The sequence below is a fragment of the Sturnira hondurensis genome, unplaced genomic scaffold, assembly GCF_014824575.4.
Source record: "Sturnira hondurensis isolate 20B ecotype Veracruz unplaced genomic scaffold, ASM1482457v3 Scaffold0011378, whole genome shotgun sequence".
Lineage (NCBI taxonomy): Eukaryota > Metazoa > Chordata > Mammalia > Chiroptera > Phyllostomidae > Sturnira > Sturnira hondurensis.
The window spans coordinates 5180157-5249390 of record NW_028084009.1 but is presented as its reverse complement, the minus strand read 5'-3'; the positions used below and the strand labels follow the sequence as shown (position 1 = coordinate 5249390).

General features: G+C 52.7%; 4 protein-coding genes across 5 annotated transcripts in view; 1 reads left to right on the top strand and 3 right to left on the bottom strand.

Annotated features, from left to right (window-relative positions):
* Positions 1-21464: 21464 nt before the first annotated feature.
* On the bottom strand, positions 21465-23293 carry LOC118996458 (protein FAM209B-like). Its single transcript, XM_037059841.1, has 2 exons — positions 22892-23293; positions 21465-21818 (listed from the first exon to the last, which is right to left on the bottom strand). The coding sequence occupies exons 1-2, from the start codon at positions 23141-23143 to the stop codon at positions 21558-21560; spliced, it is 513 nt and encodes a 170-aa protein (XP_036915736.1). The 5' UTR covers positions 23144-23293; the 3' UTR covers positions 21465-21557.
* Positions 23294-25099: 1806 nt separating this feature from the next.
* Positions 25100-55755, bottom strand: RTF2 (replication termination factor 2). Of its 2 annotated transcripts, none has more exons than XM_037059954.1 (9): positions 55615-55755; positions 53725-53819; positions 52886-52979; positions 50386-50525; positions 46104-46182; positions 28324-28437; positions 26903-26957; positions 26741-26818; positions 25100-25828 (listed from the first exon to the last, which is right to left on the bottom strand). In XM_037059954.1, the coding sequence occupies exons 1-9, from the start codon at positions 55681-55683 to the stop codon at positions 25650-25652; spliced, it is 903 nt and encodes a 300-aa protein (XP_036915849.1). In that variant the 5' UTR covers positions 55684-55755; the 3' UTR covers positions 25100-25649. The 2 variants fall into 2 exon arrangements, with proteins under 2 accessions (XP_036915849.1, XP_036915850.1); XM_037059955.1 differs by having other exon boundaries at positions 25100-25825.
* Positions 35354-39472, top strand: LOC118996443 (beta-1,3-galactosyl-O-glycosyl-glycoprotein beta-1,6-N-acetylglucosaminyltransferase 7-like). The gene is made up of 3 exons (XM_037059829.1): positions 35354-36323; positions 37264-37359; positions 39255-39472. The coding sequence occupies exons 1-3, from the start codon at positions 35354-35356 to the stop codon at positions 39470-39472; spliced, it is 1284 nt and encodes a 427-aa protein (XP_036915724.1).
* Positions 55756-61776: 6021 nt separating the features above from the next.
* The window catches only part of CASS4 (Cas scaffold protein family member 4), a 26993-nt gene continuing 19535 nt past the window's right edge, over positions 61777-69234 (bottom strand). Inside the window, exons 4-7 of the mRNA XM_037059943.1 lie at positions 68520-68600; positions 66412-67719; positions 65416-65493; positions 61777-62984 (exon numbers count right to left, since the gene is read on the bottom strand). Coding sequence (XP_036915838.1) covers positions 62574-62984; positions 65416-65493; positions 66412-67719; positions 68520-68600 — 1878 coding nt within the window. The 3' untranslated portion in view covers positions 61777-62573. The remainder of the gene's footprint in view (positions 62985-65415; positions 65494-66411; positions 67720-68519; positions 68601-69234) is intronic.

The following is a 69234-nucleotide window of genomic DNA, read 5'->3' as shown; positions in this document are numbered from 1 at the left end:
AACAAAATACTGTTGCCACAGGGAATCCAGATACGCAGCGCCAGCCTCCTCCCCAGCAGAGCCCTCGAGCCATCCCCCAATAACAATAATAGAAAGGAAACAAGATTAGCCAAGGGTGTGTTTGAAATGCCTGAAGACCTGTTGATGTGATTTAATAGGTGAAAGGCAGGAATCAATTCTGTAATCTGTCCTTGGAATAATGGACCTCCCACTAGGATGGGGGGAAAATGGCTTCTATAAAACCCAGTTAAGCATCTTTTTGTGTGAGCCATGTACACATTTCATGAGTCAAGTCTCTGCTTTTCCTTCATTTTCTGAAGCTCTGTCCCAATCAGCGGACCACATACCAGGTAAAGGTCAGCATTTTTCTGGTGGATGTCAGTATTTCTATTCGACGCTATCCTTGCCCTGCTTCAATTAATCTGTAACAAAGAAGGCAGGGAAAATGACATAGCTGTTATGGAAACACAGCTTTCCTAATCCCTCCTCGGGGAAGAAACCCTCATGGTGCTGACTCACTTTTCTCCATCTGATCTGATCTGATTTGATTTTGTTTTGAGGGAATGAGTCACAGAAGGCTTTCTGGGGGAAGTGATAGCTACGTTAAGCCAAGGATAGAAGGATGAGTGGAAGTCTATGAGGACTGGGGGGTGGGAGGGAGGGCACCCCAAGAAGGCAGCAGCAAGTGCACAGGCCTGGAAGGGAAAGAACATTCTGGGCCTGAGAGCCTGTCTGTGTCTTGGGAAGCTGGGCAGCCCTGGAGATTGGAGAGGCGGGCATGGCCAGCCTCTGAAGGGTTCGGTAAACCGAGTCACAGAGGTTAGACGTCACCCTGAGAGCCCTAGGGAGCACGGGCTGGTTTTCAGCAAGGGATCTGGTGAAACTTTCAGTCTTGAAAGGTCTCAGCAGCAGCAGGAGGGCTGGTGATCACTGAGGAGAGTGTCACAGATTCCAGTGGTGGCCTGACCTAGGGCAGCAAAGGGGACATGAGGCAAGTAAGGTCTTCTCTCAGAAATGTCACCCCAAAACAAATTAAACCAAAAAATGCAAAAAAGAAAAAGAAAAACTGAGATCTAAGGGGGCATGGGAGCAGAACTGGCCATCAGTGGCTGACTGGCTGGGGCGCTGAGGGGAGGGAATGAAGAACCCAAGGACGACAACGTGGGTGTCTGGGTCCTGGAGCTGAGAGGACCAGGGAGGAAACAGACGGGGACATGATAGGAAGTTTCCTTACGCGCACGTTGACTGTGGAATGCCCACAAGGCTGTCACAGGGGCGATAGAATTGTTAGATGTCCACGAGACTGGAGACAAACGTGAGGGTCCTCAGTCACTAAATCGTGTCTGAAGCTGTGGTGACGAAGGAGACTGTTCCGTGAACACCCAGCTCTGCAGGACCGGGCAGGACCCGATGTTGAGAAGCAGGAGGAAGAGGAGCCGAGGGTGAGGACTGAGGAGGAGTAGTCAGGGACAGGGTAAGAAAACCAGGAGCAAGTCACAGAGGGAAAGCGAGGCGGGGAGAGGTCGGCTGCGTCAAGTACAGCTAAGGAGCCCCGGGACGTGAAGACGCATGCATTCACGAACATGACCTTGGTGACAGCAAATTCAGGGAGGCACCCAAGCCAGACTGAAGTGGGCTAGAGAACGGGTCGGAATGGGGACAACGCACCCGGACGGAGAGCCGACACAGGAGGGTGGGCGCTGGGGGGTATGCTGAAGCCAGAAGGTGTCTGCTCTTGTTTCCACCTGGGAGCAGTTCCAGGGGCTGGTGGAAAGCGAAGGTGGGGAGAGAGGGAAGTTCAAGGGAGAATAATTAAAGCCTCAAAGCCCTTGAGAAGGTCAAAAAAAAGTGGGACCGGAGGCAAAGTGGAGGACTGGCCTTTTGTAAGTGCAGGTGTTGCGTTTCCTCCTTAAACCAGGAGAAGCGAAGAGAAGGAGGGGACACAAAGGGAGGAGCAGGCTGGGGTGACTGCGGAACCGCATCCTTGGGCACTGGATTTGGGGAGCAGACGTCTCCTGGCATGACGTGGCTTGTCTCCAAGGTCTGAGGCAACTGGCCCGAGAGGTGAGTCGACTTGGCCCTGGGATGGAGGCCCCACCCAGGCTCACCCTCTCTGCGGCAGCCTGGCTCAGAGCCCAGAGAAGGCTGCGCCCAGCCAGAGGCCACCCCAAAAAGCCCTGGAGAAAGTGGTTACCAAGAGAATTCTTCAGCAAGACTTCGGGTCTTGTTTCTGCAGAGAGGAGAGGAGAGACTGACCAAGCGCCTTCATCCTCCCTTAATCCTGCCCAGTGCCAGCCATGCCCACTCTGCCCACCCTGCTCAGGTAAGGGCTCTGGAAAGACGTCAACCGACTCCGGGTATTTAAGGCAGAAAGGGAGGGAGGGAGGGAGGCGGAGGGGGAAGACAGGAGCCAAGGAGGAAGATTCCTTAATGTCAAGGCGTCTCACGGGGAGAAGCTTCCAGAGTGACTCGGCCCATCCTTCCACACACAGCTGAGCCCTTTGCAGGCTGAGGCACTGGCGGCTGCTGCCCGGCCCGGGCCTTGGCCTCAACCAGCTCAGTTGGAGATGCAGCGATCCCGGAATTCTGGGGTTCCCAATGCCCCGCCATGAGCTCTAAGTCTGCAGTAAGTAGCCCCACTTCCGTCCATTGAGCACCAAAGCCAGGTGCTTGAAAGGCTTCCCAACCGCTCTCACTCTTGGCTCTGCAGGTGGGGAGTCCCATCTCAAAGGAGGCAAACGCCCATGCGTGCCCAGCTCGGGAGAGGCAAGCCCAGAGTCCGAGGCCCTCCGAAGGCGGGGCGGCAGGTGGGTGTGGAGGTTACGCGGGTCTCGCCAGCCGTGCGATCTTGGTGAGGTGGCCCCGGACCTACCTCCTCGGCTTCTCCTGAAGTTTAAATCAGTTCATGTTCATAAAGGGCTCAGAAGGCAGCGTCAAAGGTGCCACATTCTATTTGACCTTCATTACTTGGGGGTTCTCTCTCCACCCCTCCATCTGCAGCAGCACCCCAACATCAAGCCAACCCCCCTGAGCAGGGAGAGTGTGCCGCGTGAGAAGATGTGCTGCGTGGTCACCCCACTACGTTCCAATAGATCGCCCCTCCTCACCCCTCCATCTGTCACCCAGAAAGTCTCTGGAACAGGCAGTCTGGGTTTTGTTTGTCTGTTTTGCTGTTATCGTTATACGGCATTAGAATCATTTGGGGCAAAAGCAAAAGCTACTGGAGGAAGGTCTTAATTTCCTCAAGAGGAAACAATAATCACAAAAGGTATTAGTCACACTTCTAGGCCGTTGCTCTGGAAACGTCACGATATTTTTCTCAGAAGAACACACGCCAGCCATTCAGTTTCATCACAGTAAACAGGCTCACAACTCAAACTGGCTTAACATTTGGGGGTGTCTTCCGACGCGACCCGGGGCTCCTGCTCTGTTTCTGAGTCTACAGGCTCCACCCTCTTCCCCACCTCTGCCCCACGCCCAGGGGGAGTGCAAGCTGGCGTCTCTTTTTGTGTCTCATTCGGGAGGAAGGAGACCTTCCCCAGAAGTCCCTTAGCAGACAGCTGCCTCCTTACCTCACTGCACAGAGCTGTATCACATGCTCGGGGTTGGGCAGGACATGACCATGACATAGCCATCAAAACACCTGTTCAGAAAGGGCGCCCACAGCAAGTCAGGGGCTCTGAGCCAAGGGGAAGCAAAGGCCTGTTACTCTACTAAGACGGGTTGGAAAGGTGAGTCCCTCATTATTGTTCTCGCTAACCGCCTTGAACGTGGGCTGGTGGCCATGGCTCCTTGGTTTGCCCCTCTCAGAGTTCTCAATTATTCTCGAAGGACCATGTATCACTTCAGAACAACAAAAAAATAAGATTGCAAATGTTGCCCTGGCTGGTGTAGCTCATTGGATTGAGCACGGGCCTGTGAACCAGTGGATCGCGGTTTGATTCCCAGTCAGGGCACATGCCTGGGTTGCAGGCCTGCTCCCTGCAGGCCAACTCCCAGCAGGGGACGCACGAAAGGCAACCATACATTGATGTTTCTCTCCCTCTCTCTTTCCCCTCTNAAGGACCATGTATCACTTCAGAACAACAAAAAAATAAGATTGCAAATGTTTAAGAAAAACACTAAAGTCCCCCAATTTTTTTTTTTTAAAAAGGCAATGCTATACATTTGAAAGACGAGCAGGCCGATTAGCTCTCACTTTTTTCTGGCTTTACCAATAATTCCTCTGGACGTCGGTTGGGGACGCCACGAGGGTGTCGGACACTATGAATGTAGGGGTCTCCCTGGACTGGAGAAGCTCTGCTTTCCAACCCCGCCTGCTGGTCCGAGAAACCCTCTCCTGGCTCCGGAGGGGAAAGCTCATATCGATCAAGTGAAAATGCTACCAGGGCAACTTGGCAGAAGTCCAAGGTTACGGGCGAGGAGCTGTGGTACCTCTTTGAGAGAGAGAGAAATGCCGAAGAGGCAACAATCTCTAAACAAGTGACTGCCCCAAGGGCCTCCAAGGGACTTGAGGTGACAAAGAGGCCCACGACCTCCGCAAACCCATGGAGGGTCTCTACGGAGGAGAAGGAAACCCGGAGGAGAGCCGGGAGAGGTCCTGGAAGGGAGAAACACTGGACTCTGCCTGAGTCCCCTCCCCCCCCCCCAGCCCAGCCTGAGGGACAATGACCCTGGGCAAAGATGAAAGGCTTTGCTCCCATAGGACCGCTGGAGCCTGTAATTACGGGGGGGATGGGGGGCCGGTATTTCAAGGAGCTGAAAAATAGTTTCATGTGGATGGGACTGGGACAGGGTCAACAAGATTCCTCAGCTGCTAGCCTGCTGCCTCATAGGTCTGCAGAGTGCCAATACCTCGGGTCAGGAAAAATGACTTAGAAAATGATAGCCTCTCAGACTTTAGAGACCAGGCCGGGCCAGGACAGCAGCTGGGCAGGGCTTTGGGGACGCCTCCCAGGGCTCCCCACACTCAGGTGTCTTCCCTCGGCAAACTCGGCTTCAGGAGCATTTGCCGGGGAACCGAATGGCCTCCGTCAGGCAACTTTGGAAACGGCGGTGGCCGGGAAGCAAGATGCGGTCGTTATCGCCGATGGCGAGGAAGGATTCACCGACTCGAAAGATGTTCTTGGTCCCTGGGGGGCTGGCAAACGGTTCCTCGGAAGGGCCAGGGAGACGCGCGAGGCTTTGCCATCCACACTCCCTCAAAAGCGGCCACGGACAGTGTGCAAGTAACGCGGCTTCTGTCACCACGACTGTGGAATCGAGTCTCGGTGACCAGCTGGCCGGAGAGGCCCACTGCTTACTGTTCTGCTTACTGTCACAGAGAACGTGCGTGGGCTTCCGGGGGTGTCGGGTGGATTACGAGCCGACTGAAGGAAGGAACTCGGGAGGAACGGCCCCCTTGAAGAATCCTGGCTCAGAGTCAACATCAAGATGAGAGATTTGACTGAGAGATGGAAGCCACCCGCCACTCAGTCACCACCACCTGGGCTGGGGAGCCCCGGCAAGCATCCTTTCGGGGGACACAGCTGTGGTCTGGGGCCAGGAGGCCATGGATGTGACTTGCACTTTCTGGGGCGTTGGCTCACGTGCCCCCGCTGTGTCCCAGCTGCAGGCTTGTTCCCTGTTGGCCCGCCCTGACGCAGCCCCACCTGGGTCAGGTCCTGAACTCCACGGAGACGATATTTGGCATTTTCATTCCCTACTTTCCATTCATCCTTCTTCTGGAAACAAGGGCCCCTACTTCCCTTCTTCTGGCTCAGGTCCCCAAGTTGACCCAGGCTGGCCAAGGACAGGCCGTGGGACCTAGGCCTAAGCCTCAGCTTCGCCTCAGACACAGTGATTGATCAGGCTGAGCAGACATTCTAGAAAGAGCTAACGAGAGGCCGCTGGACAACCGACAAGGCAGTCGAAGGAAGCCCTCCATGGCGCCAGCCCCAGGAGCTGCTGTGAGCCACCGCTGAGCATGGGGCCAGGCCTGAGGATGGAGGGGAGGCGACAGAGAGGTGGCCAGCAGTGGGGAGGGAGGAGCCAGATCCCGCAGACAGCACTCACTGACCTGCGTTCTCGGCTCCATGTCTACAATCCCTCTTTCGACTTGTCAGTTATTTGAGCCAGTTAAATTTTCATTCTGTTTAGCCATATCTGGGTTGCAACTAAGATTCTTTTTTCCCCTAAGATGTCATTTATTTATTTTAGAGATAGGAAGGGAGGGAGAAAGAAGGGAAAGAAACGTTGCTGTGTGGTTGCCTCTCATACACCCCCCACGGGGGACCTGGCCTGCAGCCCAGGCGTGTGCCCTGGAGTGGGAATTGAACTGACGACCCTTTGGTTTGTGGGCTGGCACTCAGTCCACTGAGCCACACCAGCCAGGGCGGGCTGAGAATCGTACCTGGTACACTCGGCCTGCTGTTCTGGACGCCTCCTGTGCAGTTCTTTCCGCCCTTCCCAGCGCGGTTCCCTGGGTTCGCCCCTCTCCTTCTCCGGGGCTGAGTGCGGATGGCAGCCACCTTCTCCAGGAACCTTTGCTGAGAGGCCTCTGGGCTTGCTTGGCCTCATAATGTTGGCGTTTGCGTACACTGGGAGTGCTGGTTTCTGCCTGTGTCCAGGCAGTGCCACCATCTCTGTCTCCCCCACCATCCTGGAGTGAGTCACAGGACAGCGACCACAGACAGACCTGAACTTTGAGTCCGACAGACGCCGGAGCGAGTCCCGCTGTTGCTGCCTACCAGCAGCTGGGCTGCAGGCGAAGCAGCAGCGACCGCATCTATAAAACAGGGGCGATAACGAGGCCCCTCATCGCAAAGCTAAGATGTAATTCTGCAGAGTGCTTACAACAGGGGAAGGTTTAAAGCTGTTGTTTTAAAAAGCACCTAGGGTACTTTGCAAGTGGAACCAGCCTCTGGTTAATTTGGGCCAGAAAGGAATATATGTGGGAGGCTAAGAGCATCGAAGGGAGAGGAAAGAGCCCCTTCCCTGGCCTCAGATGGGGTCTCGGCTGAGCCACCTCGGGTGAGAAGCCATGTTGTCCAGCTCTCACGGAGCCGCACATGTGTCGGGCCCTTGGCTCCCACGTCAAATTCACAGGGAAGAAGGACAGGGCATCTCTGCCTTCACTGATGGTCCCGTCAGGAAGAGAGCAGTTGTCCTGGCTGGTGTGGCTCAGTGGATTGAGCACCGGCCTGCAGACCCAAGGGTCTCAGGTTTGATTCCCTGTCAGGGCACAGGCCTGGGCTGCAGGCCAGGTCCCCAGGTGGAGAAGTGTGCAAGAGGCAACCCGTCACTGTATCTCTCACACAGGGATGCTTCTCTCCCTCTCTTCCTCCCTTCCCCTCCTCTCTGAAAACAAATAAAATCTTTTAAAAAAGAAAAGGACAGGGCAATGAGGTGAGGGATAGCTCCGAAGAAAATTGGACTGCGCTCACAGAATGGGGGGACACAATGCCTGTGAGCAAAATCCTGGCATCACTGTCTCCTCCTCTTACCAGCAGCCAGAGGGCCCCCCAGGGGTCCCCCAGGACCAGTGGGTGTCTTCCTAACAGGGCCTGGCTCCAAGAGCCACGCAACCAGCAGAGTCTCCTGCTTTGCTTCTGTGTTCACATAAAAATGACTTATGAGCCCTGGCTGGTGTAGCTCAGTGGATTGAGCACGAGCCTGCGAACCAGAGGATCGCGGTTCGATTCCCAGTCAGGGCACATGCCTGGGTTGCAGGCCAGTTCCCTGCAGGCCAACTCTCAGCAGGGGATGCACGAAAGGTAACCATACATTGATGTTTCTCTCCCTCTCTCCTTCCCCTCTAAAGATAAATAAATAATCTAAAAAAAATTAAAAAAAAATGACTTATGGACGCCAGGACTTAGAAACAACCTCTGTGACCACGGACAGAGGAATGGCGTAAGGAAACACGCTGCGTGTGCCTGGTGGGATGTTACTCAGTCTTGAGTGTGAGGAGACTTGCCGTCAGCGACACGGATGGGCCTTGAGGGTGTCGTGCTGAGTGAAGGAGTCAGGCAAAGACGGACACCGTAGGACCTCACTTCCACGTGAAACCAGAACACATGGAAACTCGTGGAGAGAAACCAGGCGGGTGATTGAGGGACCAGCGTGAAGGGGGTCGAAAGGCAGGGACCTCTAGTTGTGAGATCAGTAAGGTTCAGGGGTGTGGCGTGCAACGTGCTGACTATCGTCCAGACATCTGTGCGGCATATTTGAAAGTTGCCAAGAGAATAGATCCCAGTTCTCAGCACAAGAACAAAACCCCGTGACCATGTAGAGGGGATGGATGGTAACGGACTTCCTGTGGTTGTCATTTTGCAAATAGATAGATATGTACACCTAAAGTGAATACAGTGCTACATGCCGATTCTATCTTAATAAAACTGGACAAAGGCAAACATTACCTTAAGTTTCTCTGGACATAGGGAATACACATAAACATGCACATTATACACGTACAAATTCACAGACATGCATGAACGTGACTGTCAAATGACTTTGGATTTGGGGGCTGTTTGGACAGAGCCTTGGCTCTGGCCACACCATCCTGAACGTGCCTCATCTTGTCTGGTGTCGGAAGGCAAAGCCCTTTTTCTTTTCTTTTTGTGCTTGGCTGCCTCCATCCCTTCTGTCCTCTTCCCTTTACGTTAACTCCCCACCCTCACCTTGCCCAGGTAAACAAGCGAATATTCCAGAATTTCCCTAGGAACACACACATTCTCATGTGCATTCCCTGCCTTTTCCCTCATCCACACTGGTGGATGGATAACTCTCCTTCATTCTTGTCTATCTGCGGCAGAATATTCCAAGATGCATCACTCTTTTTCCTAGTTATAGAATTCTGTCCTTGGAACACCCAAAATGCACTAGTGATTTAAAAAAAAAACAAAACACCAAAACCCTAGAATAAATCAGAGATTCTGGTTAGGTGTCTGGGTTTAAGATAAACACACAAAAGCAACCTCTGCCCTACACCCTAGCAATAAGAGGAAGAAAAAAAATCATTCACAACACAGACTGAAATAATAAAATACTTAGGAATAAATTTAATAAGAAAGCGGGGTACTTTATGAGGAAAACAATAATCTCTTATTGAATCACATTACACAAAATCAGAACAAAGGAGGAGACAGACCATGTCTTGGACTAAGAGAAGGTAGAAATTATTTTATAAATTGAATACAATTCTCACTGAAGTTTCAGTAAGAATCTTTTCTTGGAGGGATTATGTTGTGAGTCGAATTAAGTCTCTTTAAGAAGATATGTTGAAATCCTCTTCCCCTAGGACTTGTAAATCTGACCTTATTCGGGAAGGGGGACTGGCAGACAAAATCGTCCTGGAGTTGGGGGGACCCTTACTCCAGTATGACTGGTGTCCTTATAAGGAAAGGAGAAGAGACACTGTGAGGACAGGGCCACAAGAGGACAAAGGCACGGATGGGAGCCAAGAGTCTACATGCCAACCAACGCCAAGGACTTCCGACAGCCACCAGAAGCTGGGAGAAAGACGGGGACAAACAGACCCTCCCTGGAGCCTGCAGAGGCCCTGGGGTTTGGACGTCCAGCCTCCGGACCTGAGAGAGCACAGATGGCTACTGTCTGAAGCTACTGTCATCTACTGTCTCTATCAACGTAACTCAGGTGGAATTAAGAACTGCGGAGTGAACGGAGTCAAGGTAAGGTTCTGACTCAAATGAGCAGCTAAAAACTTCCTTCTCCAGGAAAGAGGGTGTACTTGGAAAATCCCCCCAACCTGCAGAATTAAATAAAGAGCTGAGCAGAGGGGTTGCCCAGCCCCCCTAGCCGGGCTAGGAGGGTCTGCTCTGGGTGGACAGCTCTCTCCGCAGCTGACATGGCCGACACCCCTGCTGTAGGACTTGCATCCTGGTGGAAGGAGCCGTTCCAACAAGATCCCGGAAGACGGTGGCTCCTCCCACCACGACCACCCCCCAACCCCGCACACACCGCCACCCCCAGCACACCCGGTACCACCCCTTGCCCCAACCTCTCCCTTTTCCGTGAAAGATTCAGAGGACAGTAAGGCCGACTGTGCAGACTCTCAAAGCACAGAGAGCTGGGGCCCAGAGATAGCGCGGCCTGTAGGGGTCCTGCCTAAGGGTTTTTCCTACCCGGAGACGATGAGAACTTTCCTCCGTGCCCTCGGTCCATGCCCTCGGTCCCCGGGGCCCAGGTCGGGTGCATCACTCATTCCCCAGGCTGGGCCCAGACAGGCAGCGAGGACTCAGGTCGAACTGCGCCCGCTGGGTGCTTGCGGTGCAGGGTGGAGGCAGGTAACCAACAGGTGTAATGCAGAGGAGGAGGATGAGAGCCGGCTGTGAGAGCGTGGAGGACGTGGGGCCCGTGGCTACGAATGTGGGGGGTGGGGGATGGCGGGGCGGACCCACGGCCTGCGCTCTAGCCAGCCGCGGGAATATTATTATTCAGCCGTGAGAAAGAACCGAGTCCTGGTGCCTGCTACAGACACCGGAGGCCGCGTCGCCCAGGATTCCCTTTGTATAAAGCGTCTGAAAGAGGAGAATCCACAGAGATATAAAGCGGGTTAGTGGTGGCCAGCGGCTGGACACAGGGACGCAAGTGACCGCTGGTGGGGAGAGGGTTCTGAGGGGACGGAACCGTTTCAAATGGGCCGTGGTTGCACGGGTCCGTGCTCACATAAACCACGCCCTTGATTCTCGCCCTGTGAGTGCGCATTGCGTGGCGTGGGAATTACCTCTCAGTGAAGTTGTTAAAAAGAGCACACAGGGCTCTGGCTGGTGTGGCTCAGTGGATTGAGTGCCGGCCTGCAAACCGAAGGGTTGCAGGTTCGATTCCCAGTCAGGGCGCGTGCCTGGGTTGCGGGCCAGGTCCTCAGTAGAGGGCACAAGACAGGCAACCACACGTTGATGCTTCTCTCTTTCTCCCTCCCTTCCCCTCTCTTTAAAAAAATTTTCAAATTAAAAAAACATGTGAGAGCTGAGAGCTATCTTTACTGGACCGAAGGGCTTCCTATGCAATGATTTTATAATCAAACCACAGGGACGGGCAAGTGCAGCTTCCAGAATGTTCCAGTCCTCCTTTGCCAAAATTCCGTTTCTATGTCCACCCGACACTGGACAGAGGCAGTGTAGGTCGCCAGCTAACATACAAGGTGCTCAGACACATTTGAATTTCAGATCAACGAGGAATATATTTTTCGTACATGTACGTCTCAAACACCGCATGGCATGTACTTACACCCCACGTTATTCACTATGTGTCTGAAATGGAAACATCCACAGCATCCTGTTTTTTTTTAGTTGCTACATTCAGCTCCCCTCCCCTGAAAGTGGAAAGCTATTAGAATCTAGAATTGGCCTTGGATTCAAAGCCTTGTTCAAACATGCTTCTGCTGTGTGGCCTTAGGCAAGCAAATAACCCTCTCTGGTCTCTGTTGGGCCTGATCACTGGTCACTCGGTGCCTGGGTGACTCACCTGGGGTGCCTGGGTCTTTACCCCACAGCCGGTCGGAAGGAGTGGTTTGTGGTTGGGAGAGCACGTCAGTGTCCTTCCTGTCTCTACGAGGAGTGACCGCTGACCGTGGTTTTGATGGGGACTCCTGCTCCTCTCACACAGCACCTTGGGAAACCCAGGGGCCTGGGGCTGTGAGTGTCCGGGCGGATGCAGGACCGTGGCGGCCGAACGGCAGGAGGACGAACAAGACCAGGGAGGACTCGAGGCTGATTTCTACATCGGTCAGCCTCTGAGTGGTTTGGGCTCTGAGGACGTTTCTGTATTGGAACTGACGGCCCGGGGTTCAAAGGTGGCCTTTCTACACTGTCCAACAGCAGGGAAATATGTCATATGTCAAGGACCTTCCCAGCTCCACCTTGGGATGGAGAGGGAGACGGGAGACAAGGGGGCCAGGAGAAGGGGACCCCCTCTTTATTTCCAGTGTCATCAGACTTCTGCGTGGGAACTGTCCTGCTGACAGCCAGGGCGAGGCGTTTGAGAATGTGCATATTAAACGTGTAGATGGCATACAAGGGGCCATGTCATATGCTGGAGGAACGCTGAGGACGGCCCAGAGTCAGGGGTGTGCAACCCACAGGACCCTGCGCTGGCCCAGGGCCTGCGCTGCTCGGCTGCGGTTGTGGAATCGACGCAGCAGCTCGGACGGGAGGCCCCACGTTTCCACTGCCCGTGGGCTCTGCCACTCAGAGTTAGGTGGCTCTCCCCCCCGGAAGGGATGAGGAACCTCCTGTGCTCTTTAAAATTGTCACCGAAGCTGCAGATAAGACAGAAGCTGCAGGGGATGAACGTGGCCTTCCTGCCGTCCGGGAGTTGAGCAACAGGGGTCGCTGGCTCACCCGGCACCCGAGTCTCAGAGCGTGGAGGGCAACAGAGAGTGGGCGTGAGGCGGAGGGCAGCTTCTCAAGGGTCCCCCACCCTCCCCTCCGTGTCGCAGATGACAACACGGAAATTCAGATGCGTGGGTCAGTAGCCCCAGTTCCCACGACAGGAAGTGAGAGCGCGGGGGACCCCTGGCCGGCTGCAGAACCCTGAGCTCCTCGTAGGAACCCCAGTCAGTGTGACTCGCAGGCCCCGCAGCCGGAGCCTAAGCACAGAGGAGTGTGTCTCTCTGTTACAGGAATCACGCCATTCACGGGCTTGGGGGTCCGGCTTCTTCCCCTGAGCACGGCGTTGCAAAGCTCAGTCCCCTCTGCAGCACAGGTCCGCCTCCGTCCCTTTTCATCCCGGAGTGACACTCCGGTGTCCGGCACACCGCCTTCATCCGCCCATCGGCGATGGTGATGCCCACATGGGCGGAGTCCCGTGAACCGCAGCGCTGGGGACACTCACATAGAAGCTGTTCTGAGGACTCATTTCATTTTTCTTGGTAAACCCCCAGCCAGGGAATAGAGTGAGCATATGTTTCTCGTTTTGAGGAGATGCAGACCTTTTTTCAAAAGTGCCTACATACGTCCACATTTCCACTGGTGACGGTGAGGGTCCCACACGTCCCTGCGTTCTCCCCTGCCTGCTCTCGTCTGTGCTTAGGCTCCAGGGAGCGGCCCGGGGAGGCCCAGTGGGGTGGCCTTAGGGTTCTGATCTGAGTTTCCCTCTTGGCTGATGACACGGAGCATCTCTTCGTGCGCTTATTGGCTAGTTGTGCATCTTCTCTGATGAAACATCTATTTAAGCCCTTTGCCCGAGTTTTCATTGGGTTATTTGTCTGGTTATTGTTGAGTTGTAAGTTGTTATGTACTCTTTTTTAATGAAGTTTTTATGTATTTTTACCACTGGATCCTTGCAGGCATATGATTTATAAATACTTTTCCATTGTCTGAGTTGTCATTTAAAAAATTTTTTTAAATTTTTTATAAAAGATTTTATTTATTTTTATTTTTAGACAGAGGGGAAGGGAGGGAGAAAGAGAGGGAGAGAAACATGGATGTGAGAGAGACACATTGATTGGTTGCCTCTCACATGCACCCGACCGGCAACCAAGCCTGCAACCCAAGTGTGTGCCCTGACTGGGAATCGAACTGGCAAACTTGTGTTTTGTACGTTGAAGCCCAACCAACTGAGCCACACCAGTGAGGGCTGAGTTGTCTTTTTTTGACTTTGTTAGATTGCCTTGAAGCACAGAAGTTTTTAATTTTAATTAAAAGTCCGATTTATCTATTTTTCTTGGGTTGCTTATGCTTTTGGTCACACTGCTTCTGTAATCAGAAAGAAAAGTTGACAATTCACAGAAAAGCAGGCTCAGAAACCATGCAGTTTAATTCTTCGACTGTCCGCAAGGAGTAACAGTTAGCTGGTCTTCCCCGGGGTTTACTCTCGGTGGTTAAATATGCTTTTGTCTTCCTCTTGGGTAATTTTGTAGGTTTCTGGACAAAGCCCTTGGTGCTCTGATGAACGAGATGTCCCGTTCCACAGCGCTGGATGCAAACAGGGTGAGTCATCATCACTGAACTGGCCTCAGGAATCTAAAGTTAGTCCGGCGGCCGCCATTCCAGGCTGTTTGTTTTCGGTGTCTGCTTGGCCGCAGGGTGGACGCCAACCCCAGTGGACGGTGGTCGCACTGTCTGTGGTGACCCTCGGATCCTGGGCTGCCTGGGGAAACAGACACCGCCAGTGTTTGTCACAGCAGAACGCTGGGACGGGCGCAGCAGCCACCTGTAGGGGCTGGTCAGATGTCAACACAGCAGACTCTGGAATGACCAGGGCCAAATTGTGCTGGGGGGGCGGGGAGTGGCCATCAGTTTTCCCCCTGCCCTCTTGGGCTCGGTAAATGGGGGTCTGGGAGTGAAACAACAGACAAGTTCATAGGAGAAACAGCAAGCCACGTTTATTAATATGCCTGTACGTGGGAGTTCACAGAAAAGAAGCAAAACCCAAAGAAGCAGTGAGATGGGGAGCGGGAGAGCGTATATACCCCGTTAACAAGGGGAGAGAGAGTGGGTTTCCAGGGGTCTGTTGTGGGGCTGTGACTAGGAAATACGTGGCTGAGACCAGAGCAAGGTAAGGGTCCCTCTTTTCCCTGGTCTGGGGGAGGGGAACACATTGGCCAGCGGTAAATGTCCGTCCTGCTTTCAGGTAGAAAAGCGAAGAGACGCCCCTTCCTGCTTCGGTGCCTGCAGCCAGAGATGCTCCTTGTGCCAGAATGGCGTCGTCCGGGGCGGCCTATTCTACCCCCGACCCCGAGACAGGGTTCCAGTCACCACACAAGCGAAGGTACCGCTGAGGGTGGCGGTCAGCCCTTGGAGGAAGCCTGGGTTTGTGGGAGAGCTTCATGCCTCTGCTGCCCCCCCACCCCTGCCTCCTGCCCCGGGGAGCTTTTCCGTAGCTGTTCCCTCGCCTCCCAGGGGGTTGTGCAGGAGTTGTCTTCCAAAAGGCCACCCCGACGGGCTGGCTCAGGAGGGCCCTTCTTTGGTGTGCATGTGTTTTAATCTATGTATCAATAAATATATATATATATGTCCTCACCTGAGGACTCTTGTTTCATTGCTTTTAGACATAAAGGAAGAGAGAGAGAGAACCTCAATGCAAATGAGGAGAATCAATGGGTCACCTCCTCTACACACCTTCGGGCTAGGGATCGAACCCACAACCCCTCGGGAGGGGACAATGCTCCAACCTGCTGAGCCACACGGGCCAGGGCCCCTTTAGGTGTTCTATTCACAGCACTTACCTCCCCCGGACGTGCTGTTGCAGGCGTTTGCCATTGCCCGTCCCTGCAGTCGTCTGACAGCCCCCGCCACGGTGTGGGATTTGATTCCCCCCACACTCCCGGCTCTTGGAGGGGACTTGGATTTTTTAAGAAGGACACTGAGGAAGACTCCACTGCACGTGTAGCCTGCATTTTGTTTCTCTTTGGACATCAGCTGCTTCTGCTTCTTGGCTGTTGGGAATCCTGTTGGGTGTGCAAACATCTACTTTTAACTCTTTGTGTCTATACTGAAATGTGGAGTTGCTGGATCATATGGTAATTCTGTTTTCAATACTCACTGGAGGATATGCTGTGTTGATTTTCACACAGAGAGAGAGAGAGAGAGAGATGGAGGGAGAGAGAGAGAGACAGAAACCTCAATGTGGCAGAGAGACATTGATTGATTGCCTCCTGTAAGTGCCCTGACAGGGGATAGAACTCGCAGCCTAGGTCTGTGTCCAGAACTATGGGCCTGACGTCTGAATTCACACACACGCTGGGACGGCGCCGGGACGGCGCTGAGTCGGCGCTGGGACGGCGCTGAGTGGCCTCCAGGGTCCCTCAGTTCAGTGAATACAGAAGTTTGCCCTCAAAGGCAGGGTGGTTTCCTAAGAGCATCAGGAGCAAACTTGGGGCGGGGGGGCTCCCTACCAGCACTGACCCCCACCCCTGCAAGGTGGGCAAGGAAAGGGCTGGTGTGGTGAGCAGCCCTGGAGGAGGGGGGGAGGAAATGTGGAGGGGGCTCACTCAGTAATGGGGTTGGCAGTGGTGGGGGCCGCGGCCCCGCCCGCCAGGAGCCCAGTCTCTTTGGCTGCCTCCCTGGATAATCTCACTGCAGTTCACTCACCTTTCCCCATCACCCACGCCACCCCCCCCAATGGCCACCCCTAGGCCTTGCCTCAGTGTCTGTGATGGCAGGGGGAATGCCAGGCGGAGGAGCCTGGCCTCAGCCCCCTGTCCCCCAAATCCTCTGCCCGTCTTTTCACCAGAGTTCCTTCCCATACATTTTCTGGATGGAGCTACATCCAGGCTTTTTATGTCTGGCAGAAATGTCTTTGCTTCCACATGGTTACTCCAACGAAGGCTCATGGCACTGTAACAGAGTTTTTAGGAGGGTAGAATCGCGACCGTCATACAACATGCAATGATTCTGTGTCCAGGATTCTATTGCTTCAACTTACACCCTGTTCTCAAGGGCCCACCTTTGGAAAAGGCGCTGTCCTTTGTGGTGGGCTGTGCCTGCCACCTAGTGGCCATTCTTGGTAACTACAAGGCATACCGCACAGTTTTGGATGTCCCAGGCAGAGTCCAGCCATCTCGCCACACTTTAAAAATCTCTTTTGACATCCGGCCCCAGCCGGGTAGCCCAGTTGCTTACAGTATCCTCACGATATGCCAAGGTTGTGGGTTGGATCCTGGGTCAGAGCACATATGAGAATCAACCAGTGAATGCACCATTAAATGGAACAACAAATCGATGTCTCTCTCAAATCAATTTAAAAAAAAAAAGCCGGGTGACATGGTGACACTGGCTGGGGAGGGCGGTCAGCGAAGGCTTCTGTGAGGAGGTGACCTCTGAGTGAAGACCAGAAGGGACAGCAGGGTGGCATCTGGAGGGGAAAACTTAGCCAGGGATGGAAGGCAAAGGCCCGGAGGCAGACCCAGCTTGGCCTGGGTAGCTGGGAGAAGGCAGGGCGAAGAGCCAGGAGGGGTGGGAACCCGCAGGGCTGCTGGGCCAGGGAGAGGCTGGGTGCCGCCCCGTGGGCTCAGGGGCTGAAGCCCAGGACCGCTGCGTCTCACATCATGCTTATTTGCATGTGATAGAAACTTGGTTTATCGTCTCCCTCATTGAACAGAATGTGAAATCTCATTAGGAAATGTCGGCCACCAATCCAAAATTTGAAAAAAGTTACCGGTGGCCAAATCATATTCTTTGCACATGACCCAGCAACCGTACCCCTCCCTGGGCGTCCACCCAAGAGAAGCGAACATGGACGACCGACCACAGGGAACCCGAGCTCGGGTCTTTGTTACATCCCTCTCGGTAACAGCTGAAACCTGACAATGAGCAAAACACTGCTCAGTAGGAGGCTGATTAAACCCACTCTACCAAAGACAGGTGTGCTGGGCTGGGTGCGTGGCTGTCAGGTGTTTGTCATGCGAGTGAAACAAGCCAATCTCAGATGCCACACGTTGTAAAATTCCATCCACATGACATCCTCAAAACAACAAAACCACAGCGATGGGGAGCAGATGAGTGGCAGCCGGGGGTTGGGGAACCTGGGGTGGGAGGGGAGGTGGGAGAGGGGCTGGGGTGAGGGTCAGGGGCAGCAGGGAAGAGGCCTCTGGGGCATTGGAATAACAGTCCTGCATCTTGGCTGTGGTGCCCTTACAGGAATTCACACTGGGATGAGGGGTACAGCCCTTCCCACACTCTGTCGCAGTGGTGTGCGGACTGTGCAGCAGTTAAGTGGGGCCCCCGCCCCGGGGAAAACGGGGCGAAGGGTACAAGGAAGTTCTGTGTAGCAGCCCCTCTTATCCGTGGGCAACCCAATGGCTGTTTGAAACCGCGGATCGTACCGAGCCCTGTATATACCATTTTTTCCCTATCTGTGCATACCTATGATCACGTTTAATTTACGAAGCAGGCACAGCCGGACATTAACAGTAACTAATAAGAAAGGAGACCAATTGCAACAACACACCGTCACAAAAGTTATCTGAATGTTCTATCTTATTGTCCTGTCTTCTCCCTTTTTCTCGCCAAGAGGATGAAATGCCCACGTGACTAGAGGTGTCCGCGAGTTGAGACGCGGCAGCAAAACCAGGAGGAAAGTCTTTCTCCTTCATCGAGACTTCTCCGATCGGAGGAGTCCGTCCTGACCGTAGGTCTCAGCGACCCCAGGGTGGACGATTCTTCCTTCCACTCACAGCAGCACTTTCCGGCCGCTCCGTGGCGCACTGGCACTGCCGGCGTCGCCACCCCTGTGCTCCAAGGCCATTAGCAAGAGCAGCCAGAGCGCCGTGCAGTCGGGCACTTCGGTCCCTGCACCTGACCTCCCACCCAGGCGGCTGCCACGTGACTAACGCGCAGCAGCGTCTGCGGCTCGGGGACGCCAGACTCTTGGGCGGGCCCGGTCCTGACAGACATCGCGAGATTTCACCGCGAGAATTCATCCCAGCGGCTCGGGAACAGCCCACGGCGGAAGCCTTATGAATTCTTCGTTTCTGGAATTTTCTAGTGAACATTTGTAGATGGCTGTTGGCTGTTTAAAACCATGGGAAGCGAAGCATGTACTACATTCGCAACCTTGCGTGACTATAATTATTTCAAAATTATAAGTTAGAAAAAAATGACCGTGGGCTAAAACAGCAGGGGGTGGGAGGGAGGGAGGTCAGGTCACGGAGCCAGTAGTTCGTGACCTCTGGTTGTGGGGACCGGGGACATTGCATATGCCTTTGGTCCCATGTCCCTGGTTCAGTGGCCAGGGGCAAGCAAGGTCAGAGGGAAGGTGCCCGTGGCATCCTAGTTATCGAACCAGCAGGTGGGAAGTTTGTGTTTGGGGGTCCGCATGCTCTGTTGATTCTCTAATGCTGGGTACCAAAGCACCAGCAACTCCATGGCGTAAGGCAACACCTATTTATTATCTCACAGTTCCCGTGGGTCAGGGGCACGCCTCTGGGTGGGGCGCCTCTGCTCTGGGTCTCCCCAGGCTGAAATCCGTGTGTCAGCAGAGGCTGGGGGTCCTCTCTCACCGAGGCCTCTCTGGGTCCCCAGGCGTGGCCGGCTGCCTCGTGTTTTCCCAGCTGTTAACTAGGGACCCTTCCCAGGGGACCCACTCACAGGATGGTGTCTGGCTTCCGGGCCACCGAAGGGTGGCCTTGGCGCCAACAGGGCCTCATCCAACATGATGCAATCACCCCCGAGACAGTTCCATCCCAGTCACAGCTGCTGCCCCCACTCACGGGAGGGATTAGACGAGGTACGTGCCCCTGAGGGTCATCTTAGAAGTTTGCCTCCCACCCTCAGCCAGGTATGTGTCACCTGTCCTCCACCGTCTTCCGGAACGTCCCCCATCCCCTCCGTCTTTGCCTTGAGTTTCCACCCCACATGCACTCCCTGGTGTGATCCCCTCCCCTGGAGTGACTTGTTTCTAAGCCGTAGACCTCGGTGCAGGCGGCAGCTGTCACACAGTGTTTTGCTCACACTATGTAAGGCTTGGCTCTGTCAACGACTCGCTCTAGTCTTTATCTCCTTGCTGGCTTTGGAGGTGCAGAACCACAGTGGCTCCCGCAGCCGAGGGAGAGGATTCCGCCCACCGCTGGGGCAGAACTTCCTGGGTGGACGCTGTGGGGCAGACAGCTGCGGGGACCCAGGGGGAACCACACAGTGTGGAGAATTCCAGTTGGCAGCAGAAGGGGAGGAGCTGCCTTGAGCTCCAGCGCTGAAATCGACCTCTCCTGCATTTTTGCAGAAAACTGTGCATGACATTGACCGGGTTGAGGAAGCGTGCTTTTTAGGCAGAACTCTGTTTTGCAAACCTTTGCTGGGCAAAGTCCTGGGGACACTCTTTGGTGGGAGTTGCTAAACCAAAATACACAGCAGGTTTCGTTCTAACTCAGATCCTCAGTCAGCTTTGCTCTGCAGAACTGTGGTGTTTGGTTCTTTCTGAGGACCCCCCACCCCATCTTTGAATGCTAGCGGCCTGCCCAGAACCACAAAAATTAGGATTTATGAGGTTACATTTCTTTTTTCCTGTTTGACAAATCGTGGGTGTTTGTGAAGGTCACAGCCCAACGCCTCCCCTGGTTGCTCACATAGTACTTGAGTTTAGCATAAGCGAGGGGTCCCGAAGCGTTTCCTTTACAGGGGGTTGGAAAATAGTTTCCCTTCTGGGTCATATGATTTCTGTGCCATCACCCGGCTCGGCCCTTGAGCACAAAAGCAGCCACGACAGAGGTGAGTGAAGGGTGACCCAGTGCCAGCCGATATTTATGAACACTCCAATTGGAATGTCATGCCATGAATGATCATTGATTTTTTCCCCCAACCATTTAACAATAAGAAAACCATCATTGGCCCTCGGGCCCTACAGAAGCAGCCAGCGGGGTGGATTGGGCCCGGGGCCCATGGCATGGTGACCACTGGCTTCGTGGACGGTTGCTTCCATTCTCGTCAGGAATCTGCCCCAAGCTGATCTCACAGGTTCAACCCCAAGTATTTCTTGCTCCTCTGAGTTTCTCTAGAGTGTTTGGTGAACATACCTCACAGAGAATCCTGTTTGCTCAGAAACATCCCAGAAGGAATCCCAGCCCCTTCCATCCTGCAGTTGACATTAAGACACAAAACTGCGACCCAAGATAAGAATAATGTTGACCAGAGGGGAAGAGGCAGGCAGGCAGCTGTGGCCTAACACCTGCTCAGCCAATGGGAGTTAAATTCCGTAGTTGGGAAGGAAGGTGGAGGAGAGTCAGGCAGGCACGTTAATGTGGACCGAACTGGAAACAAGGGAACTCCCACGGGCTCCTGCCACAGCTGACTTCTCTCTCCAGCCCCGGCCAGCTCGGCCGTGAAACTCTCAGGGTGGCCTACACGCAGGGTCACGAAGCTACCTGAACAGCCGTAAGCGGACATAGTTTCCCTTGGCCCATATTAACATGCCCAAACGTCCATATTTTTAATCAGCATTATAAAGAACACTCATATCAACAGATCGAGGAAACCCTGGTTAGCTCACCTGTCCCCAAATTACATTGAAAACAGGAATTGATTCTCCATTTTCCTTAATCCAATTGGACACACATAACCACTGGTTGGTAGGAGAAAGTCCATGCGTAATGAGGCGAAATGAGGGAGACATTTCTGCTGGTAAGAAAATCAAGTGATTCCAGAATCCTCCTTCCCCCTTCCCCTGTATATATCCACAGCCCTCCTAGTGTAATCATTTTATCATTTTTAAACCTGTAATTAAAGTTGTCCTTTATAAGGTAATAATCCATAAAGATAATCAGTGCCATCTGTTGCACGAATAGCTAGTATAAAGATATCAAGTATGAAAATGTGTTAACTAACGACTTATTCCAAATTTCTTGCACCCGGTCCCACAGGGGCCCTGGCCTCCTGACCGAGCAGCTCACGCCGACAGCTGTGTCTGAGATACGCTTCCCATCACCCGCAGCTCTCGAGGGCGTGAGGAAGGCCACAGACACAACGTGAATGGCTATGGCGACCGGTTTCACATATATTTTCTCAAGGTTAACAAGGGAGGGGAAAAAATCTCAAACTTGAGATTTTTCTTCAGAATAGTTTTATTAGTTTGCATATCATTTGCCAACACTCCACTTTTTCCGTTCTCCTTCGATGCACAGCTCACTCGCACCCTTCTTCACCCCATATCTCATATATCGTAACATTCTTCGGGTCTGAAGGCACCTCGAAGCTCGGGAGCTTGAGGGTATTGCCGTTGGCCGCCGCGTCCTTCAGGTGCCGCACCCTGGACAGGAATCTCACGAGTTCCATTTCGAGCTGGTGTAAGGTGGTAAACGCAAAGTCTTTGCTCGGGGAAGCACCCTGGTTTTTCTTTAGTGGAGCGCGCCCCGAACAGCCTCGAAGGCCCGGAGGATTCTTTTCCTGCCAAGAAAGACAGGCGGGGTGAAGAACGCCATTGGCTTTGTGGGTTTGGGCCCAGTTCCAACACAGGTGGGCTCACCTGAGAGAAGGCGGTTCCAGCATGGCTCTCGTCCAGGGGTTGGCCAACTGTGGCCAAATCCGGCCCACTGTCTGCTTTTGTCAATAAAGTTTTATTGGAACCCAGCCCACAGCCATGCTCATTCACTTGCATACTGTCTAGGGGCGCTTTCAGACTGAAATGGCAGAGGTGAGTCCTTGCAAAGCTGAAAATATCTTCTACGTGGGCCAACCCTGCCCCAGCCAGTCTGGACAGGCTCTGGGATGCGTGTAGCAGAGCGTAAGCGGCTGGGCTCCCGTCTCTCTCCCCTCCTAGAATTAGCCCTGCGGGAGGAGTGGTTACGTCTCACCCCCCTCCCCTCCCAACAGGTCTCTACCTTCCCTTGGGACAATGATATCATCTCCAGTCAGTTCAGCCACCGGTAGTAAGTCAAACGCTAGGGAAGTTAAAAATTGGGACATGAATCTGGCTCTGAGAATAACTTCGACCTGAAACATGCCAAGTTCTTTATCTATTCTCCCTTTGCAAAGACTCACCTACCAGGCTAAAATTCTAAGCCGAGGTTTCCTACACCCAATCACAGAAGGTGGACTTCCACCGTCAGTCCCAACCCAGGTGGGTCTGGGACTGTCTTCCCAAAAGCTACATCAGGAGAGGAGTCTGCAGCGTTTCCCAGGGCCACTGGGCAGGGACTTGGTGTCCTAATTCGCCCTGTTTAACGGTGCTGCCCGTGACAAGCGGCATGTCCGTTTCTCCGAGTCTGAGATTTCTGAGACGGTATCAATGTGGTATAGAGAATGAATCCATCCTGCCCTGCATGGTGTGAGGTGTGGCTCAGTGGGTTGGGCATCGTTCCACAACCCAAGTCGCTGGTTTGATTCCTGGTTGGTCAGGGCACATGCCTGGGTTGGGGGCGCTGGAGAGGCAACCGATTGATGTTTCTCTCACACATGGACGTTTCTCCCTCTTGGCCCCTCCTGTCCCCTCTTAAAAAAAAAAATGAAGCCACGCTCACCTTACTCTTCTCACTGTGTCCTCCTCGAAACTTGAGAACCGCATAGAGCACAGCCACAAACAGGAGCCAGGGCCACTTGCTGGCGAGCCAGCCTGGGCCGTGCGCTGGGAGACCCTGCCTGGTCCGGAAGTGCCCCCCGCAGGGCGCCTGGCCCTGGGGCTCTTTGCTGTTCCCCCTCACAGAAGAAAACATAAAGGCGTCGCCCCAGGACAGGCACAGAGGCAAGAACAAGAACCATGTCAGCGTCCGCATGGCGAGCAGAGATGGGGGAGGAAGCTGCTCATGGTGGGTCTGTCTGCCCTGGCACCGGGAGACTGGATGCCTAGGGCTGGACCCTGCGTGATGTCACAGAGGCCCCAGGCAGGGGCCACTCTGGCCATTGTGATGGTGGTGGGCAGAGGGTGACAGGCTCACAGGGGCCTGGGAGGAGGGCTGAGAGGGAGGAGGGGACATTTGCACAGGCAATAAAAAGAAAGAGAGGCTGGGACGATTGGGGTGCTGTATCTTCGCAAGGCTTCCTGACCCTGGGCCTGTGGGCTGAGGCCTGCGCTGGTCTCGAGTTTGCCGAATCCAGATGTGGTGCTGAGTGCGTGGCGTGGGCCCCGCTGTGGAGCAGAGCCCAGCGAGAAAGATATTAATAACCACAGGCTACACATTGGGAGCCATGGGTGTGTATTGTTTGGCCTACATTGTTTCTAAAACTATTTACTTATATTTAAATGTTGGGGCATTTTAACCAAAAAAACCCCTAGATTTCTGGCTCCTTTTGAAAATATGAAAACGCTGGTTCCAATAGGAACAGCCCGTCTAGGTGGCCATGTGCTCTCCGCAGTCCCCACCATTCCCTATCACCTCCCGCTCACTGATTTTACCTGAATGTGCAAGCCCTGGGTTAATTAAGGGTGGACTTTGTTAAGGTTGGGACTAGAGCAGTGGGCCGTAAGAGCAGGAGTTGGGTTACACAGGAAGGCTTCCCCGAAGGTGTTGTGGTCGAGTTGGAGGGACTATCAGGCAGGACTCGACACCCAGGCACGTGCGATGACCCAGAGGAAAGACCCACCTCGAGGCCGAAGCTGGAGCATAAATGGGGCTCATTGGCTAGTGCCTGAAACCATCAGCTTCCCCAAAGGACATGAAACAAGAAGTCCCAGTTCATGGAACTCGAGGCTGGGCCTTGTCCACTGGGTCATGTGACTCAGATCTAGTCCCCAGGATTAAGACGTTCTGCTGAGTATATCAAGGGACCACAGGGCTCCTTCCCACTCTGTGCAGCCCTGAGAAGCCACAAGGTCCTGTGAGACTCTTTGAAATGGCAGGGGAAGGTGGGGAGTTGATTTGGGCCACACAGCATCGCCTGCTGGGGGACAGCAGGCTGTCTGTAGAGGCGAGGGGCCTTCTTGCAGGAGACACCTGGACAATGAAGTCAGCCCGCCGGTCCTGAGGGGCCATGACTGCTGTGTGGGCAGCGGCTGGCCGGGCATCTGGCTGCGGGCCGAAGGGCGTGCCTGTGACCTTCAGGGGCCCAGCCCGCCTCACCCGGCGCTCGTGGGGGAGTTATTACCGACGCGCTGGGCCGCACCTTTCCATGGTAACGTAACAAAGTGAAAAAGGGAAAATGCTACAGCTAGTCAGCCATTTAACTGGGCTACATGAAGACTTCGCCAGGGAAAGAAAATGGTTCCTCGGGCTTGCTCTGGAAAAGTCCACAACAAACAGTGATAGTAATATAATTTTAATTAAAATGCTTCTATGCTCATGCCAAAACATCTTCAGGGCCAAACTTCCCATCCCGTGAGGCAGAGAACACAGACAGAGCAGGCCAGGTTCCTCTCCGGCCCCAACCCCAGAACCCCCGGGCCTCGGGCGTGACCCACGGCGCCCTCCCCTCCTCTGACCCCCACTGAGCAGGGACTAGAGCCCTGGGGCTGCCGTGGAGAACCAGCCGGGCATCTCCCTTGTACGCCCGCCTCCAGGGAGTGCTGGGGACACCTGGACTTGTGGGCCTCTCGCCCAGCAGCCTCGCGGGAAGGCTGAGCAGCCACCAACACCAACACACGTCCTAGGTAAAATGCACTGATTTTAGGTGCAAGCCCCCTTCGTGTCTTTTACTGAGAGGAAGAGCGGAATGCATGTGATGTCACGGAGCTACTTCCGTCACTCAATTTTCTTAAAGAATATGAGTGGAAGATAGACGAACAAAAACAGAGATGAAAGAAAAGGCAGGCTCACTTTATTTTTGTTTCAAGTTGTCAGGAGCTCAACTCAATCCCTCCTGTCTTCCAAATGATAAACTATGCGCCTTTCCTCCCACTCCCACCAAGTACCGGACCCTGAGTCCCGGCCCCTCGGACGCCCCGGCAAACAGACTTGCAGGCAGAGTGCACCTCGAGTCCAGCCTCGCTCGCCTACTTCATTAACAGCTGGCAGCAAAACCATCGCACGTTAGTCAAAATGAGCCAACCACGCAGCCACGAGGCATCTGGGACCTTTAGTGACTGAGCACAGACATGCAGCCAGCACGGCCTTCTGGGACGTGGACGGAGCACTAAGTGGGGGGGAGGGGAGAGGGGCCAGCACGGTGGCCCAGCACGGTCACCCTGCCAGTCACCCACCACACCCTGGAAGCCACCATGCTCCTCAGAGGCGAGAGTGACCACACCGGCACCAGGGCTTGGGGGGCAACTTGATGACCCCGTGAAGAGACCCTGGCCCCGCTGGCGCCCACAGCACCTGCCTCCACGGGGGCACGGCCAGGGCTTCAGAAGCAGTAGGACGTGTGGGTGACCCAGTGGGCCGACTCCTCCTTGGAGCGCTTGGCGGAGCTGTGGGTCGTGAAAATGGACTTGTAAGCTTCAGACTCCTCGCTGTCGGCGATGGACCTCTTTGTGGCGGCACCGGGAGGCTTCCCGGCTTTTCCAGAAGAGCCCCCGTTAGCTGCTGGGAAGTGAGAGCGAACACTTTATGGTTGAGAGTAAAGACCCCTCCAAATATGAGATTCTCAAAAGGGGAAAAGCCTGTCTGTTCCTCCTGAGAATTTCCCCCTCTCATGGGAGGAAGGCTGAGACCCACCATCTCAATCACCGACTCCTAGACACGGACAAGGCTGCAACAGTGAAGTCTACCAACTTAAAATCACACCCACCACCTAACTGCAGGGGTGAGCGCGCACCGGCCCAGCCCGTGACGGGCAGGCGCCGGAGCCTCCTCACCAGGGGTCTGGCCAGCCCGTTTTCCGAGGGGGGCTGAGTGATCACCCTCAGCTGGGCAGCTGCCGCGTGCAGAGTGGGGACTGGAACCCATAAGCACTGTGGATGCTGCTTACAACACAAGACCACACACCCTTGCATCTGGCTTTCTCTCTGTGAACTAAATGCTACTTTTGGAGTTAAAGGCAATGAGTTTTAGGAGAGATGCACTGAATTCTGAGCTGCACGCTGAACGGCTCTCTGAGAACTTGGCCGAGGCAGGTGGGGAGCAGGAGAGTCGGAGGGCCAGGCACCGTGCACACAGAACCCCGGCCTCGGGGGGCTCGACAACCCCCGTGCCCTCAGCCGGCACCTTGACCCTCCGACCCGTCTCACCCCCGTGCTGTGTCTGGGCCGGTTCTGTGCGGCTCGCTGGCTCAGCCGCAAGTGTGTGCTCGACAGAGCAACCGCACAGGCCCCGACAGGCCCACTTCAGAGTGACTGGATTTTAGTCCCCAGGGAGTTCAAGCACTATGGAGACACGACTCAGGATTCCAAGTCTCTAAGGAGCCTGGGTTTCCCAGCTCACGCCCACAAAACTGGCACAGCCAGCAGGTGTCCAGCTGTTTAGGAACACAGCTGTCTGTGGGCCTGGGGGACCCACCTGTGCTCCTGGGAGCCGGGGTGGTCTTCTTGTCCTGCGAGTCGGGGCTGGGCTCTTCAGGCTTCTCTCCAGACGTCCCTGCGGGCCCGTGAAAGGAGCAGAGTCAGCACCACGGACTTTGCGCACGGCCCCGCAGCTGGTTTCACTGCAGCAACCTCTTACCTTCACCGACATCTGGTTTTGACGCTGCCTCTGCCGCCTTGGGTTTCTTTGCTTTCTGCGGGAAGAAAGGGAGGTCGGAGGGTGCTGGCGTCAGCATCAACCCCCCAACCTGGGCCACACGTGTTTCCGGTTACGTACTCGCCCCACACAAGAGTCCATCTGTAGAGACCTGCATAAGGTCTGTATTCCAGAAATCACATTCTCAAAAATGTTCCACGAAGAGGACAGACCTCCGTGGTCCCCGCCAACGCTGACGGTGACCACGGCGCACACAGGAGCAGTTAGGGGACACAACACAAGGCTCACACAGGCTCAGAAAGCCCCGCCGGGACGGACCGGGCCGCACCTCACCCACGCCCGCGGGGCTTTTCGAAGCTGCCAAACCACCCAGGCCCTTGTCTGTTTACCCACGAGGCTCTGAGGCTTCGGCTGAACGGCACCCCAGCCGTTCTCCTAAACTCTGGTTAGGCTTTCAGGCAGCGGAGTCCGTCGCTCTTAATAGCTACACTGGGCAGCAAGATTAACAAAAAGAAACCACCCACCCAAACCACACAGCGGTCCTCGAACTGCGTCAGCCACAGAAAGGGTCCACAGAGCTTGTTCACTCGGAGGACCTACTTCAACGACGCCATTTTCCTGTGCAGCCAAAGAGGGCACGGCAGACACACACTAGTTCTTTCAGAAGGTCCCCATCTCCAGACGAGGTGGGAAAAGGATCCTTCTCTGGCAGCAGGCTTGAACTTACGATACATATGTAGTGTGCTTTGCAGGGCTTGTGTCAGACACACACAAGCCACACACTCCAATCCGAGGGCAACGCCTGGTCCCGGAAACCTGCAGATGCCCCCTGAGCCCTGGGTCACAGCGGAGGCTGCTGGAAGAGCCGGCACAGGACGGGTCAGAGGACAGGCCCTGCCCCGTCTCCAGCTGCACGCACGCACGCGCGGGGGATGGTGTGGGGCCCTGGCTGCAGCATCTAAGTGCAGGCCCGGGGGCTCCGCTGAGGGCTGTGTGGCGGGGCACATGGCTCCCCGGGCGGACAGAGGACACCAGTCACAAGGGCCCACTGGCTGGTTAACGCCCACACGGACGTCTCCAGAAGCTTCTGCTAAAACACCACTTTCCCCTTTTGTGCTTTTTAAAAACAGAGCTTGACCAATGAAGAATAAGTACATCCTTTTCGGTAACTGTCCTTTGTCGAAAATACCTCAAGCTCGTTTCTTTCCCCTTTTCTTTTTGCTCGATGGTAATGAAATCATGGCCATTTAGAAAAACCAACCTGGAATGAATGCACGTACACAGACTTTTAAACGTGCTCCTGCTCCCCGCCCCCCCACCCCCAGCAGCCCCCTGGCTGCGCTCTGTCTGGAGCCAGGGCACAGTCGTTGTCCTCCCCCTGGCCCCACAGGGCAGCGGGTCACCTTCTCCAGCCGGGCCCGCAGCCGCCTGTCCTCCATCCGGCCCTTCAGCGCTGCCACGTCCTCCTTGGTGCCGTTGAGCACGACGATGTCGTCCTCCCCGAAGGCGGCCCCACACTGGAGAGAGCAGGGGAAAGAAGTGGTCACCAGGCCGGGCCACTGCCCCCGCCCAGCCGCAGCCCCCCGGGCACCTGGGAACCCGGCTGCTGTCCTGCCCGCTGCCTCGGCGGGGTTACTTATTCTGCCTCCAAACCCATTCCTTTGGGTCGGCTCCTTTTCTGGGTGGGTGGGCCACATTCTCACGACAGCAGAGACCTTCCTTGGACCCTCACCTCCTGAGGTCAGGGCCCCAGAGAAGGCATGCGAACAGTGCGGAGGGGGCCCACAGAGCACCCCCGCAAGACTCCTCTGGAGAAGGAGCTGTATTGAGCCGTCATGAGGGGCCCGTGGGGAGGTGCAGCCTGTTTTGCAAGAGGAGGTCCCCCAGGAGGGCTCCGCTGTGCGAGACGGGCAGAGCCTGCCACCAGGGGCACTCTCCCTGGAGAGTGGGAGAGGCACCTGCAAGTGCAGCCAGGTGACAAACCCAGCCTGGGGGTGGGGCGGCGGCCTCAGCCAGCCTCTTGGGCCCACAGCGGGAAGGGGTTGCACCGTGCCCACCGGCGCTGTCAGCCCTGCCCTGTCCCTCCCCAGCTGCTGCAGGCTTCCCGTGGCCTCCTCCCAGCTGTCCTCACTGTCCCTGTCCTTTGGGCCAGTGGTCAGCAGTCCCCTTCCTCCAGGTGTGGCTGTGCAGTTGTCCAGATGTGAGCATGGACCCTGCTGGGTGCACTGCCGTGCCCAGAGCAGGGTTTACAAAGCCGAGTCGGCCACTGACAGCAGAAAGGCAGTAGCCTGTTACACTACAACTCAAGGTGTCTCTCTCTCTCTGCCAAATTCCGAGGATCCATGGTTACCGGCTGCACACCTCGGGGTCCCAGCTGCACACCTCGGGGTCCCGGCAGCCTGGACCCGTGCAGAGGTGCCCCTGGACACAGGGCACGTGGCCCTCTGGATGGCTGTGGCCCCTCCCGTGGGCTCGGTGCATTGCCCCGGACTCAAGATGGGATGGCCCGCCCTGGAGGGCAGTGAGACAAAGGCAGGAAGCAGGCCTGGCGCACCCTTGCTCCGGGCCGAAGGGCAGAGGTCACGGGGAAAGGGGCACAGCTGCTGCAGGCGGCTGGCCGGTAGGGACTGGCCCTGCCTCAGCCTATCACAGTGACACACGGGCACAGTAAGGAGCAGCAGGTCTCCTGCAAACGCACCTTTCTGAGCAAGCTGTCCCCGTATGGCCACACTCTCGGCAAACCCTGCCTGTTTGCCACTCTTAACTTCAATGTCCCCCCACGGGGGGCGGGCAGATAGGTCTGACCCTCGCCTAAGTCAGAGGACTATACGGTGGTTTCAGAACTTTTGACAATACAGAATATATTTATCACACATTGTTTAAAAAGCAGACCAGAACCTGCGTATGCATGTCCTCTGGGTATTAATTTTTTAGGAAAAGTGGAGAAAAAAGGCAAGGAGGGAAGTGTGTAGGGAACACCACCCCGCACAAACACAGTGGGCGTCTCCCTGTCTGTGTTCTTACAGGCGGCACCGGGTGTTCCAGATGACGCGTGCGCCCTTGGCCACAGAGTTCCTCTGTCACAGTATGGGCATTCCTGTCACGGCGCTCCGTCAGGTCCCAGAGGAGGGCTCGGTGGCTCAAATGAATGACGGGGTGCTGACTTTTAGGACAGGGGAAGGGACTGTGTATTCACCTTCCTCATGGCTGCCCGTGTTAAGTGCGGGGGTCCTGGGCTCTGTGGTCGCTCATAAACAATTCTGACATTGGTGAACGGGGACGTGGCCCAAAGAGATACTATTTCAAACCAGGATGGAAGGGAATGAAAATTCAAGGCCAAAGAGTTCCCTAAGAGGTCACGTGAACTTTACAATCCCTGCAACCTGGGAGAAGACCCATCACTCCATACAATTTAAAGGAAAAAAAATTATGCTAATCTGAAAGGCAAAAGACAGCTCTCTTTGTCTTTAAGAAGCATACTCCCCCACCCCTACTGCCTCTTTTGTACATTACATGTGTATGCCCCATGCCCGTCGTATTTGTTAGGATTTTCACATAAACTTTTCAGTTCGATACGTGAAGCCCTGCAGCCCCTGCAGCTCTGCACGTGGACCTCGGGCCCTCCTGGTCTCCGCTTCCCCTTCTCTTGGCTGTTTGGCTCGGAGCATCTTCTCCTTCCGGGTTCGGACGGGAGCTAACAGGTGAGCTCAGCCCCCAGCCCCACCCCTGGGGCCAGGCCCGCAGCGCCTGCTGCAACGTGCTTCCCAAGCTGGCAGGGCAGCCTTTCCAATGTGAAAGGACCCGTCCTTCCCTGGACCCTGCCAGACAAAACGAACCCCTCTACTCACGGGACGCACATAAACTCCCCCAGAGGCTCCCCGCTGAAAGGCTGCGCGAAGCTGTTTTTACATAAAAAGTGCACGTGTCACCTCCCACAGCAAAGCCGCAAGCCCATAAGCCTGGAGAGCCTGGATTCTTCCCGCTCTCTGACAAATCTGTCCATGGCAACAGGGTCCCGAGTCACCCACAAGCAGGAGAAGCAAATCTGTATTCATGTGACTCAGCGTCAAGCTGACGCATCCAGACACAGGGTGGTGAGTCCCCAGGGCGTGGGGGTCACACCCCTCGGCCTCCCCCCTAGCAGACCTGTCTGTGGGAAGCCCAAAGAGAACACCAGCAGGTGAGAGAAACTTTCGAGCCTGAAAAGGGAAGGACGTTAAGAGTACCAGTGTCCAGCGGGGCCAACCAACGCAGGCGAGGCTCCGTGACTGGTGAACAGACCCCACCCTACAAGGTGTGCCGGCAGGCTGCGTGCCCCCTGGCGGAGCTGGTGGACCAGGCAGGCCGAGCCGACGCGTGTCCCTGAGAGCAAGCCCTCAGGACACACACTGACACACTCAGACTGTGCCAAATGCTATTTAGGAAGCAAGCCAGATTTTAAATAACTTTTAATTACCCCTTTCATGGAGAAAGGTCAAACCACCAAATCTGGCTTCTTATTTCCAGAAGCACCTGTAGACACCGGCCCACGGCAGCAGGGTTTCCCCGGCCTACACAGCGAGAGAACTGCCTGGCGGCCCGTCCTCTGGGCCTGGCGTCCTCCACTGCCATCTGGGTTTGTTGGCGAGCCACCCAGCCCTGACGAATCCCTCCGAGAAGACAGAGTGGCAACTTGTTTCCAATCTACACATCGGAACGAAGCAGAATGCAGTCCTCTAGGGACGAGAGGGAACAAAACCCGCCAAGAGACCGTTCACGTGACTCTGGCTGCAGCCACAGCAAGAGGAGCAACTGATGGGAGAGGAACATTCGGGCCGCGGGCAGGACTCCACGCGTGGGACGTGAAGGACATCTTCGGGTAGGTGCTTGTTACCCCTGCAGCGACCAGGAGACCAGAAGACCAGAAGCGGCAGAGCCCGGGCAGGCATCAGTAGTAAAATGAGGCACGTTTTTCTCCGCCTCCTTTACGTCCCTAAACTAGACACACTGGGGGATCAGTAGCGCTGCAAGGCGCAGGTGTAGCGGGCATCTTTTTCTCTCAGAAACAGTCCTCGTTTTCAGTTTCAGCCAAAGGAAACGGAAGTGGAATATTTTCAAGTATGAAGTCAGTTAGAATTCACAATTTTAAATGCCACTGTCCGTCCCCTCCACACGTGGGAGACAGTGACTAAGTCCGCCTGAAGCTCCGCCCAAGTCCTCGGCTTGCACTTGTGCCAATAATAACGACACTGTTTTGGTTCTGGTTGTTCTGGGTGGACAGCCTAAAGGCCCCCTGCATGTCGACGTGGCTGAGAGAATGCAGACGCGTTTCAGGAACAAGCTGTGGTTGGGACGGCTCTTTCCCTGAATGGGACGGCCTTTGAAGTCAAACTCGGTCTCTTATTACAGCTCAAACAGCTCAGGACAACAGTGTGTCACCTTGCAGGGTGCTTTCAGACATCATTCCGAGCCCAGTGCCCAACAAATAAGACACAAAATTTTCATTGCTGTGGCTACAGTGGCCTTTTTTTTTTAGGACAGTACATGGAGAGAGCAGCTGGCATTCCTGGCCTGGGAACCACAGTGCTCCGGGGGTGCCACACACCCCAACCCCACACAGCACTGGGCAGCCCCACGGCCAGGCCCGGTGGGAGGCTCATCCCCTCACTCCTGCCCCCCCCCAGGGTGTCCCTGGAAGGCAGCTGCCCTGCACCCCCACCTGGAGACCAGGAAACGGACCCAACTGTTTAATCCAGTTCAGCTAAGACGAATGGTCCAAACAGTAATACTCTGGAAAACACGGCATCATCTTTTAAGTCTGTCTTTAAAGATGCCCATTATCTATTCACTGGGGGTGGGGGTGGGGGGTGGTATTACCTTTTAAAAAAACGTGTAAGACTCGGCAAGAGGAGTGTGTGGGGGATGTTGCCGACTCCCGTGAGAACTCTCTACACCAGAGGAAGCCCTATCACAACAAAACTCGGACGCTGCCCTCGGGGAGGTGGCTGGTGGTGACACCGTGTGGCCCCTGGGGCTCGATGCAGGGCAGGGGGAGGCCACAGAAGACGAAGACAACAAGAAAAACACAGTCGCAGCTCTAGTTAATTAAGACAGTGACATGTTTTGAAACAACTCCCTGAAAGCATTTTATGCCTAGACAAAAACATAACATGTAAAACAACTCCGTTCTGGGAACTATAACTGGACATTAATCCTGTTACTGCAGAAATTCTAGCACTACGAAAAGGGGAAAATGTAAACAGCATCCTTAACTGTGAGTCTGGTGATTACTCCTACTGGCAGGTACTCCGGTGGCTCTTGGACATGTGTGCGAAATGGATGCACAGTCCTGGAAGCATCACTCCCTGCCTGGAAGCCACTGACCTCTGCCACACACCACGTAGGTTTCACGGTGCTGCCGAGCTGCCGAGGTGGGACCAGGACACACGGAAGCCTGGGACTTTAGTTCAAGGACCGACAGCACAGGGGGAAAAGCCGCAAAACGCGCGCGTGCTCTCGCGCGCTCTTTCTCTCTCTCTCTCTCTCTCTCTCTCACTCTCACACACACACACACACACACACACACACAGCAGTGACTCAGAACCCATCTGTAACTGGACCCTGTGATGCTGGACACAGGTCTGGTCCGAGCAGAGACCGCATGTCTGCTCAGGGGACACGAGGCTGACCGCCACTCTCTCCAAAGCCTTTAACATGAACGCATATTGTGACTGCAGCCTTCTGTGGAGGAAGAACATAGTTCGGAAACCAGCCTGGGCTTTTCTATGAGCTGCCCACCGCCTTCGTACTTGGAAAATAACACAAATTTCTTGGAAATGAACTGAGTGACAAAGTCACATCTCACACCTTCACTACGGCTACAAGGCTGACTTCCCAATACAGAAACAGACAACACGAGTATCACCAAGAACCGAGGCTAGGAAACGTCTGCAAAACCAAAAAGGGCACTCATCACTAATAGCAAGGAAAAACCGCCGGGCCCACAGAGCGGGTTCTGGGGTGTCTCCCGTTACCTGCCAGGCGCTCTGTGGCAGCAAGAACTGAGCCACACATTCGCGTTTCACAGAGGCGGGGTCCCCTAGGTTCCGTTTACAAGGCTGGCACCCTGTTTCCAAAAGTCGAGGTGAACCTGGGCTGGAGGGAGGGGCCACGGGGGCGCTGTGCGCATGGCTCTAACAGAACCAGAGGTGGGAAGGCTTCGCCAGCCCAAGAGCCAGTCTCGGCATCGGGGAGGGTGAGCACTTGGCCGGGGTTTACTCTGGAGGGCGGCGGATCACACATGAGGCCTGTCCTCACTTAATACTTAAAAACTACAGAAAACACCTAACCCCCGGGGCTCTGGGGATTACTCGGGTGGGATCTGCCAGTGAATCGGGGAGAACGTTTCCATGATGGGACCGGAATGTTTTACTCTGACCCTAAGCTTGAAAACAAAAACCAAGACAACAAACCCCAAACCTGCTCCCTGCAGGAAAGCTCCAGGGCAGGAGAAACACAACGGACGGCAGTGCAGGGCACAGCTTTCTCCAAAGTCCTTACTTCCACGTCATTTCAGCAAGGTGTTTCCTTCCTACTGAGCTTCCACTTTTGTGACAAAAGTTTTTATGATATAAAAAAGGGCTTGTTTAGAGACCAGATGTGAGATGTGTTAATTAAATGATTTTGTGTTGACAAAATGACAAAGAGCAGTATTTAACTCATAAAAATGTCTCTGAAATTGTGCCACGACGTTCCACATTTGGGGCACTCGACACACCTGTGCTGAGCCGAGAACTCTGCTCACAGAGCGAGGGAGGCCCCTGCTGGCGGGGCGCTAAGCAGGGCCAGCTGCTCTGGAGAGCCGTGGCCGGCAGTCTGTTAAGAGTTGAAGGGACGCGGGGAGCTGGGCCGGACTTCCCACTCTCCGGTCTTCACCCGGGGACACAAAGGTGCGGGCAGGCGTTCACGGCACCCCACCACACCCTACATAGCTGGAAACGACGCCAGCACACACCAGCAGGTGCTCGGGGCGGGGAACCCCGTGCAGCAACGGCAAGGAAGAAAGTGGAGATAAGTGTGACGCCGTGGGTGCATTTCAAACTTGTTATCCTAAGTGAAAAGAGCCAGGCAGAGAGTGCTCGTGTATGAGTCCGTTTGTATAAAATGACAGACACACCCACGACCCACAGTGACCCACGGCGAGTCTGTGCCTGCCCAGAGGGAGGGAGGGTGGCTGGAGGGTGGGCCCGAGGGTGGCTGGAGGGTGGAGGATGGTTGTGCTGGCGTTTCCTGGGCGACACACGCAGAAAAGGGACTGAATCACACACTTGGAGTGTGCGTGCTTCAGCAAAGTTGGGGGTTTACAACACCCTAAACTCCACCCGTTGTTCTTTCAGGAAGCTCCAAGACAAGACGTCACACCATGGTAACGAGACGGCACCTGGAGCTCACGGCATGAGTCGGCTGCGTGCCACCAAGCCGGGGCTGCTCGTGTGCGCGGCTGTCTGCGTCTCCGCTCTCCTTTACTTCGGGAAGCCAGCTTGGGAGGGGCCAGGGGCAGAGGCCCCCTCCCCAGCAGTCGTGGAGTGTGGCTTTTATCCAGATGAGCTGTGTTCAGCTTTATTTGAAGGCAAAGGGGCAGCCTCACAAGTTGCAAAATTTTGTAGAAATCCCCCTGGATCGGAAATACTTGCGCACCTACACGCACCGGGAAACTGCTCACGGCTTTCCCGGGGGTTGCGCTTCATAGCCAGGCCCCTGTCTGCAGAGGAGGGCAATTTCTCTCTGGCGTACGTCGTAACTGTTCGCGAGGAGCTGGCCACGTTTGTACAGCTTCTCAGAGCTATTTACGTTCCTCAGAACGTTTACTGTATTCACATTGATGAAAGGGCCCCAAAGAAGTATAAGGCTGCCGTGCAAACCCTGGCTAGCTGTTTTGAAAATATCTTCATTGCATCGAAAACAGAAGAGGGGGCTCACCCCGGCTTTGTAAGGCTGCAGGCAGACCTGAGCTGCATGGGAGACCTAGTCCGCTCCAAATTCCAGTGGAACTACGTCATTAATCTTTGTGGGCAGGATTTCCCCATCAAAACCAACAAAGAAATCATACACTACATCAGAAGCAAATGGAACGGTAAAAACATCACTCCTGGAGTAATCCAACCGGCAAAGGCTAAGTCCACAACGAGCCCCAGTCAGCCCGAATCCACCCCCGGAGGAGGAGCCCACGCATCTCCAAACGAAGGGTTTCAAGAGGAACCACCCCATAACTTAACAATCTACTTTGGAAGTGCTTACTATGTACTAACAAGAGCGTTTGTCCAGTTTGTACTGACCGACACCCGTGCAAAAGACATGCTCCAGTGGTCCAGAGCCCTCCAGAGCCCAGAGTGCCACTACTGGGTGACGCTGAACCGCCTGGAAGGTAAGCACCACCCAGCAGCACGCTGTGTGCTCAGCTCAGGGGGTGGGAAGCCCTTCTTAACCGAAGAGCCTTTCAATTCTATTTCATGTGGCTCGGTCAACAGCTCTGTATTCTGCAAGACCTTCCACAGTGGGGAGCACGGGAGTCTCTGATTGCAGGGGTCTGAGGTGGGCTGGGAGGGGTACCCTGTCCCCAAACCAGCCTGGCTGCACTGCTCCCCACCCAGAAAGGTTTCACACAGCACAGAGCCTTCTGAACAGCCTCTGTGCAAATACCGGGAAGGCTGTTCGTGTCCTTGCTCCTGTAACAAGCACTACTGAATTCCTGTGAGTGCTGGGCACCGTGCCAGGGGCTCTGTAACAATGAAAACTATGAAAATGATTAATTTTTCAGTGGCTAATGTGATCCATGAGGTAGGTTCTTGGAGGCAGAGGGAAGCTGATACCCCCTCAAGCAGCCTTATTTCCTCTTTGTGGATGGCTGATGGGCTCCTGGAGGGTGGGGCTTCGAGCTGGAACAGCTAAGCTCATCAGCCCAGACGACAGAACGATGACCCCAGCAGAAATCGGCCAGGGCTGTTGTACAACCTCTCCTGTCCACTGGAACCCCATTCTCAAGCCACCGCAGAGGGCTCACAGAAGAAACAGAACGCAGCGAAACCTGACATAACCGTGAAGGCCACACTGCGAGCGCCAGTCACCAGGGATGTGGAAAGGGATGAAATCTGGGCAGGAAGACGGAGATGTGAGGCTGTGGTCCCCCTAAGACCACCGCCAGGGCAGTGCCTGCCACCAGCCCCCCGGAGCGGGCCTGGGCTTTGGGGCCGTGGTCTGTAGGTGGCCGTGCCCAGAGGAAGTGGAGCTGGCACGCGGAGGGACCTGTCGGACAGGACGAGGGGGCCGGCCCACACAGCACATTTCGGTGTTTCTCTTCCCCTCAGACGCCCCGGGTGCCACACCAAATGCTGGCTGGGAGGGCAGCGTTCGAGCCACGAAACGGAGGGGCAAGGAGGGAGACGCTCACAATGGATGTACAGGTAACAGGGGGACAAACCCAGAAAGAGCCTTCTAGCTTTACAAAAACAAGACAACCGCTGCCTCCCTCACACTTACACAGACATCTCGGATTAGTGGTGATCCAACTGGCCTGGGGTCAGATTTTAAAACTTTTTAAATTTAGTGTAAGATTCACACAGAAAAGTGCAGAAATCATAAGTACTTGGGGTTGATAAAAGTTCCCGACCTGAACGCACAACAGGGCTGCAACTTTCCGAAGTCTTAAGGCAGAACTACAGGAGCGGCCGGCATTCCCACTGGCCCCTAGACCCCAGAGCTCAGACCCAAACATCAGTCCTCGACCAGCTCTGTGCCTCCCCAGCTCGGTGCCTCCCAGGGTCTCTCCAGTGAAACAGGAAGCTAACGCAGGCACCTGCTCCAGACCAGAGCTGACCACCACCTCTGAGCTCCCCGAGCCCGTTGGTATGAATGACGCGTTACCGGATGCAGCCAGGCCCGCTTACTGCACCGGTTGAGACAATGCAGGGCCGGACTGGGAAGGTACCCGAGTCCTTACAGGAAGTCTGCTCCGCTGGGCACTTCACCCTAGATCCAAATGCTTGCTCCTTAAAAGAAACTGGAGACATTTTCTTATTGCAGGTTTTGTTCTTGGAAAGGTGCATTTTCCAATCTACTGTAAGTTGTTTATGTGTTTTGAGTGGGTTTTCAGTGACATCTCGCAGCTACGGATTCACGTGGCTCATTCACCCTCTGGGCAGCTCCTGCCACGCCCTCTAATGGGCAAAGGCGGCCCTCACTGGCCACATCTGAGGGGCTGCCACCATTTCCGTTTTGGAAGAGGCAGACGTGCTCCAGCGGGGGACAGTCAGGACAGCCGAGCACTACGGCAGCCTCGCCACGTCCCCCGTCTAGCCCCTCAGCACGTGTGCACGTCTGCTCGGCACAGGGAAGGGCCTTTCTGATGAGTGCAGTCTCCGTGGGTGTTTCTGCGCATGCGGTTCCGCCCCTTTTCAGGATCACATTTCCTTAGGGTGGTGCTTAGGCAGGGGATGCCTGGGTGGGAGGGGACAGAGCAGGGTCTCCAGAAAGGACAGAGTACCCCCCCCCCCACGAGCTGTGTGCCCAAGTCTCTGCACCCTGGAGGGGATGGCAGAAACGCCCATGGTGTCCAAGGGAGGACTGAGAAGGACAAAGCGCCAAGTGCAGTGACAGGCGTGTAAAACGCGCTGCTGAGTTCACCTCCAAGGACTCCAGTCCGCACTGGACTCTGTTCACATCAAACACACACTCTGCAAAACCAACGACCTGCGAAAACCCTGTCAATCCTTATGAACATACCCACAACCAAGGAAAACACCAACAAGCTCACGGGCCTTACAAGAGCAGCTCTCAGAATTTAGGTTTTCCAGGCAAATCGAGTGCTGTACCTCCCTCGTGCTCACGACTAGCTGAAGTCCCACAGTACCCACTTAGAGGAGCCATCAAACATGCCAGCGACCACTAGCAAAAAGAACAGAAACTCCCCTCCCATTGAGAATTTGAAATTACACAAAGGAGTCCTATCAAAGCCATCACAGAGGTCCTATTTAATTTGAACTCCTGTGAAGCAAAGAGGCTCACGATGACCTCAGAAGCAGGTCACTTTTGTGTGTGAATGCAAATTGACATGGGCCCTGACTGGTGTGGCCCAGTGGCCTGGGCATCGTCCTGCAGACCGAGAGGTTGCAGGTTTGATTCCCAGTTAGGGCACATGCCTGGGTTGTGGGTTCAGTCCTCAGTTGGGCAGGTGTGAGAAGCAACCAAGTGATGTTTCTCCCCCTCTCTCTAAATAAGTAAGATCTTTAAAATAAAAACTAAAAAGAAGTGACCTGATGTGGGAACCAAGGCAGCTAAGTTTCTGGGTCTCCCTTCACAGGCTGTGCCAACCAGGACAGCGGTGTCTACGGGCCAGCAGACCTGCCACGGCTCGTGCGGTCACCTTCCCTGTTTGCCAGCAAGTTCGAGTCCTCGACAGAGCCTCTGGTGCTGGCGTGCCTGGAGAGGTGGCAGAGGCGGCGAGCCCTGCAGCAGGCAGAGGTTCCATTGGAACCGCACTGGCACTTCCCACGGCGGACTCACTTCCGTGTGCACTGAGCCCCTGGGCTCGGAGTTGCGAGGAGTGTGTGCTTTCTCGCTGGTGCACTCTCCTTCCTTGGCGTGAAATACGAGAATGTTCAACCAGAGAAGGAAGGTGGGGAAATGATTCTTTGATACAAGTTAGCTCTGGATGAGACTGCTACTAATCACGGGCGCTTTCCTGGCTTGGATGGAGGTCACGAGACTGCACCTCAAAGCCGATGTATTAATGGGGACCTGGGGTAATTTCTCTAGTTTTCTAGAAACACAAACTTCTCGCCGGCACGCACAGTCTCCTGTTCGGTTTTTCCTTAGACTCTCCTCACCTGTACACGTCTCAGACTGCCTGTGCCCGATGCTGAGGTTTAACATTCGCAAAGACCACAAAGGTGGCAGACGGCCCAAACAGCTGGAGGCCAGGGCCTGAAAAGCGAATCTGCTGACCACTGTTTGATACACCCCCTTCCCTAACTTATTTTCTCACTTTTTCAATCTGCCCCCCAGCCCCCATGAAAAGAATAACAACAAAACAAAACAAAAAACCCCCCAGAAAACAGTAAGGGTGTAAACTTTTGTTTTACTTCTGACTTTAAAACACCCGTATACCCCACTCACCCATCACAAAGACTCAATAAACGAAGCCAGAGAGCTAGCAAGTCAAATGCTACCAAGTTCGCCCCTACAATCTGGACCAGCGCATCTCAAAATCTACTGTGCACACAGATCCCTGGTCTCTTGTTAAAACAGGTTCTGATTCTGCAGGTCTGGGGAGGGCCTGGGAGTCTGCATTTCTTCAAGACAGGAAACAAAACCTCCCGGCTGACACCAACGTTCAAGACCACGGGTCTCGCTTTGTAACAAGTGCACCCTTTACTGTGTGACCTGCAATCGCTCCAGTGCATGGCTTCTTACTACAAGGAGGAAGGGACACAGTGGGGAATGCAATTAATTTCCTGGCTAGTGATTTGTTTACATTGAAAACAAAACAACCTAGCAACTGCGTCTCTTTGGACCCTGTTACTAACGTCAGCGTGCGTACCCTGGGCTTCGGAGCCCAGAACCAGGCTACTTCAAAGCCTCGAGTCTCTTTTAGTGCAACTCAAAGGCAAATGGAGGTGAGACTGCAGAATGAAACGCAGAAAAAGTGCACACCGCGAATGCCACTGAGGTTCCAGACGGCTTTCTCTGAACTTCAGACACACCCTGAAAAGTGGAAACGCCTGCTTCGGACTTTGATGCTGGCCTTTCCGCACTATGACCATATCTTCCCAATGCACCCCATCTCCCGAGACAGCACTGTTCTTCCTTTGGGCAGGAAGAAGGGCTGGGCTTCATCTCCTCTTCCTGGGCTGAACCAGACTACATTTCCCAGGCTCCCTTGAAGTTAGGCATAGCTGCATGACTGAGTTTTGGCCAATGGCCTGTGAGGACAAGCGAAGAGCACCACACCCAGGCCCAGCCCATTAAAACCCCGTAAGCTAAATGCTCCCTCCAGTGTCCCATCAGTTGACAGAAGGGAGAAGAATCCAAAAACCAGAGGAGGTCCGAGCCACATGACAGTAGGAGCCTGAGTCCTTAAGTTTCCCTTAGAAGAAAGCGGCCGGCTGGAAGCTTCCACTGTTACCCAGTGTTACCAGTGCGCCAACCCTGAGGGTGGTGCTTAGTATGCCCGAACTCTAGAGAGTTTGAATGAGAAGTATGAGCTTGACTCCCGATAACAGTATACAAATTTGTCACTGGATTTCTCCCATCCAAGTACTAACCAGGCCTGACTCTGCTTAGCTTCCGAGATCAGACGAGATCGGGAGTGTTCAGGGTGGTATGGCCGTAGACTGTCACTTGATTTCTTCATTTAAAAATGTTATTATTTGGAGTTTGGGTCTAAAAAGAAAGTGTGCAGGAATTTAATTTCTTGATTTTGCATATTTGAGTCTAAATCCCAGAAAGGTGAGGTGACAGTCCTGGGCCAGCTCTGACGCGTGAGGCACAGCTGACACGCACGAGGCTCTCCATACTGGTTTCGTGAACCAATGGATGAGAGACTCCACCCCCTGGGCCAGGGAGTGCCCAGCGCTCAGTGATCTGTACTGTATCGTGTTTCTGGCTGCACTGTGTGCCCCCCAAATGCTGAAGTCCCAGCCCCCAGTACGTCAGAACGTGACCTCACTGCAGATGTCGTTAAGTGAGAGGCAGTCCCTAGGGTGGGCCTAATCCAGGATGACTTGTGTCCTTAGAAGCAGGGGAAATGTGGATACGGAGGCGGACCCCACAGGAGAAAGGCCACCTGAGGAGACACGGGACCGAAGGCCATCTGCAAACCAGCAGACCTGTCTGGACGGCTCGTCCCCTTCCAGCCCTGCCGGGGACCTGAGCCTTCGGCCTCCAGGACTCGCAGACAGCACGTTTCTATGAAGCCACCCAGCCGAGGCACCTTGTTGTGGCTGCTCTGGCAAGCTAACGAGTACTCCGTGTCACCAGGCAAAGGCAACATTTATGTAGATTATTTATGTAGACCATGTAATTATGAAAAAGTGCTTATGGCCTTGCTCTTTTGGCAACAGATGCTATTTTTTTTAAAGATTTTATTTATTTATTTTTTAGACAGAGGGGAAGGGAGGGAGAGAAACATTAATGCGTGGTTGCCTCTCTTGCACCCCCTACTGGTGGACCCAGCCTGCAACCTAGCCACACCAAGCTGCCCTGACTGGGAGTCAAACTGGCAGCCCTTGGATTCGCAGGCCAGCACTCAATCCACCGGCCACACCAGCCAGGGCCACAGATGTGTTTTTAAGAACAGTTCCTCCCTGACACCTTCCTGAACTGCAGCCAGCATCCCTCCTTGCCTGCAGGAGGCCCCGCCTCACCCTTCTCCTTGCACACCCCTGACGCAGGCACTTCTCCTTTCCTCTGCTTCCTTCCCTTCCCTTGAAGTGCTCAAGGTACAAACTTTCAGGGTGGCTGTAGTTCAGTAAAGTTTCCCAAGCACCTGCAAAACGATTTCAGAGTTCCTTTGTAATACTGCGTTTTCATAAGATAAAGTCAACTTCTCTGTAAAGCTGTTACGCATGTCATGCAATGTGCTTACTAACGTGATGTGTGAGGTCAGCCAATGCAAAGGAACATTGCCACTGGTGTCAGCAATAAAAATATAACTAAATAAATAAAATGTAAAAAAACTTTGCTTCCATCAAAAAAAAAAAAAGGAACGTTGCCCATTGATCTAAGAGAGGGTCACCATCACGAGCAGACTGAAAAACGTTCAATTGCTGTAGACCAGAGTTCCCCCAAACGGGCGGCCCATCAGAATTAATCTGGGAACTTCTACATAAAAGGAGAACTCTGTGGGGGATCTACACCCACCCTAACAATTTTGACTCAGGGTCTGAGATGGGAATGGGAGCTTAACAACCACTGGGGCGATTCCGTCGGGAAAGCCTGGTTTGGGAGCCACCAGTTTGGGACGTCCGGCTTCTGTAACAATTTCAGCTTCCCTTCTTACCTCTCCCATTTACCTTCTTTCCAGTGTGCAACTGAGACAGCCCCTTGCACACACCCGGCTGGCACGCCCACAGCGAGCCCAGAGTGGTGCCCAGTGCCTTTCCATCGAACCGGACCCCCGCCAGCCGACCTCCCGCTGCTCCTCGAGGGCGCTCCCCACATGGGCTCCTTTTCCGCACCTGCCGTCCAACTCCTGCACCGAAGGCTCGCTCCCTCCACACACCCACTCGGACCGCTCCTCGGTCTGGCACTGCGGGTGCCCACCGCCCACCCCGACTCATGCCTCTGGCCATTCCCAGTTCCCTGCCCACAGCCCCGAGCCTGTGCCCTATCTGCCCGTGCCTCCTCCTCCCCCATGTTCAGCTGCTCCTCCTCCTCCTCAATACCTCTCCTCTCTTCCCCCCATTCCCTTCCCCCACTGTGCACCTACCATCATTCACAACAGCACCCCACAAACGGCAGGCCACCCCTGCCAAAAGTACTATCGGACTGGAACATTTTTCTTTCAATTTACCCATTGTTTCTACTTAAATTTATTTTATTTATTTCTAAGATTTTATTTATTTTTAGAAACAGGGTAAGAAGGAAGAAAGAGAGGAAGAGAAACATCAATGTGTGAGAGAAACATTAATCAGTTGCCTCTCACACACACCCCCCAACAGGGATGAAACCTGCAATCTAGGCATGTGCCCTGACAGGGAATCGAACCTGCCACCCTTCTGTTTGCAGAACGACACTCAACCCCAATGAGCCACCCCAGTCAGGGCTCTCCTTAATTTACTTTAAAAGTCAACTTTGTAGTCCAACCATAAATTTAAAAAATAGTACCCTTGCAAGAAATACAAAATAAGCACAAACACAAAGCCAACGCACACAAGTCTCAGCAGGTCCTGCCCGCCCAGCTCTGCGGGTAAGGTCCCCTCTTGCAGGAGCTTGAGTCAGAGAGGTGCTCAGACCGCCAGGACCAAACCGGACGTCACTCCCATGGCCAGCAGACGCTGTGCAGGAGCGCCCATCTGGGAGTCCCCAAGTGCCAATGTGCTGTCCTGTGGGGCTTGTGCTCTCCGGTCTGTGGGCCGCCCCCCACAGCCCTCCTTCCACCAGCTGGTGAGTCCTGTCCCCACCTCTGGGTCCAACTGACGGGAAACAGGCCCGCCTTCAAGGCCTGGAACAAACACCTGCTCTTTCACAAAGCCATTCTTCACCCCCACGGTCAAAGGAAGTTCTCTGGCCCCTGCATGCCAGTGACATCTCTACCATCCGCTTGGTACCTGGCCCCAAACAACGCGGCAGAACGTCATTTTTCAGGTGACTTATGTCCCCGCAGGACGCAGTCTGCTGAGCACAGTGCCCGTGCCCCACGCCCTCTTTGCCCTGGGCACCCGCGACTTCAGTACAGGAGGCGCAGTCAGTCTGGTGCACGAATGGCCCGAATCAACTCCTCGGTACACCCTTTACACTTCTTTGTAAAAGCTTCACAGACAGATCCCAAACTCCACGATGGCTTCATTCATAACCGCCCCAAACCGACCTCTTCCTTACCAGTTATCTTCTGCTGTCTCTGTGCCCCTAACGAACGGGAACACCCAGTGCGTCCTCCTCCATGCCCGGCCTCTTTTCTAGGGGGATCGTTTAGAACTAATGGCCACCTGTCCAGCTCATCGCTGCCTCTGGCTTCCCACCGCTCTTGGAGTGGAGTCCAGCAGCCCCAGTGTGCCCGGCGTGAAGTGACCCCTGCCTGCCCTCCGACCTCATCTACTTCCCCTCCACCCCGCTGTCTCTTCCTTGACCCAGTACAGACCTCTGACCCATCTGAGCTGTTGCCCAGACTCTGCTTGGCTGCCTCCTCCGCCCCCTTCAGGCCTGGCTCGAACCTCCAGAGGTGCCTCTGCAGGCTCCACTGAGGAGGCCTCTCTCCCCAGGGGCAGCTCCTCTGTGTCTCCTCTGCAGCCCCTGCCCACCGACACTGTCCCACTCAGGCACTGAGTGTCTCCCTCCACAGCCGGACAGTGGGTCCCAAGCAGGCAGGGCAACCACCCTTGCCCACCGAACAGTGCGGGGGACAGGACGGGCCCACTCAGCTGCTCAGCGTGTGCTGATGAAGGAAGGGACCTCTCACAAGAGGGCAAGACGGTGCGGGGTGGGGTGGGGGGTGGTGGTGGTCTCATGAGTCCAAGTGGGGTCTGCACGCACGTTTGAGATCATGGTCCAAAACTACGGTGATACACTAAACGCCGGGCTTTCCCTGGGCCTGCAGAACCCCCCCCGACACAAATGTGCCGGCTGCAGCAGCAAAGGGCCCACAGAGCCACGGGCGTATCCTTCCCGCGGGCCCCCACACCAGCGTCTGCTCCCGTCATTTACTGAGGACAAGCGACATGTCCGGGCAAGTCGGCCCGCAACCCCCCACAGGAGGGACAGCGTGTTTTCAGGGCCGTGAAGACACCCTGTATGACGACACTGTGAAGGTGGACAGTGCACATCACTGTGTTTGCCAAACCCCCAGAACGCGCAGCACCAGGAGCGAACCCCAGAGGAAACTGCGGCCTCCCGGTGTTGGCAAGGGGCAGCAAATGCACCACTCTGGCGGGGATGTGAGGACGGGGAAGGCTGTGCATGGGGGAGCAGAGGGAATACGGGAAACCACTTACCTTCCTCTTAATTTTACTGTAAACCTAAAATCACTCTAAAAACCATCAAGTCTTATTTAAAAACAGAAAAGGAACACCCTCACGGTCCCATGGGGAGTGGCCTCAGAGCTGTGGATGACACCCACTGAGGTTAGCAGGCTGGCAAGGAGGCTGGGGGCAGAGGGCAGCAGGCAGGGCCCCCCGAGGAGGCTGTCGCTCTGGAGCTGAGGTTCCTGGAAGGACCCCTCCAGGCCGGTAGGGCAGGGCGGAGGGAACGGTGGCGCAGGACAAGAGCAGCTCTCAGGCCTGGTCTGAGCTGGACGGGCAGGCAGGGCCACACAACGGGAGGCGGTGTGGGTCTGCCCTCCCCACAGTGACAGGCTGCGCAGACACGTGACGAACGAGGCCCACACTTCACAAAGAACCCAAGGAGGCTGAAGTGACACGTGGAAGGGAGGGCTGAGACCACCCGATTTCCTCGGCTACTAAGACGGGACCACGGGCACATGTCAACAACTCACCGTGTGACAAACTTCTGCTTTTATCTCTTTCAAGGCTCGCTCAGAAAACACGCAACCACAGCACCGCAGGAAACAAAACCTGGAGAAATAACCCAAAGTGGAGAATGACTTCAGGATCAGTGAAAAACTATCGCCCACGTTATCCACTAACATTTGTTCAGTTTACACAAAGGCCAAGAACCACACTGAAAAATGGTCTCACTTTGTTCCGTTTATATATGTAAATCAAAACCACAAACATGGGCCACAGTGCCAGTCCCATCCTCTTGCAATAAAGCCTTTGGAATAAAGCCTCTCCTGTAAATATAAATGGCCAACACCTGTAATAGGGGCTTAACCTCAGCTGCTCAAGACGTGCTTTTCGAAACAATGACATGATGCTTTCCCTCTGGGGCAGTGATGAAAGCGGCTCAAGGAATCCAGTGGGCGAGTGTCCGAGGGAACAGCTCGCTCCTTGGCAGGGCTGGGAGCACAATGCGACGCAGCATGTTGGGAGGGCTATCAGACAGTGTCGGACAGTGTCAGGCGGGGCGCCGCTCCCCAGAATTTCTCCAGGTGGCTACGAAGCAGTGTAGCGCAGTCAGCACTGCCTGGGAGGTGGGAAAGAGGAAACCACCACATGCTCCTCAGTAAGGGAGGGCTGAGTCAACTACGAACTGCAAAGAACAAGGTAGCACTGGCCAGTGTGGCTCAGTTGGCTGGAGCACTGTCCCCATAGGGGGACAGGCTGCAGGTTCGATTCCTGGTCAGGGTACATTCCTAGATCTTGGGTTCAGTCTGCAGTCAGGGCACTTACGGGAGGCAACAGAATGAGGTTTCTCTCTCGCATCTGTTTCTCTCCCTATATTTCTCCCTCCCTTTCCCACTCTCTAAAGTCAGTGAGCATGTCCTCGGACAAGGATAAAAAAAAAAAAAGAAGAAGGTACAAAGGGCCATGGCCCTCTACAAAGGGCCATGAAAACGTGTTCAAATGAGAGAAGTAGGGNAGCGGCTCAAGGAATCCAGTGGGCGAGTGTCCGAGGGAACAGCTCGCTCCTTGGCAGGGCTGGGAGCACAATGCGACGCAGCATGTTGGGAGGGCTATCAGACAGTGTCGGACAGTGTCAGGCGGGGCGCCGCTCCCCAGAATTTCTCCAGGTGGCTACGAAGCAGTGTAGCGCAGTCAGCACTGCCTGGGAGGTGGGAAAGAGGAAACCACCACATGCTCCTCAGTAAGGGAGGGCTGAGTCAACTACGAACTGCAAAGAACAAGGTAGCACTGGCCAGTGTGGCTCAGTTGGCTGGAGCACTGTCCCCACAGGGGGACAGGCTGCAGGTTCGATTCCTGGTCAGGGTACATTCCTAGATCTTGGGTTCAGTCTGCAGTCAGGGCACTTACGGGAGGCAACAGAATGAGGTTTCTCTCTCGCATCTGTTTCTCTCCCTATATTTCTCCCTCCCTTTCCCACTCTCTAAAGTCAGTGAGCATGTCCTCGGACAAGGATAAAAAAAAAAAAGAAGATGGTAAACCTCTACAAAGGGCCATGAAAACGTGTTCAAATGAGAGAAGTAGGGGAAAAAATTATAGAATATGTATAATATGACTCCATGACTGTGGGGAGAAAACACGTTTACCTTCTGACCTGCAGAGGCTTGGGGCAGTGTGGGGCTGGTGCTGGGAGGGCCTGCGGGGGCTGTGAAACACCAAACAACTAATGACGTGGCTCCTGGAGGCCAGGGCGGGGGAAGGGGCACAGAGCACTTTCACATTCTACTTCACATACTCCTCCAGAAGGCCACAGTGGGAAGGCCCTCCAATTTCCTAACAATAACGGCAGCTGTGGACCGCCCTAATAAAACCCGATTCCCAACACTGTGCTAAATTCATTAAATGTTGTTTAGGACCCTCAAACAAACCTATTTTATGGATGCTTACTAATTATTTTTTTCCATTTTTTTTATTTAATTATTTTTCAAGTACAGTTTTCTGTCTATTACTCCCATCCCATCCCACCCCATGCTCCCCACTCCCTCCCATTTCCACCCTTCTCAATTGTTGTCCATGTATCCTTTATATATGTTCCTCTAAATCCCTCCCCTCTCCCCTCTGGTCACTGTCAGCCTGTTCTCTATTTCAGTGTCTTTGGTTATATTTTCTTTGCTTGTTTGTTTTGTTGTTTAGCTTCCTGTTAAAGGTGAGATCATAAAGGTGAGGTCATTTGTCCTTCAACACTTGGCTTATTTCACTCAGCATAATGCTTTCCAGTTCCATCCATGCTGTTGTAAAAGGTAGGAGCTCCTTCTTTCTTTCTGCAGCATAAAATTCCATTGTGTAAATGGACCATAGTTTTTTGATCCATTCATTTACTGACGGGCACCTAGGTTGCTTCCAACTCTTGGCTATTGTAAATTGTGCTGCTATGAACATTGGGGTGCATAGGTTCTTTGGGATTGATGTTTTAGGGTTCTTAGGATACAATCCTAGCAGTGGAATTACTGGGTCAAAAGGCAAGTCCAATTTTAGTTTTCTGAGAAAATTCCATACTGTTTTCCATAATGGTTGTACCAGTCTGCACTCCCACCAACAGTGGACCAGAGCCCCCTTTTCCCCACAGCCTCTCCAACATTTGTAGTTTGTTGCTTTGTTTATGACGGCCATTCTCACCGGTGTAAAGTGGTCTCTCACTGTGGTTTTCATTTGCATCTCTCTGATAGGATGGATGCTTACTAATTATTAGCAATTTAAGAAATTAGTTGTTTTTCTTTGAAAAAAGGCTCAATGTTTTTATTATACTACTAATCCATTTCTGTTTTTCTATGTATTTAAATCTTTATTATACAAACTTTACAAACAGTAAATAAAACAAACTGACTTTCCAGTGCGAAGGCCCCATTAACAGGAGGGCAGAATGGAGCGGGTGAAGCCGGTGAATGGGGAAGAGGAGGAAGCGCAGGCGGAAGGGAAGGGCAAGGCTGGGGGAAGCCACAGTCGGAGCCACAGGCCCCAGCAGGTCCCTGCTGGGGCCGGAGCTGCAGCTGTTTCTGCTAAGTTCCTCTTTCAGGGTGAGGCGCGGCTTTCTTAAAAAGAAGTGGGGAACTGACACAGAAGGTCATGTACAGTACATGAAATGCCCAGAGTATGTAAAGCCATTGGACCAGAAAGCAGATCAATGGTTGCCGGGCGCTAGGGGTAGAGGTGTACAGTGTATGAGTCTGGTGCCCAAGGATTTCCTGTTCGGTCCAAACGCTGAGTAAACTATGGCGTTTTATGTTATTATTTTCTAGGCTTGTTCATGTAAAATTGGTGACCAGGAATTGCATTCACTGAAGGGGCACGACCTGACGATCTGACACGCGTCTGCACGGAGAAACGGGCAGCACAGTCCAGCTGAGTAATCGTGCATCACCGGCCGGTCACCACTGAACGGCGAGGTCTGGGACACAGGCCTGAATGACTTAAGTTCAGGTCTTCGGAAGAGCGAAACCTCTCCCTCCTTCCTTCCAGAGCACAGCGGCAGTCTTCTCTGCCGAGCCCGCCACAGGCTGCACACCTGCGTCTGTGATGTGAACATTCACCAACGTGCCAGAAAGCTCCAGGCGAAATGTTTACAGCTCAGTGAGTTTTCTCACTTGAGATGCTTTTTCCCCTTCCCTGAAAATAGTAAAAAAATGGCTGCCCTTCCACGTGCGATATATTAGATGGAAGATTCTGCCTCGACTGCAAGCTGTTACAGATCTTTCTCAATGGCGGCAAAAGGGTGCAGAGCTCTGGCTTAAGCGACACCCTACACAAAGACACCTCCTAACCCACTCGACACCGTATTTTTTAAGGGAGAAACAGGTCACTTACATGTTCTATTCCAAGCTCAACCCGAAGACTTCTGGTGCTCTGACCACAGGACTTTCCGCTACAAACTCAAATCAAGTTACTGTCAGCTGAGCCTTCAGCTGACTGCCCACCTACACGTCCTGTAACACTGTTTCCTGTTTCCACTGCATGGTTTTTAGCAATGACTTGGAAATGGGCTGACAGCAAACAGTTGCTCTTTGTTTCTTTCATGTAGGAAGAGATTGGGTAGTCGACCCATCTCATCAGCAGCATGTCGGAAGTCTACAAAATCCCTCTTTGCCTCCAGCTCTCCTGTTCTCAAGAAGGTCACGGACGACAGAGATGAGTGGACTTGGACACCACGTCACAAACGGCTGGCAGGGCATGACCCCCCGCAAGCCCCCTTGAGGGCCTGTGTGACTACCACGCTCTAGCACAACCCTCCCAGTACCAGTGCTCTTTACTGAGACACACCTGTGTCGGCCATTCATCTCCAGGCCCACGACTGGGCAGATGAACCGCGCCCGCTGGAGGTCATCGTGTTTGTCACCTTTTGTGTTTCCTCTGTCCCCTTCCCAGGCGGGATTGTCAGAAAGCCTCAGTTCTGTCACATTCTGTGAAAAGACATCAGTATTTTAATAATTTGCTTGACACGCAGGTCACCCGTGGCCTTACTAACCACCCAAATCAACAAAGAAACTGTTATTCTAGTGCCTTCCCATTCAAACCCCTTCTTCCTAGCTCCTTTCCTCTGGCCGCCAATTACCATGGAAGGAAAATTAAACCACAAATTGGAAGAGAAAACACATTTTAAAATTCACAAACTAGCAAATAAGTTAGTTAGTTTCTGTTTCACAAACATTCTGCTATTTAAGGAGAAGTATCTTCTAACAAAAAAATCAGTCCACTAGGAGAAANAACTGTTATTCTAGTGCCTTCCCATTCAAACCCCTTCTTCCTAGCTCCTTTCCTCTGGCCGCCAATTACCATGGAAGGAAAATTAAACCACAAATTGGAAGAGAAAACACATTTTAAAATTCACAAACTAGCAAATAAGTTAGTTAGTTTCTGTTTCACAAACATTCTGCTATTTAAGGAGAAGTAACTTCTAACACAAAAAAATCAGTCCACTAGGAGAAAGCTTCACAATGACCTCACCCGGAAAGGACCCTTCCTCTCCCTGCTCAGGGGCCCTCCCCAAGGCTGTTCCGTACTCCTGACCACCCTCGTTCATCTGACCGCCGAAGAAACAGCACCATCTCAGGCCACAGTCTACTGAGCCCAAGGCCAAGTATCAGCAGCGGCCACTGTCACATTCCGAGAGCCAGCCCTTTGGGTCTCAAACCATCCCACTTGACAGGGGGTGCCTTGCCCCCACGGCAGCATGAGGCGTTCTTCATATTTAACCACACCCCTTTGATGTCAACACTCTGGAGACAGAAACATTTTTAAAAAAATAAACAAGAGAAACAAACAAAGAAACCATTCTGAAGAGCAGCCCAGTCCCTGCAGAGGAAAGCTGCCATGCGTGAGGCTGGCCTCCTGGTCCAAACCCATGCTGGGTCTCAGATTTCTGCTCGGAGCACTGTGGAAAACTAACTCACACTAACAAAAACCTCATGCGAGCGTACCGCTTTATTTTTTTATGCTTGTGTTTTATATATTTCTCTCTTTTTTAACATTTGCATTGCTTTATTTGAGCCCTTTTGTCTTTATATTTCACACTCTTGGAAGAAGAGGTTTTTCCAGGACATTAAAATGAAACGTTCAGCCCTGGCTGGCGTAGCTCAGTGGACTGAGCGCGGACCTGTGAAGCAAAGGATCGCAGTTCGATTCCCAGTCAGGGCACATGCCTGGGTTGCAAGCCAGTTCCCAGTGGGGGCACATGAGAGGCAACCACACATTGATATTTCTCTCCCTCTCTCCTTCCCTTCCCCTCTTTCTGAAAATAAATAAATAAAATATTTTTATTTAAAAAAAGAAAAGTTCAGGGGGTGTAAAGGGGTCTAAATTAAAAAATACAATAAAGGTTAAACAATTAAAAAATAATATGAAAAGTTCAACCACATATATTGAATACTCTGGTTTAAGTATAGACTTATATAAATAACTTTTAACAATAACCACATTTTTGAGGTAAGCTAACTATGCTATCATAGGTTTTTTAGGAGAGAATTCTCTTCCCAAGGCAAAAGATGACAAAAATCAGCACAGTTATTTCTACAGTACTATGATTCGCTACATTTCAGAATTACTAACTTGCCTGGAATGAACATACCCTGAATTTTGTAATCACCTCAAGAATTCAAACAAAAAGCCTAATATAATAATAAAACATTTAAAAAGAAAGAGAAGGAAAAAAAGAAAAAACCTAAAGCCCCAGACCAGGAGTTGGGGGTCTGGTCTGGGTTTGACCCTAACCGGCGCCCCGCCTGAACCAGGTCTTCGGAGAGCGGGTGAGATGCCGTGCTGGACAAGCCGAAAGGCCCTCGAATTGTGCACTACTTTTCTGGTCCTTCTCTCCCAGACCACATTTGAAAATGCTGCCCCCTCAACAAACTTCTTTTACTAAAAACTTGTTTTTCCAATCAGAACTTCTAGTCAGCAGGAGAGAACCACACAGTTTAACAGTGGTCTAAAATTCTCCAATTCCATAAAGTATCTTCCTAATCAAAAATTCCAGTAGCTAAATTTTAACTACGAAAACAAGGTGTCCCAACATTTATGCAGCACAGGAAGAGTTTTCAAAGCTCTTTCACGCACATTAAATAGTAACGGGTTTATAACGCCGAAAACACAGGCCGGGCCCTTCTCTGGCTGGACTTCAAGTGGCCGCCCCAAACCACACCTTAACTGGCCGGCTGGGTGGGGCTGTAATCTCACGTATCTGAGGTCCGGCTATAACACACAGGAATTCCACTCGATAAACCTTACCCACGGAGACCTGGGGGCCCTTCAGGGCCACCTGTCTCACCTTAATGCTCTTAATGTGGGAGGCTGCCTTCCCAAGGGCCTTCTCGGAAGATTTGTCCAGTAGAAACTCAATGACGGCATCTTTGTTGTAAAGTCTGCAACAATAAAGATTAGTCAAACATTCTGGCAACAATTAACCTTCACACAAAGGACGAAGACTGAATTGTGGAAAATCCAAAGTCTTTCTACATTCCATAATGGAAATGCTCAGCCTTCCTGAAAAAGGAAATGAAATCCTTTCTCAACTATGTCCGGGGCAAACAAAGAAACAGACTGGTTTAGAATCAGGGGTTGCAAATTGCCTGTCTGAGGGCTGGCTGGACCTTAACCAGGATTTTAAAAAAATTAGGAAAATTTAAAATAAGGAAATTAAAAATAAGGAAATTAGAAAAAATTAGGAAAATTAGGAAAATTTAAAAATTAGGAAATTTAAAATTAAAGTACACACTTTGAACTTTTCCTGAATAGAAAAATAAAATCAACAGTTAGAGAATCACTGGGCCCACATTCTTGACCCGGCACGGCAGGGTGGGACTGAGTAGCAGCTACCAATCACACAGGACACGAACCCTCCGGTTTCCCTCCGTCCCACGATCCCCCATGGCTCCTGTGCGCGTTTGTGTTTGTAACTCAACGCCTACCACCCGTGAGTTTTCAACCCACGGATTAAACAAGCCGAATTGAGCAGGCGCTGTACCGGATGCTCACAGGGAATGCTAACCTGGGATTTACAAATTTGCCTGCAATAATTCACACTGGATGAATCAAGAACTGCACTGACACATTAAAACTCTTCTCAAAATCATTTCCTAAAAACTCATTTCAGTTAAGGATCCATACCTGCCAAGTTCACAGGCAACTATGGGTCGCCTTAGTATTTCTTGACTTAGAGCACAATAGTTCCACTGGGCCACCAATTCAGCATCTTTGTCAACCTAAGAAAAGAAAAAAAATCTTTTAAACTGATTTTTACCTCTGAACACAGCCCAGTGGTACATATAAAGGTTTATTCTGTAATACCACACTGATGATTTTTGTTTTTTATGAAGATAGTGTCCCAAGCAGCTGAGATTTAAAAAGTCAAAGTAATCAATACTATGTCAAATGAAGTCCTCTCTAGACATGATACCTACGATGAAACAGTTTACATTAAGCCATTAGGTTGCTTATGCAAGCGACATATAAATATTAATATTTGCATCTTAGCAGTAAGTTTGGGAAGCCACACAGGAAAAGCGAGCAGTGCAGGTTAATTTATAACAATGGGAAGGGCTCCAAAGTTTTAGCATGATTTAAGACTAAACACTAGTAACATAGGCATTCATATTGAAAAGTTCAGCACAAAGACTATTTAATTCTTTATAAAATTGCCAATTTAACAGAAGTGTTTTTTGCAAAATGTTCACTATGGGCATAGCAAACCCTTATTCACATTATGAAAATTCAGATGTTAAGAAGCTCCATAACCTTCGGATGATAGTTTTACCTATATAATATTCAATGTGCCACTCTTTCCCCCTCCTAAAATGCCAAACCTAAATAATGTAACAAGGTGGCACATTTGGTAGAAAATAAAAATAGAAAAAGAAAAGACTTCCCTTAAATTTGCAGCAAGAACTGCTTAAGTGTCTGCTGTGTTCCAGGCACTGTGCTAAAGTTTCTGCAACTTCATCTTTTTGTCCTCAGAAACACCCTTCGGCTCAATATCCCTGCCTTTGTTGTTGAGGAAAGTGAAGCACCAAGAGGTTGCCCCGCAAGTAGACGAAAGATCTAGAACATGAGCAGGCTGGCTCCAGAGACCATGCTACTAATCACGACTCTCCATTATCTCAAAGCAAACCACACCCACACCACTGCGATTGTTACTCTACCCATTCCCCTGATCTAGAGCCACACTTCGGCAATTTCAATAGCTCTTATCAAAATTCACACTGCAGTGCAACACTGTTTGAGACGCTTCACGTACCTTCTATTAATAAGCAATTACTAGTCCTAACTCTGAAATCCTGAGTAACTGAATGGGAACCTAGGTTTCACTACCTACGGGTTGTGAGATCTTGGTCATGTTATTGACTCAATTTCCCTGTCAGGAGCATGGAAATTATATATAATTTGACAAGTAACCCGTGAGAATTAGGAATTACTCATTCATCGGTTCATTATACTGTACTTCGTGTGCTAGGGACCGAGCTGCTTGTAGAGGGGGAAAAGGCACGGGCTCTGCTCCCAGGAGCTTACTGTCCTCTGAGACCGTCACTCATCAACCACGAACGAAGTGTCCAGGGGGTTATATCGTTTTTGAGAGAAGGGCCTGATCTCACGGGGGCAAGGAAACGCTCTGGGAAGTCTTCCCTGAGAAAATGATGTTAGTGCACACAAAGCTCAATAAACAGCAGCCATTTGTATCACTGTTACTACGGCACACAAATTTCGAATCCGGGCGCTGTCGCCAGCGACGCATTTTTCTCCTTTCCTTTCATCCTCAGTTTCCGTGTCTACACAGCGAAGACAGCGGGAGAACTTCACCCCATACTAAGGGCACTGCCGGGTGAGAGACAACAGCAAGTACACAATAAAGGGCGGCTATTAATACTGCTGTTAAGTTTGAGTTCTCCAAATGGGATCGAAGAGCGCAGCTGCGCCTGGAAACCCGCTGGCCCCACAGCCCACCTCTCCTCGCTCCTTGGGGGCCCCACCACTCTCAGTCCCCACCGGGCCCAAGTCGCCGACCTTCTCAACTTTCTTGGGCCCCTTCACCAGTTCGTGCCTCTTGGGGATTGTTCCTCCGTCGCAACCCATCGCAAGCCGGGTGTCAGAGGCAGCAACAATCCCCCGCAGAATCAACTTCCGGGGTCTCAGGCAACCGCTGCAGTCACTTCCGGCGCGCCGCCGTGACGCCTCACGCCCGTCTCGACGCAGCGGGGGCGGGGTCGTTGCCGTGTCTCGGTTGCTATGGAGAGCGTCGCTAGGTGCTGGGCGGGGCCGCGCTGGGCGGGGCCCTGATGCGCGGGTTGTCCAAACGCTAGCGGGTCCCCGCGCGCTAAGTATGGTTTTGGGTGTTCCCCCCAGTGCCCCGGCCGAGGCTCGTGCCTTTCTTTTCCCGGTGGGCACTGGATTTCTGCTGCATCTTTGTAATCGCTCGCGCACGCTCCGGGGGCGGGGTACACTGAGGAGCACCCGCAGCTCTTGGGCCCCGTCCCGCCCCAGCCTGTTAGCATCTGGCACATCCCTAGCCTTCGAGCGCCTTGCGAGAAGGACCGTCTTTTATTAATGCATTTAGTGATGCATATGAATGGAATGTATTATTTAGTTAATATTATCTTTTAAAAAAAAGGACGCATTTGTGTTGAGCACCAACTACTCTCAGCAAATCCTGGGAAAGGATGTTATAGGTGATTCGGGGGGAGTAAGATCCTTCATGTGAAGCCTGAAGGATACCTTCAGGTATCCTTTACTTTCTGATACCTTCATGTAAATTGTGTGTGTGTGTGTGTGTGTGTGTGTGTGTGACATTTTGCATACAGTTTGGACATGTATGGTTTTCATTCATAGCCTCCTGAAGTCTGAACAACATTTTTATTTTATTTATTTGTTTTTTAATCCTTACCCAAGGATATGTTTATGGATTTTATTTATTTTTTATTTTTTTGTTTATGGATTTTAGAGAGGAAGAGAGAGAGAGACATCAATGTGAGACATCAATTGATTGCCTTCCAAAATGTGCCTGGACCAAATTGAACCAGTAACATTTCGGTGTACCAGATGACGCTCCAACCAATTTAGCCGCCCAGCCACAGAAACTAAAAGCTACACCAATGTTTAAATGCCCTTTCTAAGAGACAGGCTGTATTATGTCTATAAGGAGAACTCAGATCCCTTGCAAAATCGCTGCTAACATCCGTGGTTGTCTGCTTTCAAGCTCTGGACCATCCCAGTATTTGGTCCATTAATTATTATCCATTTTAGGAAAAAGCCTACTCACAGCAAGGAAGGTGGACCTTTATGATTGGATATTACCCTGTTGACCACAGTGAAACATAAAAAAGCTGAAAATATTTCCCACCTGGCAACAGAAAGCATGTGGATCTGAAAACATCAAGGGCCATAAGATTGGAACCAATGGGAATTGAAAGAAAATAAACCCTTTAATCAGTCTGTCATTGGCTTGTGGTTTATTTTCATGCCAGTTACAAAAATTAGAACGTCCATGAGCATGGGGACCTCATTTTGCTCCCTGTTGATCCCCAGTGCCCTAGAAGAGCCTTAGGCAGACCCAATAGTCATCTCCTCCATAAACCACAACAAAGCACAGGCTCTTTCAAAGAGGAGCAACCCACCCAGTTATGAAACACACTGAAACTGGTGAGTACTATTAAAATCCCATTTGCAGCTGAGGGAACAGAGGCCTCGGAAGATGAATGACTCATTCAAGGTCACACATGCAGGAAATGAGAGCTGGCAACGGGTTCCAAGATTTTCCGTCTTCCCGAACAGGACAGAAAAGCAGATACATTAGAACATAACCCCACAGGTCTTTAGACAGACTCTCAAACCAGTGCTCTTTTGGGGACAACTAACTCTGCCCCTTGTCCAGTTCATTTGGGGAAGAAAAAATTTAAAAGGCTGCTCATTCTATGACCATACCCTGGGCGGTTTGGAGACATTCTTTCCTCTGTTCTCTCAACAACCTTAGGAGGTAGGGGCTATACTGCTCTTTTTCCCAAATGACAACATTGGGACTGAAATGCACAAGGTGTCTTGGGACCAGGGGCCTACAGCAGTGAGTAGGAGCGGTGGCCTGAAGATGAGGGCTTTTCTCTTCTCAACAGAGTCGCATCCAAGTACAAACGCCATGTTCCTTGACCTCTCCCCCAGAAGCTGCTGCTGACACAGATCGGTGCTGCCTGTTCGGGGCAGACGTTCAGGCTCAGCAGCTCACTGTTTTTCCTCTTCCTCCTTGGTTTCCTCTTTTAGAATATTGGTCTCTAGGCTACTCTGTGCTGCAGACTGTGCACGGCTCCTACATTTGTGGGGTTTATTATCATCATCAATGGCAACTAATTTGTGTTGAGAGCTGGTTGCTGGTTGTATTTTGCACTTTGCTCGACTCAGACACACTGGGAAGCAGGTGCTGTCGCCTGCGGCTTCTCCCCGCGGCCTTTATTGAGTGAGCTAATGATGGCCATCGCTTCAGAAGGATCCTCGGTGGCAGAGTCACCTTAATCAAGCTGTGGGTTTGGAGGGCGGGAAGAGGAAAGAACTATGGAAGAGAAAAACTACCACCCTTGAGCAAAACCAGTATTTCTTAACATTTTGGGGGTCCTTGGACCTGTTGGAGACTTTGATGGAGCTTTGGACTTATTCCCAGAAAAAACCTCCATTAGTAATACATGGGCAACTTTGGTCCAGTTTATACACATATGTGTGTTATTCACAGGCTTCTGAGGCCCAGACTAAGAATCAGTGATTGAAATGCTTCCACGGCCTGTTACCATCGTTTCCAAACTATTTCAGATTTCTAACCTGGAGCCGGTTTGATTTTCTGTCAGCTCTGCCATGTGCTCTTCCACAGATGCCATTTAAAAGTCCGGGAAAAGCTGACATGCAGAAGGGCTCATTTTAAGAGTTAGCATGAAAAAAAGAACCAACTATGGGTTAGGATTCTTTAGGATATTACCAACCGTCATTGAAACTTACTCTTAGGATGTCCCAGCGAGGGGTAAAGTAAAATGAAGTGGAAAATAAAGCTGATTACTGAGGTAATTTAAGACAAAATTCACTTTTACATTGCAGTTTTAGGGAAATATTAGAAATATTCCAGGAATGCACAGGGCTTACACGAGCTGGTCCTGGCCACCCCTCCCAGCTCAGGTTGGCTACTCTCCTCTCCCTGACTCTGATGGTCCTCCTTCTCCTCGCCCTCTCTGCTCCTGGGCCCTGCCTTGCTGTTCCCATCCCGGAAATACTCGTCCCTGGATGCAAAAAAAAAAAAAAAAAAGCAATAGTAAATGTTTACACAAATAGGGAACCTTTGCAAACAGGCAGCTTTGGGAGACCTGGGGAAGACATACATTTTTAAAAGATGTTTTACTTAAAAAAAAGAAAAAAGAAGTTACCACCAAACCAGAAACAGGGCTCCCCAGTGCTTGTCACATCGGAAGATCTCTTAACGTGGCTCCTCACCACTTCCATCCTCCTGATAAAAGTTAACTTAATTGAGGTCAAGTTGCTACCACCAGGACCACCACCACCCCTGACGCCCACCATTTCCTCTTCCTCCCACCCCCCAGAGGAAACTGCACAGCATTCTGGGCCGTAAGGAGAAATACTCAGCAAAATGATGCTGAAAGCTCAGAGATATGATCTTCTACTTTTACATTTTTTTCAGAAGTAATTATCCTGTTGAATTAATCAGTGGCAACTCATCCCATAACCACCATCTTTCAAAAAGAAAAAAGGGGAAGGAAACACATTTTGCTAACAGTGGCAGTTCGTTCTCACAGTTTTAAACCCAACAGTTTTGTATTTTGTTAACAGAGATCCTCAGTTTGGACTCATCTCAAAAAAATATGTATATATGGGTGTAGATATATCTCCGCAGATATTCACACCTATGTACATGCAAACATACGGTGTTCTGAAACCCATAGGGACCTGCTCATTAACTATCGGAAACTGCATCCCTTCTGAGGGACTGAAGGAGATGAACTGAATGAGATGAAACCTCTGAAGCACTAACACAGCGTCTGGGACACAGGAGTCGCTTGATGTACACGTGCTGTTGATGTTACTATTGTGTACGGGTCATTCTGCCCCCTGGAGTAAACAGCTGCTGGGGTGTCGCCAGAGCAACACCGCCTCGCAACAACTTTCCTGACTTCGCCAGGGGCTCCAGTTGGGACACAGTTCTCCGGGGGTCTCTGGCATTTCCACACATCTGAGCAGAGGCACCGACATCATTTGCTTCTGGTCTTTCATCTCAAGGATGTTTTTGTAGCAAACCGCCTTGGAAGACAGAGATCTCGTCTCTCTCTGGAGCAGAAGGGCAGGTTTGTTTGCTGCCCCAGATACGGAGGATGCCACCTCCCTCTGAGGCTGTGCTTGCTCGGGTTCCAAGCCCACTGTGGAAGAGTGGGGTTTCCTGTGCCCGGCTGCTTTGGGTTTGAACCACGTCCCTTGTGTGCACAGATTCATAGGCACCTGCGATTTTGGGGGGCATGGGGAAATGCAAATGTGCAGCGAAAGTTCTTCTGATGCTGTAGAAGTCCTTTGTCTGTGCATAGCGCCTGCCTAATATCCTTAGAGGGATCTTAGGGAGTTAGGATGTCCTCCTCAGGTTGGCCTTTTGTAGTCATATGGGACCTGGGGTCTGGGGAGGGTCCCCCCTCCCTGCTCCCCACCCAGAGCTGGTAAGAACAGTTCAGTGTGGCTAAACGCTATGAACCACGTGACTCATGCCAGATACCTGCTTTCCTTCCGAGAGTCTGAAGTTTTTGTACGTGCCCTGCAGGGGCTTGCTGACCTGATCAGCCCCTGTAAAAACCTTGGGTGCTGAGGCTCTCATGAGCTTCCTGGCTGGTGATATTCCACATGTGTTGTTACAACTTGTTACTGGGGGAAGGAAAGGGTGTCCTGCGTCACCATGTGGAGAGGACTCTCGGCAGCGAGAACTTGGTTTCCTCTGCCCTTGCCTTTCACTGTGACAGGTCTCGGCTGTGAGCCTGACTACATGCTGAGGCCTGTGGATCCTCCCCCTGAATCACTGGCCACTGGAGGTGGCCTTGGGGACCCCGGACGTGGTCTCTGACCCCAGAATCTCCTGTCTTCTCTCTGAATTCATGACACTGTGGCTGGCTAACCTCAATTTGAAGGGGGGGGGAACAGCTCAGACATTTCACTGTTCTTGGCAGAAACATCTCTTGGCCTCTCTCAGGACCCGTGTAGGTCTGGTGTGTGGTCTGGTGTGTGTGTGCAGTGGTGAATTCCAGGTCTCAGCCCACTGGGGCTTTACAGACCCTGCTCACCGCGAGGCTCTGAGGGGCAGGTACCCGATCTAAGACAGTCCAAGCAGAATCACGCCTCTTGCTTCTCCTCTGACCACGAACCAAGAAGGGTATGACACGGAGCAGCCGTTTCCCGATCACAAGCATTAATTTAGTAGGGAAAGTGGGGCTCAGAAACTGGGACTTGTGGAGGCTGCGGGAACGCCCCAAACTGGCTGGTCTGGAAGCCAGCTGGCCTCCGGATGGTTTTCATATCCTGGAGTTGACCAGTTTCCTTTACTTGCTTAAGAGGGATTGGACTCCTTGCAGCAGGCGTCCTGGCTGATGCAGATGACAGCGGTTCAGAGAAGGTGGGTCCCCCTGTTGTGGTGCAGAGAACCACGCCGCACCCAGTGGGCCCCTTCTTCAGGAACCCTGAGATGGACAGTGACGATAACCAACCGCCCAGCAACTTAAAAGCACCTACTAAGCACAGAGCAGCAGGTAGGAACGGAACCTGGTTCCATGGCAGGTGACTTCCAGCCTGGAGATGCTGCTTCCAGGCGAAGGTGTTTTGTGGCAGAGATGCATATAGGAATGTGGACCTTCACCTGAAGTGAAGGTGGGGATGATGTAACCATAGCAACATGAGGTAAAGACCAGCTACTAGGAGAAGAGGAGGTGGTTTGACAGGAGGGAGCTCGGAGCCGCTTTTAGATCGCGTCCGGAGATGGGCATCCTGTCCCCACCACACTTCCTGGACCACGGCTTTGCTTTGCCCGAGGTAGTCTCACCTCTACTGCACCCCTCGGCGCACTTTGGGGAGGGGCAAGTGAATAACAGACGCAAGCGGTGGAGGCTTTACTTTGGTACCAGAACCCAGGCAACAAGGATGCACGGCTTTTTCAAGGATGTTTCATGATTATATTTACATAGTATTATAAACATCAAGGTATAAACCTTTGCTGATTGAGCATCCTGAATTTATCAACACAGACTCTATAATGTACAAAAATAAATTAATAGGGAACCCAACGGAACAGGCTACATTGCCAATACAATGTGCATCTTTACCATGGTGGACACAAAATAGAAAATATAAATACACATTTGGTGTAAGACAGAGCCATAATCTGGACCAGTCTCACAGAATGAATTCAACCGAACATGAAATGCTCATCACCTTATCTGGCAGATACAACAGAAGTCACTCACTTGAAAACAAGTCGGCTCCCTCCTTACTTTTCCTCCCTGGCACCTGGTAGACTGAATATACATTTATCTGTCACCGGCTGTCTGTCTCCCCGTAGAGTGGAAGCTTCCCAATGAGAAGGTCTCTGTTTCGTTTATGGCTACATGCGCAGCACCGAGAATTTGACTACAGTAGGTGCCCAATAAATAAACCAGCATCGAGTGAATGAATTTAGAACAGGCACCCATTGAACTGATACAACAATTGGTTTCTACAACAATTGGTTTCTACGATGTCACTCTTTACACTGACCTCACGGGACACATACTTAGCAAGGTCCTTGCTTAATGCCGGTCGCCCTTCCCAGACTCTCTGTGGGTAAGTCAGTGTCCAGGGGTCCCCTGGGCACTTGGGAACATGGGCTCTGGGTGGGTGGCTGTTTCTGCCCTTCGTTGCATCCCCAGGCCGGCCTTTCCCATAAGCCAGATCGGCAGGAGGAAGGGAGGGAGAGAGGCTCATTCCAACGTCCCTCTGAACTGCCGTGTGTGTTGTTCCAGCTTCTCAGCCTCGGCCTGGAGGTGCCCCAGGGCCTCAGGGCTGGGAAACTTGAGCACGGCGTGCTTGGTGGCCAGGGCCACGTTCTTGAGCAGGCTGCAGAGGTGGCTGCTGCCGCAGAGGATCTCGTTGCGCACGTCCCTGTCCTGGGTCTCTCTGCACAGCGTGTCCACCAGCTTCTGCCCGATCATGATGACCAGCTTGCTCTGCGAGATGAAGATCTCCGGGGACTGGCCATGGCTGAGGCTGCTGTGGAAGACGCCGATGGCTTTGAAGAGCGCCCCAAAATAGAGGCGGCAGTGCTCCGAAAGGTGGACCTTCTTCTCGGGGTCCTGCTGACCTGGGGGCTGGGGCACAGGGTAACTTGTATGCTAGGGAAGAGGCAGAAAACAGTAGGTAAGAGAGGGATTCCATTAGGAGGCTGACCCTGGCTCCCTTTTCCTGCTTTTGCTCCATTTGGTGGACTTCTTATGAGAAAAGGGGCCACCGTGTAACATCTGCCTAACAAATTAATGGTAATGTTTTCAAAGTACTGTTACATAAAAACTATAATATGTACGATCTAATATACTACATTATGTGTAACCTTATTTTATGCAAATATATAAAATCTTATTCAATTCTCTCAACCCATGCTAAGAAACATGTTGACAATGACTGCATTTATAACTTTCAAACACACAAGAACACGTGTTGGTCAGAATAAAATGTTTGGTCACAGAAGAGCTTTTAAAGAATTTAAAAAAATCCTTTGTAACTCTAATATCAGAGGCAAAACCTGAATCTCAAAAATTTTTAGAAGAAATCTAACCATGCCGACTTACTGTCTTAATATTAAAATGTTTCTCTTGCTTGCTAATAAGGTTTCCTCTGGACTTTCACTGCCATGAATTTTATTTTTGGGAATGGGGAACCCATGCCCCCCCCAAACCTACCCACTCTGGAAAGATGACTAGCATTTAACTTAGTGGGGACTGTGCCAGGGGACCATCGAAAGCCCTGTTGCTAGGTTACAGGTGAGGAGACGGAAGCTCCCTGAAGAAAAGAGGCCACCTAGACCCGTCCACTGAGCAAAATAAAGATCAGGGTCCATAACAAGTCCAGGAGGTCTGTGACTCATCTTTCCATTAAACCGCGTCCTCCCTCGTCAGCCTAAAATCTCAAAGTGCACAGCCCAGAAGCGCTTGCACTGTGTAGAGGTCTGACTGCGTCCTCCCCACATTCTTGTGTTGAAACTCTACCCTCCACTTGGAAGGCATGAGGAGACAGGGCCTCTGGGATGTCAGCAGGGTCAGATGGGGTCATGTGGGCGGGGCCCCCGGGGATGGGGTTAGTGCCCTGATAGGAACTGTGGGGAGTTTGCTTCCCTGCTCTGCTCCCTGCCCTGTGAGGACACAGAGAAGAGACAGTCTGCAGGCTGGAAGGGAGCCAGCACCAGAGCCAGGCTGGTCCCCTGATCTCAAGCCTGCAGCTTTCAGAACTGTGAGAAATAGCTTTCTGCTGTTTATAAGTCACGCGGTCTACAGGACTTTGTTACAGCAGCACAAACGGCCTGAGACAGGCAGGGAAGGATCGGCGTGTTGGTGGCGATGGGTCTCTGGGTGCAGGGGCAGGAGGAGGATGGGGCAGAGGCTGGAGCAGAGGCTGGCAGGAGAAGCAGCCATCTAGACTGGAATGTCAGCCCCATAGCTTGGAAGCGTTAACTGCAGGTAGGTAAAACATGTATCAGGATTCTCATCCTGAGGGGCCTGGAGATGTGGGGGGACATTTGTGGCCGACCAGGAAGCACTCCAGGCAGGCAGGGGCTGGGGGTGCCAGACGTCCACTCCCACCAAGGACAACTGTCCCCTGTGGTCCACGGTGCCCCACCCCCACAGAGAAGTACTGTCCTTCTCCAGCCACAGTTTCCTAAGTGTGGTCACTACGCCAGCAGCTCCAGCTGCCCTGGGAACTTGTCAGAAAAGAAATTCTTGGCCCCACCAGAAACTCTGGGAGGGGGGCCTCTGGGCATTAAGAGGCCCTGCAGGAGACTGTGACCCACTCCCAAGTTTGAGGGGCACTGGTCTGAGGCCCCCCTCAGCTTGAACGAAGAGGCTCGACTTTCAGCAATCGGGGCAGACCCCAAAGAGTGAGGTCTGAGAGCTGAACAGCAAGGAGCCTGGGTTCTCACTCTAGTTTGCCTTCCAGAAGGCAAGTGACCTTATCCACACAACTGGACATCTTTGTGGCTCCTCGTCTCACCCCCACCCGCGGCCTGAAGTGGGTGCGGGGCCTGAAGTGATGGGTGGCGGGGGAGGGCGCTCGGAGGCCTCAGTCATTCAGAGAAACCCTTCCCACTCCAGGCCCTTCCTGCCTTCCTCTTAACTTGCCCCATCTATGTCTTTAAACAGATCCATGTAGGTTAATCTAAAGGGAACTTTCTGACTTGGTAGATGAAAAAAACTCCTGTCATGATGAATGAGTAAATGGACCATTGCTGCCGGCAGGAAAAGGCGATCAATAAAAATAAACATAATGATAACATCTTTGATTTTTTAAAAAAAAGAAAGAATGTCCTGTGTCAAAAGGTGTTGAAGATACACAAGCCCCAAACCAAAACGGCTTTTCTGTTGTAGTCAGAAGCCTTCGTAGAGGATGTCGAAGCGGGTGGGAGCCCCTGGGGTTCATGGCCACGTCAGCACTGCCCATGACGGGCTGCAGAGCACTCGGCCTTGTTTCTCGTTCCCCTGTCCTGGAGCTCACGGGGCTTGTTCCTCTCCAGGGTCCCTTCTACCATAGAAAGGAGACACCAGATTTGCTTACCTGGGTTTCTAAGCCTTTGTTTTCATCTGACCTTTGTTGCAAGATGGGTTTTACTTCCTCTTCTAGATTAGGCAACTTCTGAAAAAGAAAATCCATTTGAATCACCCCCATGAATGGCTTTTTTTTTTTTTTTTTTACTACCAGATACCTATTTAAGTCCACTTTAACATTGGTGCCCTCCTCTTTATAGTTTTGTTCCGCGTCCTGATGCCTTTCTCAACACAGGGACATTCTGGCCACCCAAGAGCTGAATTGTGTCTACCCATATGGTCTAGTATAATGACATACAGGTTTTTGTTTCAGATTTTTGCACCTATGTGCTTGTTTACTTAATTGGGGAATGAAAGATATTGAAATTTCTGCCTCATCTAGAGAGTGTCAAAGCTCTTATAGCATGAGGTTCCTTAGCAGATACTGCCTAAGACTGATGCCAGGCCCAAAAGGGCAGGGTCGTCTCCGGGACAGAGCCCCCGGTGACCTGCTGCACCCCCGGAGCCTTGCAGCTCTCGGACTCAGGTTTTCCTTCCTGCAGCAAAGTCTTTCTGAGGGTGACTGGAGTCCGGAGGCCGCGATGGCCACACACAGTTTGCGAGCGTGTTTACACTTCCTCTTCCGTTTCTAAGAAACACACGGACGATGACTAAATTTGTAACTAAAAAAATTCAAGAAAACTTGATGGCGAGATTAAGACTCAAAGAATGGATTTCAAAAGGCTTTTACGGTCCCTTCTAATTTTAGTGTCCGGGACATAGACTCCAAACCCCCACATTTCCAGAAGACATCCGACCCGTCTCGATATTAAAATGTTCATCTTACTTCTTAATAAGATGTCATCTGGAATTTTACCCTCGAGACTTTTATTTTCGGAAAGTGGATTTGGTGCCCCCCGAAGCCTGTGCAACCACTGAGAGATTCTCAGCATCTAACTCACTGGTGGCTATTCCAGGGACAGAGGGAAAGCCCCTGTATAGGGTTCACTCAGGACACCAAACTCACCTTTTCACGGGTGTTGGTCCAGTTTTTCTTCAGCAGTTCGGGGGAGAGGCCCCTCTCCCTTTGTTTGCTGATGGGGGTGCTCCTTTGATAGGACTCCACTTCCCTCGGGGGGAGCTGGACGGATGTCGCAAGCTTAGGTCCTGTGCTGAGGGTCAACTTCGCCAAGTCTTCCTTCTCACTGTTCTGCTTGAAAAGGAGCCTTCCGTTGGCAATGACCATGGAGGCAAACCTCTTGATGTCTTCTGGAACCATCCGTGCCACCATGACAAACCTCTCAAGGTCATCCGGGCTGTTTGGGGCTTTGTCTGCCACGAGGACCTCCAGGGACCAATTGCAGCCATCCAGGCTTTCCTTGGTTTCTAGCAGGGCCTGGTAGGAGCTGCATATTGTCTGCAGCTGATTCCTGATTTTGGCCTGGAGGTTACTGTCAGTGAGGTGACAGGTGGCCCCACAGACGCCGTGGGCAAAGCCCAGAAATTCTCTCAGAGATTCTTCGACGTGGTCAGTGGCCCTGCGGATGGCGTTGATGTTGGCCTCCAGGTAGTCTCTGAACCTCCAAGTCCTGCTCACAAAGAGCATCAGGCCTGTGACAGAGCTGGCCACCTTGTGCTGGAGAGCGGTCACCATCCCTCTGGCCAAGTCCAAGTCCAAGGACAGCTCTTTCGCCCATTCCTCGGAGGAGGAGCCAGACGAGTCGGTGGACGCAGAGGAACACGAAGAGACGACGCTGACCCTGCTGTCGGCACTGTTAACAGACAACCTGTCCAGCTCAGGACAGAGCCACGTGGTCTGTTGGGGGGCCCAGGAGCGGCTACAGTCCCCTGCATTCTCGGAAGCCCCATCTCCTTTCTCCAGCTCTTTTGCAGCCGGAGCGGCACTCGGCCTAGCTTTAGGGATGTCATAAATGTTTGGCTTGGTGTTCTGCTGTTCCACTCGGGGTATCAGAAAGCTCGAGGGTACCCTGTACCCGACCCCCTCCTCCGAGGGGGTGGTGTCCCTGGGCGCTGGGACGCAGTGAGCAGGAATTTCTGGAAGGCTGAGCTTCTTCTGCGTGGGCACATTTTCACTCAGGTGTGGCGTGAGGGACCTTGCTCTGCTCTTCAGAGGACAGTGGAAACTGGTCATTGGCCTGGGGAGAGTCTGGGGCCCCGCCTCATCCACAACGCCTGTTAGAGAGGCATTTCTTACTTCAGCTTTTTGGGGAGACACTGGGGTGTCATAAATCCATTCTGACTTCTGAGGGTTCGGTAGTGTCTTGTAGCAGGCTCTCCTTAGGGTAACTGTTGATGTCACGGGAACACTCTGCCTCTGTGGAGAACCACACAAAGCCACCCAGCTTAGCAGCGATAGGAAGAAGTGTGTGCGACCCCCCGTGACAAACGTGTCCCACACGGAGGGCCTGCTCCAGCTCCTTCGGTCAGATGGACAAGCCACTGCCAGTCAAGGCCCTTCTCAGTCTGGTTCCAGTCTCCCTCCTTTCCGCTCTGTCACCTGTAAGGCCAGCCACCCAGGCTGTCCACCCGTCCCTGAACCCGTCAGAATGGCCACTTCTGACCTCGATATTTAATTTCACTCGGACTGGTCCCCCTGCTCTGGACGCCCTCTCACCCCTTCCTTTCCATCTCACAGACGCCTCTGCGTCCCTCAGGGCACCGCTGAGTGCCTGCTCTTCTGTGACAAGGCCTTCCCTGGTAAGGCGACAGAACCCCAGGACAGGCAGAGATGCCGCCTATTTCAAGCGAGGGCATTTTCCCTGACACAAGCGAAAGCCTACGTGAATAGGGCTTGCGTCTGAGGTCGGCGGTGATGCGGAGCACCGACCTAAGGTCTGCTGGGCTCTTGCTCTGTCCCCACACGGCTGTCCCCTAAGGTCTGTCCCTGAGAGGGACCCCCCCACCCATGCTCGCCCTGAGTCTGCCATAGAATCGGAGGCTGGAGCAGCGGGGGGACTGGTCCCAGCCACACCTGGACCCAGCCGCAGTGAGGGGCCTCCGTGAAGTGGGGTCTGCCAGGAGGCATTTGCACTGTGCACCTGGACCAAGATAACAGAGGCCCCGGAGGAGGTCCAGCCGTTCACACATGGGGCCTCAGCTCCGGGGCATACTTACACTGGGCGAGCTGGCCGGGGGGCCGCATCCTGCCTTCCGGGGGCTGGCGGGTATGTCATACAACGGCTGCTTCTCTGGCTCCTGGGGAAAGACCGCAAAGCAGGGTGATGTGGATGTTTCCTTCCCGCAGGCCACCCATCACACACTCTCCCACGCCAGTGTTGGGGGGGCGGGGCTCCCGGTCACGGTGCTCTGTGGTGGAGGCGTATGTGTGGCGGTGGGTGCCGTTGGGGCTGTGGACTTGGTGCATGAACAGATGCTTCTCAGCCACAGCGGGGAGAATGGATAGAGAGAATGAATCGCAGCTGCCCGAGTTCAAAACGGCAGTTCAAGGCCCTCTGTAAGTTAGCCTTGAGCCTGAATCGCGGGAGAATAAATGGGACCTCTGTCTTCCTTCTCTGTCTTTCTCAGCAGAAACTGTCCTGGGCTTAGTACCCAGGTGTTCATTCCGCACATATCTACTGAGTGCCTACTGACTATAGACGCCAAGCCAAACGACACGTCTACACCCAACCGTGAACGAAAGGCACTGCGGCCGTCTACACCCAACCGTGAACGAAAGGCACTGCGGCCGTGCAGACACTGTGCATTTTTGTGTGTGCGGGAGTTAGAAGACACTTAGATCGGGATGTGGAAGATGGTTTCTTTGTTCCCAAGAGAGGAGAGGGAGCGCGGAGACAGGTTTTTCGGAGGACAGAGGCAGCTGGAGCGTGGA

Excerpts from the sequence above, each read along its gene's own strand:
- LOC118996458 (XM_037059841.1), bottom strand. The coding sequence starts at position 23,143 with ATGCGGACGCTGACATGGTTCTTGTTCTTGCCTCTGTGCCTGTCCTGG. Across the intron at positions 21,819-22,891 it reads GACACAGTGAGAAGAGTAAG|GAAAAGAATCCTCCGGGCCT; the intron begins GTGAGCGTGGCT and ends CTTTCTTGGCAG.
- LOC118996443 (XM_037059829.1), top strand. The coding sequence starts at position 35,354 with ATGAGTCGGCTGCGTGCCACCAAGCCGGGGCTGCTCGTGTGCGCGGCT. Across the intron at positions 36,324-37,263 it reads GACGCTGAACCGCCTGGAAG|ACGCCCCGGGTGCCACACCA; the intron begins GTAAGCACCACC and ends TCTTCCCCTCAG. Across the intron at positions 37,360-39,254 it reads CGCTCACAATGGATGTACAG|GCTGTGCCAACCAGGACAGC; the intron begins GTAACAGGGGGA and ends CTCCCTTCACAG.
- RTF2 (XM_037059954.1), bottom strand. The coding sequence starts at position 55,683 with ATGGGTTGCGACGGAGGAACAATCCCCAAGAGGCACGAACTGGTGAAG. Across the intron at positions 52,980-53,724 it reads GTTGCCTGTGAACTTGGCAG|ACTTTACAACAAAGATGCCG; the intron begins GTATGGATCCTT and ends TTATTGTTGCAG. Across the intron at positions 26,819-26,902 it reads AAAACCAGATGTCGGTGAAG|GGACGTCTGGAGAGAAGCCT; the intron begins GTAAGAGGTTGC and ends ACGGGCCCGCAG.